At 40.4% G+C, this 72,089-nt stretch overlaps 1 pseudogene; it reads left to right on the top strand.

The window, feature by feature from the left end:
• Window positions 1-364: 364 nt before the first annotated feature.
• Window positions 365-460, top strand: LOC117283816 (annotated as a pseudogene).
• The last annotated feature ends 71,629 nt before the right edge of the window (window positions 461-72,089 follow it).

Here is a 72,089-nt window from a genome sequence, read left to right on the forward strand (position 1 = left end):
TTGCTGTGTGCTGGGACTATCACCACCCCTACACCCCTTCCATATCTTCCCCGGGGGCTCGATTGTGTATGAATATATCACAGTTTCTGCATTTCCAGATTTATAATGCTTGTCATCTTTCTTACAACCACAACTCTCACAGTTGAGTAGTAAATTTATTATTCATGAAGTGCATCAGTGACAATCGCTGGTTGTCTTACTTGAATTTCCATGTTTTTCTTCCACAATTAGATTAATTTTCAGATGGCCAGATTTTGCTGGCAAACTGTATGCTTTTAATTCATTAAGTTTATGTGTACATTTTAGGCATACAATATGATGACATTCATCATTGGGAATTTATACCTTTACATGATATATCTTGATCACTTCTTGGCCTTTTGGCTAAGATCAAGTATAGTACATGATGTATCTTGATTCTTATTTTTTCCCCATTCCTCTGCCCTCCCTTCAACCCATTCACCCTTCCCTATTTAGAAAGACTGTTTCTATTTTTTCCTTTTCTCATATTTATTCCTTTCCCTTCTTCCCTTTTCCATTTCCCTTCTTTCCATTTTCTTTTCCCCTTTGGACATTTTCTTCCTATTTCACATTATCTATTATACATTCTGATCTTTATTTACATTTTCAGTTTCTTATACCAGAGACACTATTACATGTGTGTCCTATTTATTTCATGTAAGAGTATGGCCTCAATGTACATCCATTTAGCTATGGATGTCTCTAGTTTCTCATTCTTTATGGCTGAGTAGTACTCCATTATGTATATGTACCTATATAAACCCTTCTTTACCAGTCTCCAGTTAATGGATGATTGGCTTTTTCCAAGTTTTAGCTATTATAAAGTGTGACGCTATAAACATGGGTGTATGTATATTGTTGTGGTATGATTCCTTTAATTTTGGGGGGAAGATACCCAGCAGGAATCAAATGGGACCTCTAATCCTAGTTTTTTTGCGGTATCTCTATATTGATTTCCACAGTGGTACACCAGTCTATACTCCCACCAACAGTGAAACAGGGTTCCTTTTTCCCCACAACCCTACCAGCATTTGTTACTGGTTGATTTCTTGAAAGCAGCCATTCTTCCTGGAGTGAGGTGGAATCCCAGCATTGTTTTCAACATACATCTGTCAAGTGACCAGTGATGTTGTACATCTTTTTCATGTTTACTATTTCTACCTCTTTGTCTGAGAAGTGTTTGTTCATTTCAGATGAACATTTTTTTTAATTGGGTCTTTAAATTTGAGAGGTTGATTTTTTAAAAGTTCTTTATATATTCTATATAGTAGACCTTTGTCTGATGAATAGCTGGTACATTTTTTAACCCCACATTGTGGCCTGTCTCTTCACTCTGTTGGTGGTTTATCTTGCTGTGCAGAAGCTTTTTAATAAGATGAGATACCATTTGTTGATTCTTTGTGCTAGTTCATGTGTGACTGAGGTTTTTTTCATGAAATCTTTTCCTACATCAATGTCTTCAGGAATTCTACCTAATCTCTCTTACAGCTGTTTAGTGTTTCTGTTTTAATATTTAGATCTTTGATCCATTTCAATCTTAGTTTAGTGCATGGTGAGAGATATAGGTCTAGTTCTAATCATTGTGAAGTCAAAACCCAATTTTTTCCAGTACCATTTATTAAAGAGGCTATCTTTCCTCAAGTGAGGCTATTTGGCTCCTTTGTCAAAGATGAGGTGGCTGAGTGTGTCTGAAGTTGTTTCTTCATCTTCTCATCTGTTCCACTGATCCTTGGGTCTATTTGCCAGTACCATGATGCTTTTATCACAGTGGCTTTGTAGTATAGTTTCAAGTTGGGCATTGTGCTAACCCCTACCTTGTCTTTGTTGCATAGAATTACTTTTGCTATTCTAGGTCTCTTGTTCCAAATGAAATTTTGGGTTATTTTCTCAAGCTCTCTGAAGTATGCTGCTGGAATTTCAATTGGGAACGCATAGCAGTTTTGGAAGTGTGGCCATTTTCACTATGTTGATTCTTTTACCCGGGAATGAGGGATGTCTTTTCATTTTCTGATATCCTTTTCCATCTCTTTTTTCAGTGTTGTATTTTTCAGAGTAGAGGTCTTTGATTTCTTTTGTTAGGTTGATTCCTAGGTATTTCATTTTGTGGGATGCTATGTGAAAGGAGTTGTTTCTCCAGTTCCTCAGTAAGTCTGTTGTTCATGTACAGTAAGACTATAATTTTTTGTGTTAACCTTGTATCCAGCTACTCCAATGAATTTGGTTATTAAGTCTAGAAGACTTCTGGTGGAGTTCTTGGGGTGTCCTATATAGAAGTATCATGTCATCTGCAAATAATGACAATTATCTATATAGAGTATCATGTTATCTGCAAATAATGACAATTGAACTTCTTTGTTTTCTATCTTTATTCCTTCTATTTTTTTCTCTTGTGTAGTTGCTGTTTCTAATGTTTCCAAAGCTATTTTGAAGAAGAGTGCTGGGACTGGACATCCTTGCCTTGTTCCTGATTTTAATGTGAAGGATTTCAGTTTTTGACCATTTAGTATGACATTAGCTGTTGTTTTTTCATGGATAGCTTTTATCAGGATGAGATAAAGACTGTCTATTTCAATTATCTGTAGGGTTTTTTCATGAATGTGTGTTGGATTTTGTCAAGTGATTTTTCTGCATCTATTGAGATGATCATATGGGTTTTGTCCTTGGCTATGTTAATATAGTGTGTTACATTTGATTTGCATATATCGAACCATCCCTGCATCACTGGGATAAATCCCAGTTGGTCAGGATGTATAATCTTGATGATCTTCTGCATTCTGTTTGCCAGTATCTTGTTGAGGATTTCTGCATCTATACTCATTAGGGAGATTGGCCTAAAGTTCTCTGTTTTGGTTGCATCTTTTTCTGCTTTTTGGATCAAGGTGATGCTTGTTTCCAGGAATGAATTTAGGAGTATTGCTTCCCTTTCAATTTAATTGAAGAGTTTAAAGAGTAGTGACAATAGTTCTTCTCTAAATGTCTTGTAGAATTTAGCAGTGAGGCCATCAGGACCCGGGCTTTTCTCTGTTGGGAAGTTTCTAATTATGTTTTCAATTTTGATGATTGATATCGAGTGGTTTAGAATATTTAGGTATTCTTCATTCAGCTTTGGTAATCCATATATATCTAGAAGTCTGTCCATTTCTTCTGTGTTTTCTAAGTTATTCACATATCGGCTTTCAAAGTAGGTATTGATGATCCTCTGGGTTTCTGCTGGGCCTTTGTAATTTCACCCTTTTCACTCCTAAATGCATGGATCTGGGCCTTTACTTTCCCTTTTCTGATAAGGTTTGATAAGGCTAAGGGTTTGCCAATTTTCTTTATTCTTTTGAAGAACCAACTTTCTGCTTCATTGATTTTTTTTTATTATTCTCTTAGTCTCCATTGCATTTTTTTCTGCTCTGATCTTTATAATTTCCTCCCTTGTATGAGCCTTTGCTTATCCTGTTCTTCTTTTCTAGAAGCTTGAGGTTTAGCATTAGGTTGTTTATTTGAGCTTGCTCTGTTTTCTAATATGAGTACTCACTGTTATGAATTTCCCTCATAAGACCACTTTCACTGTGTTCCATAAATTTAGATATGTTGTACTGGGATTGTCATTTAATTGTAGGAACTGTCTGATTTCTTCTTTAATGTCCTCTGTGACCCATAGGTTGTTCAGGAGTGTGTTGGTTAATTTACATGAGTTTATGAAATTCTTGTGGTTTCTTTTTTTATTGATCTCCAGTTTCATTGCACTATAGTCTTACAATATACATGGGATAACTTCATTTACTTTGCATTTTCTTAATCACGTTCTATGAGCAAGTATGTGATCTATTTTGGGGAATGACCCATGTGCAGCTGAAAAGAATGTGTATTCTGATTTTGTGGGGTGGAACACTCTGTAACATGTTAAATCCATTTTTTCAAGATTTTGGTTGAATTCTAGTATTTCATTGTTTATTTTTTGTCTGGTTTATCTATCTGTTTGTAATAGTTGGGTATTCAGGTCCCCCATTACTACTATGTTAGTACTTATTTGATTTTGCATGTCCATTAATATTTGTTTTGTATAGTTGGGTGCACTAGTATTCAGTGCATATATATTTAAAATCATCATCTCTTCCTCTTGGGTTGTTCCCTTTACAAGGATGTAGTGGCCTTCTTTATCTCTCCTAATTAGTGTTGGTTTGAGATTCATCTGATCTGCAAATAAGGTAGCTACTCCTGCTTTTTTTGGGTTTCTGTCACATGGAATATTGTTTTTCACCCTTTAACTTTCAGCCTACAAGTTTATTTTTGAATTACATACATTTCTTATATGCAGCATATTGTTGGATCTTGCTTCCTGACACATTCTACCAGTTCATTTCTTTTGATTGCTGAATTGAGACCATTAACATTGATGGTTATAACTGATATGTATTGACTTTTCCTTGTCATGACCTTTTCCTGTTGTTGGATTCTCCTCCTTTGTGTTTAATTTCTTATCTTGCCTAATGGATTCATTCTGCTGGCCTTTGAGGGATTGTGACCTTCATTGTCTTTTCCTAGGATATTGTTGAAAAGTTTTGGAGTGCTGGTTTGGTATTTATCAAGTTCCTAAGGAGTTCTTCATCATGAAAGTATCTTATTTCTCCACAATTTTGTTGTGTATCAGGAACTGAACTCAGAACCTTGTGCTTGTGAGGCAGGCAGCAGAACCACTGAGCTAAATACCTGGCCTGTTGCTCCATCAACTTTGAAATATGGTTTCACAGAGTATGTCAATCTGGGTCGGGAGTTGTTTTCTTTTAGGCCTTGAAATACTTCACCCTAGGCTCATTGCCTTGAGGGTTTGTGTTGAGAAGTCTGCTGTGATTCTGATGGGCTTTCCTTTATATGTGATTTGTTTCTATTCTCTAACTGCTTGTAGAATTTTGTTCTTATTTTGGGTTTCTGGAATCTTGACTATTATATGCATAAGTGTAGATTTATTTTTTTAAATCATGGCTCGTTGGAATCTTATATGCCTCACTTATCTGTATGTCAAGTTCTTTTCCCCTGCATGAGAATTTTTTCTGCCATTACTTCTATGAACAGTTTTTAAAAAAAATATCATTGCACTTTCTCCTGTTTCTTCATTGACTCCAATTAGTCTTATGCTATTATTCTTTGCATCATCTAGAGGCTGCTGGATTGATTTCTCATGGTCCCTTGCTATTTTTAAGAAATGTTTCTTTTCCTGGTCACTGATTATAATCCTGTCTTCTACACCTGATATTCTATCCTCACATTGGCTCATTCTACTGGATAAACTTTCAGTGGAGTTTTTTTTTTTTCCTCTCATTGAGTTTATTGGTACATTTTTAGGTATACAGTGCAGTTACATTCATCATTGGGATTTTAGACCTTTACATGACAGGTCTTGGTTCTCATTTTTTCCCCTTGTCCCTGCCCTCCCTTCACTCCCTCCTCTCCTCCATCTTTACAAACACTTCATTTCCATTTTTCATTTTCTCATATTTTTTTCTTTTCCCTTATTACCTTTCCCTACCCTTCCCACTTTCCCTACACCTTTAGCCCATTTATTTCTATTTCACATTGTCAATTATATCATTAGGATCTTATGTGCTATTATAGTTTTTCACACCAGATAAACTATTCAGTATTTACATGTGTGACTTATTTATTTCACTTAAGGGTATATACTCAATATGTATCCATTTTCCTACGAATGAATCTAATTTCTCATTCTTTATGGCTGAGTAGTACTTCATTTTATAGAAAAACCACATCTTCTTTATCAAGTCTCACTTTCAGTGGAGTTTTTAATCTACTGGGTATCTTTTTGCATCTGTTTTATGGATTCCCTTTGTTTCCTATGCTGGGATTTCATTGTGGTCCTCAGTTTCTCTATTTTTAAAACTCTGTGTCTGCTCTAGAGTTATTAATCATGTCTTTCACTATGGACACAGTCTCTGTTGTCATCTGAAAAATTATTTCTGACTTCATTTTTTTCCAGATCCTCTTTCATTGCCAGGGCAGGGAGTCTGGGTGGTTGAGTTTAAGATTGTTCTATCTTTTTTTCTTTTCTTTTTGGTACTGGGGACCGAACTTGGGTCCTTGTGCTTGTGAGGCCGGTGCTGGAACCACTGAGCTAAACCCCCAGCAAGATTGTTCTATCTTGTTGCCACTTGGGATTGTCTTTGGTGATCTGGAACTCTGGTTTTGAGAAAGTCAGATGTCTTTCTCATTTCAACCAATGCAGTCTGCTGTGCCTTTATTGAGGTGACTGTACTCCCAATGGGCTTCAATTCTCCACAAGCCTCAGAGAAGCCTTCTTTCTGCTGCTCACCACTGTGCCAATACCTTGGTTCAGAATGATGGCCTTCTGGATCCCCATACTGGCTGTTGTATGGTGGGCTTTTGGCTGAGGTCTATGCACAGCTGCTGATGTTATCTCGGTGGGCCTCCACTTGGGGCCTCTGTGCCTGCTCAGCTGTTTTCCAGAGTGGCCTTTGGCTGGGCCCTGAGTGCCCAAGTCACTGTTTTCTGGGCAGGGCCCTGGTAAACTATAAAAAACTGTAAAATTTTGTGCTGAAGGGTCCCCTGACCTACATCTGGATGGCTCCCAGGATATGTCTTGTTCTCCCTTCTTTACCACTTCATAGTTATAGAGCCACTGCCCATTATCTGCTGCTTATAGGAAAGTCTGGCATAAACCCCAGGTTTTTCTTTCTTGCGATAATTTTATTTTATTATTTATTTTGCAGTAATAGGGACTGACCTAAGGGTCTTTGCACTGAACTACACCCCAGCATCTTTAAAATTTTTTATTTTGAGACAGGGTCTCATTAAGTCACTAAGTTGCCCAGACAGGGCTAGAAATTGGGATCTTCTTGTTTCAGCCCCCCACCCCACCAAAGTACTGAGATTATGGTTATGCAACATCATGCTCAGCTAGTGATGATTTTATTTTTACTTGGTTTTAAAAATTATTCTTTTTGCTAGATTTTTTAAAAAAATCTGGGTTATGTCAAGATGACTGCTGAGCACATAAACTAAGTTTTCCCAAACTAAGTTTTAGTTTCTGTGGTGGTGAGAGGAGCCAGGAAGTGAGGATCTGAAGGCTGTTGCCCCAGTTGAAGAACATCCATTGTGACTTTCTCTGTAGCTCTGGGGCAGATGGAGGTAGAAGTTTGGCACAGTTCCAGTAGCCATCTGATCTGTTTACAGCAACCATGCATAGAGGACTCACAAAGTCTGTAACCTCTGACCAGTGTGACACTACTTCAGGACAATAGCTTCTGCTTCTTTCCACCTACCAGCCTTGCGCATGGCACACTTTTCAGCACTGATGCAGCAGCAGAGCACTCTGGGACCTGAGTGCCCACCCACTTAGCAGGCTGCTAAGCCCTAATATAAAAATAGCAGCTGGCTTCTCCATGTTGATGTTACTTTCTAGCTTTCTGTAATGTGCTTTTTCATTGTACAAAATCTCAGATCATTTTTCATTTTAAAAGATTTGTGTGGCTTGTATAGTTTTGAGTCCATCTTTGTTCAATTTGTTTGGTAGTCTTTGGAGACACCCATTGGCCTCACACCAGAGCTTTGTCCTCCTATCTGTGAGTCTTCCCTGTGGTCCGTGCTCCCTGACTCTCCTGAGATGCTCTCCAGAGCTCGTTGTAGTAGGCAGCTACAATGTTCAGTTTATTTCCAAAATGATATTCTTCAGCTTATAATCTTCCTTTACCTGAGCAGTCTTCCTTTCTATCTAAGTCAGTGACATTATCATCATGGGAGGTAATGAAATATATATCAAACTGGTTTTAATATAAAAGAGTAGAGCAAAAGGATTGATGAAAATGGTCCAGCATGAGGTCAAGTGAAGAGGATGTGTGCCTTGGGCAGTGTGTCCCAAAGGGTCCTGTGTTGGGAGCTTGGATGCAGTGTGGCGATGTTGAGGTGCTGGACTTAAAAGGTGGAGCCTATGAAGAGGTCCCCAGATTGCTCTTCTCTCTCCTTCACTGTCTTCTATGTGATCGCTCCCATGCACATATGTCCTGCCACCTGCCATGGGGCCTTTGCCAGGTCAGTGCCAGACTGTTTGGACTTCCAGCCTCTTGTTTGGACTTCTAGCCTCCAAGACTGCAGGCAGGTAAATACTTCTTTATAAGTATTCAGTCTCAGCTACTTAATTGCAGCTAAAAATGGACTCAAACAGAGGATGAAAAAGCACTAGTGCCTTGAAAACTTTTGTACATGCTTCCAGGACAAGGGAGTATCCTAAAATTGCTTTTGGTAATTGTTTTTTTTTTAAAAAATAAATTTCCAATATTCGTGGCACCTGAGATGGAGGAATCCCTGATGATTTATTCCCATTTTTGAAATGTTCTGGGTTGTGTAATTAATATTTAGCTCTTAATAAAACAGTAATCTTTAAGGGATCCTGCACATGTTGAGAAGGAATGATTGAGCAGGCATGTCACAGAGAACCAGAGTGTTATTCCCTCGTTTGGAAGGGCAAGAGGTGCTAATCAAACCTGTTTACATGAATATATTTACTTTATCCACCAATTTACTGAATGCCAATGGGAGCTTGGAAGAAAAAATCCATTCAAATGAATATCTGATGAAGGGCTCAGTGTGCCGGTTACAGGGAGGACTTTGGCCACACATTTCTGAAATTTCCTTGGAAATCCCAAAGATATTATTTAGCTTAGAAATACATTATTAATGTTCCAATTAATATACAATTCTCTGTTGTATTTTTGTGCCTTAAATGAGAACCAAGAAGTTTTACAGAATACAGTGTAAAAGACCCTGAAAAAACTTTCAAACACTTTTCACTGTATAAATATGAGTTTGTTTTATAATTTTTAATGCTCTACATCAATTTCTCTTGCTTGGCTTTGTTACCAAATGGAGATGCATGTCTTCCAAATTTCGGTGCATTTCCAAAGCAGACAAGTTCTATGACAAAGCTCTCCAATTTCTGCTGCAAACAATGACATTGCTCCAGGGTTGTCATAGTTAGGAGCTGGAGTTTGATGGGCCACTTTTGAAGATTGCTCACAATGATGTCAAATAAAAAATTATGCAAATCACGTACTGCTTAACATTAATCAGTGCAAAGTGAATAACTTCTTATATGTCACATGTGGTTAAGGGCATGTTTAGTGTATATGAAATACAGAACTGAGAATTTCATGGGAGGTAACAGGCTCCCATGATCAAGCTCCTCAGCCTTTATCCTTTTTTGTTAAATGACTATGAAATATGAGCAAAATCAGGGCTTCCTCTGAAACTCTTTGAGAAAACTGGAGATATGGAAAGACATCTGTTTTTAAATGAAGGCCTAGTGGTCCTTTACAAACAAATGCATAACAAGACACACACAAAAAAAAAACTACAAAATTTTGCTTTCTGCACTTTTCATTCATCTTTAATTTTTAAGGTTTCTTGCCTCTTATACCCGCCAACTGCATTTTCTTATCAAATTGCTATTGCCAGAAGTATTCTCTAGAATTAATCCTTGTGATAAGTGGCATATCTTAGCTCCAAAAATTGATGAATGCTGGGCAGAGCTGGTGTACCCTGGAATGGCAGGACCCTGTCTCTGTCCTTAACTACCCTTCTGCTAACCCTGCTACCCTCACAGAAACTTGTCCATGTGTGGGCCCGATTTCAGACATCAGCCCCTTTTGAAACTTCCTGCTTTTCCCAAGTGGAAGTGACTCACCAGCCTCTGAATTCCCTAATATCTTGTTTCTTCTTTTTTTCTGGCTATCTTGCTCTGTGTTTGTGGTGTGACTATCCTTACCCTTGTCCCATACAGTGGTACCTCGGTTCATGAATTCAGTTATCTCCACGATTCTGGTCACAAACCAAATTGGATGGGAAATGAATCAAATTTTCCCATAAGATCAACATGCACCCTCACCATTAAATGTGATTGCAACTCCGTTTGTGACCAGAATCATAGAAAGAGTCAATTTCATGAACTGAGGTACCATTGTACCTTTCACTGAATCACAAAATTTATCCTACTCATCTTAGCTCTTTAGATCATTCTATAGACAATGCTCATTAACATTTGTTAAATTGAGCCAAAAATATTACTTGATGTTCTGGTATGATCCTGACATTCTTTTTATTCTTTTGAAAGATTTGGAACTTAATGGCTTTTAGGCTTTGAGAACAAGGTGAACAGACCAAAAGAGAGCCTCCTGCTAGATGGGGTAAGGCCTGGGCAAGGAGGCCCTTGTGTGCGCAGCTTGATCAGCAAGTGAGAACTGACTGGCGCTCAGCAGGAAGCCAGGCTGGGAACAGCACAGGCTCCAGCAGAAAGTAGGTGTTCCTGGACATGGCCCTACTCAGGGCCAGGCTGAGTCATCCAGGCACTGTCTTCAGAATACAGGGCTTAGCCCTGTGCTTTATTCTCCACATATATTTTCATTTTACAGGTAGCTGTCAACTGATAGACAATGTATCAAGATTGTACAGTTAACTGGCATTACTCGGGCTTATTAACCAAGAATCCAGAATTCTTCCCACTACAAGTTAGCAGCACAAGCCTTTTGCAAAGGTAGAGCCAGTGCATTCTTGATTTTCCTCACAGCAGTATCTTTCTGAGTTACCAGGCAGTAAGATGGAGCCTAAGCCATAGCCATCCTGGTATCCCCAGTTCTCTGGCTTAGTTGGTCCACACATACACCTTCTGGGCTGGTGGCCACCTCTCATGCTGCACTATAGCTTCAAGTGTTTTTAATGATAATTTCAAGTAATTAGACTGTGAGGTGTTTGTTAGTAGGTGCCATGTCTTTACAACAGGTATTTCTATTTCTATGTCTCTTACATATTTAGTTTTTCAAGCTTTACATAGGATAAGATCTTTAAAAAAAGTCAAAGCAAAGAGAGACACCCCTCTTTCTACTTCTCTACTCAATACTATTTGCAAATCAGTGTGCCCTCTGCTGGGAGTAGATTATTTTTCCTTCTACAGAGTGTTTTTGGGTAAGATTTATTTTAAAGGGATACAAGAGTTTGACTGAGTTCTTTGAAAGCCAAATGGAGGTGTTTAATTTTAAGAAGTCAGATAGGTGTCTCCAGAGACTGGTCAGATGACTTCTAGGAAGAGAGTGCTGACTGAAGTATATTTTTGTGTCAAGCATGCTCTCCTTCCTTCACAGTTGTTGAATGAATAAGAGTTGCACTGTACTACCTGATAGCATAGTTCAGAATCCAACATGCTGCAAACATGCCATTGCTCAAGAGGTCTGTTCAGAGACAGGGCCTTGGAGTCACACCTGGAGCCTTCTTGTTGGCCTGACTGTGCCATGGGTGTTCTCAGCCTTCTTACATGGGGAGGTGAGCACTCAGTCCTGAGGGCAGAGCGTGAGTGAGACAGTCAGTGCTTGTTACAGTGGTGCTCAGTCCCAGACACCTGACCTCCCAGCAGCTGCGGCTCCCCATGCATATCTGTGTGTCTGCAAGTGTAGGCAGCTGTGGCTAGTGCCACCGAACATGCCTGGAACTGTTTTAGTCCTGGTTTGCTCTAGGGGTCTCTCGTGCTTTGGCACCCTCCAGCAAGGTGGCACTGCTGACTGTGTGACCTCCCCTTAGGCCATGGTGCCCTGGAAGGGGGGGATCAGGGGTCCTTTGTCCCTTTGCCCAGCATGGACCTCAAGGCCTGAGTTTGATGGCTGCTGCCTGGCTTTGGGACCTTTGAAGGCCCACTGTCACCTCGCCCGGCCAGGCTACTTCCTTTGGTGCTCTCCCTCACCCATGTGGCCAGCTGGACTCCTCCTCTGTCCTCCTCCTCCTCCTCCTCCTCAGCAGCAGCAGCAGCAACTTTGTTTTGCTTAGCACCTAATGCAGTACCTAGGCCAGTCTGTGTCCATGGCCAACAGCCGAGGAAATAGTCGCAGAGTGACTGCAAGACAGATAGATAAAGGACAGGTATGACAGTTCTGAATGAAGAGCTTGACCCTGCTCCCTAAATGAGGAACCAGGCTCCACTGCTAGTGAAGCTGGGAAAGACTCACTCTCCCTGTTCTCAGTTTCCTCATGAAAGATGGGAGTGACAGTGTTTCCTATGTCATCAGATTATAGTAGGTTTAAGTGAAGTAATGTATAGGGAGCATTTGGTACATAGTATTAAATATTGACTGTTACATTCACCATTAATAATCGAACACACAGCAATATTATCTTCATGATAAAAGTAATTTAAATTTTAAAATTAAATTAAGATTATATTGAACTCTAGTATATAGGATCACTGCAGGGATATAAGGTATGATTAACAGGAGCCTGGTACTTAAGTAAGTATGGAGTTTATACATCTAACTAAATACAGCCTTCTTCAAAAAGGCTGTTCAGAGCCTGTTTTTGCATTCAGCCAAAAGAAACCACTGTCCTCAAAAATATTGAGTAATTCCTGTTACTCAGTAGGGCTGCCTGTCCTACCTGTACTTGTTCTTTAAATATCATTGATGATGGGGCAACTGGGCCTTTGCACTTTTATGTATGAAGCCAGAGCTCCTTGGACTCGAGTGTGATAAAGAGGTAGAATCCAAGCTGTGTGGTCAAGTTGTTGAGATGTAAGTGTGATCATGACACACAGGACCTTGGCTTTTCTGTGAGCTTCGTCAGTGGCTCAGAGGGCAGCTTCACACAAGGAATGCTGGAAGTGCTTTGACTATGGCAAGAAAAATGGGAGGAAACCTCGGAACTACCTCTAGAGACAGACAATGCCCACTTGCCAGGTAAATCAGAGTATGCCGTGCATACATTTAAGCCAGTCAGCTTCACTCTTCATAGTTATAGTTTTTTGTTTGTTTGTTTGTTTTAGTATTGGGGGTTGAATCCAGGGCCTTCACACTAAGCTACATCCCTAACCCTTTTTAAATTTTTATTTTGAGACAGGGCCTTACTAAGTCTCTAAGTTGCCCAGGTTGGGCATGAACTCCTGTCTTAGATCTCAGTGTGCTGAAATTAGAGGTGTGTGCCATCACATCCGACTCAGAGTCACATCCCATGTGCAGTTTACAATGTGGGAATTTTCACAGACATAAGATGTGACTCCAGTGACATGCGTTAGGCCACTGATATCTACCATTTACACAATTGGTTTCTGTTTTCAGACATTCTAGTTTTCAACGCAGGGCCTCCTCACTTAGCTTTCACTATCAGGAAGGCTTAGCACCTTAAAACAATGTCAATTGTCAGTTTCAGAAGGAAAATAATATGCACAAACAGAAAATTGATGATTTTGTTAGGTGCAGATCTTTTTTCAATATACTAAGTGTCTAATAATATCAGTGACACTGGCTGGATAAATGGCTTAGTTGAAAGAAGTACCAATATTTGGTCAATGGTGATGGATATCGTGGCAATAACTGTATCTGAGTATTTATTATGCATTTAGATGGATAGACTGTGCACAGATCTTGTACATGTTAGGATTTTCTACAATGACTTATAAACTGTGATCTGCTTTTGCAGTCTTCACTCTTGCTTATTGTATCTAACAGTGGTTTCAACTCTGTCACTCTCAGCAAGGGCAAATTCTTATTTATATGACAAAGTCTTTGAGAAGACTCCTGTATCTAATATTGCATGTCACATCTGTCACTGCTTCTTTCCCTGTGGTCTTAGAATTTAAAATTTATACTCAGGAGATTTGATAAAAGGGACTTTTATTGTACCACACCCACATAACTGGGTTCCATAAGCCTGATTTCTCTAAAAGGGACACACAGGCCTTGGAGAACTTATTTCTTTGAGAGCATTATGTAAAACATGACAGGTATAAAAATGTTTTTAAAAATACCATGCTAGATGTGTGAGGGAGGAAAGGCAAAAGTAAAGAAATTTCTGGAATATTTTTTGGCTACTTTAATTGTTTTTTTAAATATATGGTGGTGTTGGGGACGAAACCCAGGGCCTTGTGCATGTTAGACAAGTGCTGTACCATGAGCTACATTTTCAGCCTTTTCTAAGAAATTTTCTTTTTAAAATTTGAGACAAGATTTTGCTAAATTGTCTCGGCTGGTTTGAACTCCCAGTTATCTTGGTTTAGCTTCCAGAATAGCTGGGATTATAGGCATGCACTACCATGCCCAGTTAAATATTTTTTATGTTGAAATGTTTACCTATAACTTTTGAGTTTATATCTGTTTCCCCTTCCGTTCTGGTGGCTCTTAGGTTGCAAGCCAGGGCATTTTGGCTTCCTAACACCTCACTCATCACTTGGTATGTGGACAGTCCTCAATACAGTACTGTGTTGGCTGACCAAAAACAGGTAGAAAAGAAATATACATAATCTTTAAATGAGGCCAACATAGGCTGAGCAATGCAAGATGCTTGAGCCTACACAGACATTCGATAGGATAGAGAATTCTATCAGAGCTCTGCCAGAATTTTATATTTTCTAGATTACATATGATAAGCAAATGCTGGTCTGAGATTAGCTGCTTTTGAAGCAAGAAAGCACATAAGAAACCATCTTTCCAGCTGGAGTGTGTGGGGGTGTGGGGGAGTTGGGGGCAGTGAGAGCTTGCTGAATTCTGGGCCAACTCGGAAGCCGCAGGGCATGGCCCATGACATCAGCCTCTATTGTGAGTCTGCAGCACTCGCGTCCTGCCTGCGGGACACACATGTGGCAGAGGCTGTGCCTGTGGCTCTGGGTGTCTGAGCTGCTGTGGCAAATCACCAAGCTCTCTCTGCCTAACAACTGCAGCAAAGGATACTTTTGTTTTCTTTTTCCGTTTGGCGCATGAGAAAGCCTTCTCCCCTTTCCTGCTTAAATATACACAAAGGGCTCAGTATACTTGGAGTGTTAATGCCAAGAAAAGGACTTGGAGAATTTTAAAGGAGTTTAATCTGACAATTGATTCTCTAGTTAATTCCTAAATGAATAACTGATTAGCTCCACATTTTCCAGGAAATCACAGCATTATGCATCATGACATAATTCAAGATTACGTATCGTTTCGTTTTATCTCAAAGAAGCACACACAAAAAAGCCAAACGTTTTCAGCTTGGCATTTATTCCTTCTCTAGCATGTCTGGACTAGCAATTTGACTCATTAATAGGTAGCAAAAGACATCATTGCAAAAGAGGGAACAGGGCTTTAATTTTTAAAGAATGTTAAAGTGGTTCGGATCACGAAGATTTCTGCCCACGAAACTTTTAGGAAATAGAAGTGGAGTCTCCCTAGGATGGCATCTTTATTTTTAAAGCAGGAAAAGAAATCTGTTTGTTTGAATTTTTTTTTCCTTTAAAATCCTAACAAGGATTCCAATTAACAGCCATTAAATTGTGGTTTTTATGATGTGGACACCCACCCACGAAGGACTAGCTGTACAGGGTGGCCTCATGACACTTGGAGAGCTGGGTTCCTTCCCAGGGCAAATGTCTAGTGTATATTCTTCTCTGGGTTGGCTAGCCCTTTTGAAATCAGAATTACAAATATTTCAAAGTGAGGCAAGGTCACTTGAAATGATCTTTCTCCACTCTCCGATGTTTCTGATAGAACCCTGGAGCACGGTGGGAGTCAGAGCTCTCAAGACTACGTGGGTGTCAAGGAGCACAGGCTTTTTACTTCGTCACAGAGGACCTTGCTTGTTCAGGGCCCACTCTCTTGAAACAGCATGGTGGTAAATTTAAATCTTGAAGGCCATGTGGCAACTCTCTGACTCCCAGGCCACACAACCCACCTCTGTGAATTCAAGGACTTCTTCCCTTCTCTGGGGGTTCTTTCTTTGTTTTATAGAACCCTGGGTTCTCAGCTTTTGTTTTCCCCTTACTAACCTCTGAGCTGACAATAACTATTGTAACAGGAAATAAAATAAACCAGCTTAGCTGCATCTCAATAGCGCTGGATGCATTTCAAGTGATTGGATGAAATCAGATATGTTAAAATGAGATCTGAACAGGGAAACACTGGGGCAGCTTGAAATGCTTCGGACACTAAAGCAGGAGCAACTGGCGAGTGACTGCCTGAAGAGCGTCTGGGGGCTACAGAGCTAGCATCTGCTCTGGTCTCTTCTTGCTCTGCCCAGTACGGGGACCTTGCTCCCTTCTTCTGCCTGGCGGGCAGTGGAGATCCCTGGGTTTGGTGACTGTGAATTAGGCTGATGTACATTACTCAGCAGAGTGGTAAGCGAGACTGTGTCACACCATCGAATAGTGGCCATAATACCACCGTCTGTCACAAAGCAGAGCTGTAACTGCTTTCTTCTATGAGGGCTATTGCAAACTTTTAAATTGTAAGAATTTACCAAGACATGGAAAAGTATACATAGTAAAAGTTTTATGAAAAATTTAAATGGCTAGAACTATGTACTATAAAAAATGTACTAATGCACAGAAATACTAGAAGGAAATATAAATAAATATTAATCGCCTCTGTTGGGTTTTAGATTGTCTTAAAAAGAATATAAATTTATTCTTAGTTTTTGGGGGCAATCGTTGAACATTGCTTTTTTAATAAGTGAAGAAACCCTCCCTGGAGCCTCAAGATAAAATGAAAAAGCAAAATGAATACTGTATATTTCACTTATTCAAGCTATTTTTTCAACACAATATTGCAAATGGAATGGTTGGATATATGTGATGAGATAAAAATGTGTAGGCAATTTTTAGTCCTAGGCTGTGCTATTAAAATATTGGGGAGATTTAGTTAGTAAAAATTAAAATGGAGAGCCAGTATAGGCGGAAGCTTCTTCCTCCAAAAAGGAGCAGGAAAGGAAGATGCCGATGGTCAAAGATGGTACAGAAGCTGGACACTGAGGCACTTGCCAGTAATCTCAGCATTCTGGGAGGCTGAGGCAAGGGGATCCCAAGTTTGAGCTCAGCCTGGGCAACTTAGTGAGACTCTCACTTAAAAAAAAAAAATAGAAAAATGGCTGGGATGTAGTTTAATCCCCTGTGGGGGGGCTGGGGGAAGAAAGAAAAATAGAAAAAGAATAAACGTTGTGGAGCCAGATCTGATCTTGATGGTGTTTGGGCTGGGACTCTTGTGGGCTGATGCTTGGCTGTCTACTGGCGGATTGTTCTTAACATTGTTCTTAAGAAGAAATGGGAGCCTCGTAGAAAGAGGCCAGGGAGGGCTGTGTGTACAGCTAAAGAAGGAATTTTATCTGAGTGCATGGTATACAACTTGAGAGTTATATGATCGAATGCAAATTTAATTGTTTTTTCATTCAATATGTTTTAGCCAGAGGACTTTTTATCGATAAATGTTACATTAATTTTCCATTGTTCTGGTTAGTTCTAAGATACTATGGGTCAAATTGAAGTGTCATTAATCCCATTGGAATAAGCACCCCCCCCAAGTCTCCTAAAGTCTTACCAGGAAGTGACGTCAGCTCTAAAGTTTTCTTCCAAGCATGTTTTCCTCGCCAGTGTTTCCATGCCTCACACGGTGTGAGCCCTTCTGGGAATGGCTGAGTCCAAGCGTCAACTACTGATGCATCACTCTCTGACACTCTATTAACCATCTGTTGACCTGCGTGAAAATCAGAGTCCAGGGGGGAGGGAGAGCACCGTCTGTCTCCTTAGGCCGGAACGCACACCCTGCATACAAGTCTGACGTATCAGACGGAGGTGCTGGGGCTCACATCTCCAGGATCCTGCATATTGTAAATATCTGATCCAAAACCAGTAGTTCATGTTCCACGGAAAATGTTGCTTTTTTATTTTCCTTTTCCCCAGACCACAGTTAGTTGCCCCACTCTGCTCTGCATCTGGGTGACATGGGAGATAATTGCAGGCCTCTTACAGCGTGATAAACTGTGCTTTCCCCAGCTCAGAGCCCTTTGAAGTTACAGACGGTTTCATGATAATTGATAATCTAATCTCAGCCCAGCCTGCATGTCCCCCCACCACCGACTTTTCTTCCGGGCTGCTCTGCAAGCAGGGGAATTATTACAGTATATGTATTGATTGCCTCCTGAAGAGGTCACTGTGTGGGACCTGCCCTGTTAGCACAAGTTTCCTGTGGAAGGTGAAATCTTGGCAAGCGTGGAATAACAACCAGTGGGCCTATAGAAGTGGGGTGGAAAGCTGGGAAGGCTGAGAGAAATGATTTTTCATTCTTACTACCTCAAGGCTATAATACATGGCAATTACCACTGCAGAGGCAATAACGAAGTTGTTAATTACAGGTTTATATCCTTGGAGCCAAAGTAGGAACGAAGGGACTAAAGGTTACAAAATGGTACTTAGAAAAAAGTTATAGATGATTTCTTTTTTTCCTTTTCAGTGGAATAACTTAATTAATGGTCAGGGTTGCCCTGATGACGAAAAGAATTCTCAAAGAGACATCTTATTAGAATAATTAAATTTGTCTAAACCCTCCAATTTGCTTTTTTTAACTGGCCATTCTGTTTTTATCTTCCTTAATCATCTCTTCAAATCTTTCAGATGTGGGACTGAGGAAACGTTAGGTATTGAATGTGACTTCCCCAGCATGGGCTACATAGTGTACGTTTATGGAGCCCACATGTCATGCTGTCAATTATTAACCTATTTTCCTTTAAGAACCAGGAGTCTCACTGGTGTCCCTGTGCTATGAGCATTCCTCCAGGCCTGAACCTTTCTGTTCTTGTCCCTAGAACTAGTCTACTCTTTGGAGAGCCAGCAGATGCCTTGATAACATTTTGCCTGGCTTCTGAAGCATTTCATTCCAGTCTACAAAAAGTTAAACCCCTCTGAAGCCATCCACATCTTCCATACTTAAATTCGACTCTAAGGCTTGTGATGAGAAATTGGATATTTCAGAATGGCCAGTAGGGCGAAGCTTAAAGATCTCCATCACAAAGAAGTTATCAGTGTGTTTCAGGGAATGAATATGCCAGTTACTTGAATTCGATCTTGCTATGTTGTGTAAATGCAGTGAAGGCTCACACTGTACTCCTTAAGTATGTGCAATTATTATATGCCAATTAAAAGGGAAACATTTCTGTTTTCATGTCAGCTGGAAGTTTGGTATCACCTGCACAGATGGGATGTCCTGGCTAGGTCCCTGTCAGCATCCTGAGGGGTAACCCTGTCTTTTTTGTCTTTGCCTGCCCAGTACCCAGTGCAGGGATTACATGCAACAGGTGGTCACTGAGTGCTCTGTAGCAAGATCAGCTTTCTGAGTGCTCTCTTAGGTGTGGGATGCCCAGAATCAAAGCAGAAAATATACTCTTCTTTTGTGGTAAGTTTCTGCTTATTTAACTAATTTATTCGTGATTGGGAGTGTTCCTAGCATATCAACTAGTTCTTGAGACCAACAGCTCTAGCAGGTACCTGTGGGAACATACTCTAGGCCACCCTGAGGAGAGGGTCAGTGGTTCTTTGATTTACAGGGGGACAAATGATGCTGCTGGGCTCCCGGGGGGTTTCCTACAGTGCCTTTGTTTCCCATAAGGAAGCAGAAGGACTGGGTGTTGAGACCTTCTCCCATCTCTCGGCCAACAGTGGGTCTCTGAGAGTGGAGGCGATAAAGGACGACCATGGGTTCTGTCCCTGGGGTCCATAGTTTGGCCCAGCAGGTGTAGGTACCATAGGACTGTGGGGAGTCTGGTGAGGTCAGGTGAACCATACCATTAAGACCTGAGAGCAGAGAGGGCACGTGGGGACGGTGGCTGTGGGGACAGTGGTGTGAGTGAACAAGGGCTCCCAGACTCTCTGGTAGCTGCTCTCCAGGCATTTCCTTATTTGGTCTTTGTCATAATCCCCAGGAAGGAGCCACCACGACTGCCTATGTCCTTGTGTCATCTTGTGTAACCTCATGCACACACTCAGACCTGATTGGTCTGCATCCTTCTGCTAACCCACACCTACAGAATGCTAAGGAGCTGCTTCTTCTCTTGCACGATCCTGTGCCCGGTGTGTTTCTGGCCCTTGGGAGTCCTCCTGTCTGGGGCTGTCTGAATGAACAGATGACTCTGTGGTGAGAGCTGGCTGTATGGCCTTTCTCTGACTCTGTGTGATAGAAGAGGAGGGTTGTGGGGACTCCTGTCTCACTGAGGGGTTAGGGAGGATGCCAAGAGCAGACTGTGGCTTCATGCTTCTACATAATGCACACAGCATGGGTAGTGAGTGAACTGGAGTGGCCTTAAAAAAAAAACACTTAATGCATAGGCAAGACAGGCCCAATGGAGATGTTAGTGCCATGGTTTGTATTTGAAATGTACCCCAAAGGTTGTGTGCTAAAGTTTTTGTCACCGGCCTACAGTGCTCTTAGGAGATAGGGCAGCCCTCAGGAGGTAGGGTCTACTTGGAAGCCGGTGGTCTTTGAGGGCTTTATTTTGTCCCCGTCCCCCTACTTAGCTTCATGGCCACCACAAGGACAACAGCTCTGCTTATTTCACTCCTGCCTGTGATAGTTAATTCTTTTGTCAATTTGAGTAAGAAATGCCCAACTGTTTGGATTAGCATGGTTCTGGGTGTGGCTGAAGGGATTTACTCAAGAAAGAAGCCCCATCCTGGGCATGAGTGGCACCAACCAATAGGCTTGCAAACTGAATGGAATTAAAAGGGGAACAAAGAAGAAATCTTGCTTTTTGTATCTTCGGAGGAGCTTCAGTCTTTGCCTTGGACATCCATCTTCAGCCTCCCATCACATACCCTCCAGCCTCCTGATACAGACCCGCACAGGGCACTACAGTGAGCTCCAGGCCTTCAACCTTTGGCTGGATCCTTTGGATCTCCAGGGCCCAGACAGCCCTTCTATACTCTTCCACTCTGTGGGTGGCCATTGTAATCCTATCTTATATAAATCTTATATATTTATAAATCTTTATATATTTGTATATCTTTTATTAAATCTATTTCTCTAGTGAGCACTGACTGATACAACCCTCTTCTGTCAGGGTGCTTCCACTCACTGTGGGCACAAAGCAACCAGCCAGCTGACCATGGACCAATACCTCTGAGACTATGAGCCAAAATAAACCTTTCCTCCTTGTAGCTGTTCTTCACATGTGTGTTGTCAGAGTAACAGCTAATTTGCTTAGTGAGCACAGGTGTTAGCCTTTCCCTGGACAGGCTCCCCACTTTCTCATGCGGAGGAATCCCGGGTTCCTGGGACATCTTTGCACAGTGCATACTTCTCCACCACCCATCATGTCCTCCACTGATCCTTCTGAGGCTTCAGGTCACTGTTGACCACCTCAGCTAGAGCTGGGCCTTTTTATTCCTTTACAAGCACATCATAGGCACTCCTGGCACAAAGACTTGACAATTCTGAGAAATATCTAGAAGAAAATAAGAGAAATTGATGATTTTGCTCACAAAACATTTTGTTCTCCCTTCTTTCAGGTACTTGTTTTATGCATAGTTGAGACACTACATTATTTTGTTGCATGTTTTCTGCTTCACATTATAACAAGTATTTTTAAAAAACTTGACTTAAATTACACTTACAATTCTACCATATGATGATCACTTTTCGGCCCTTTGGCTAAGATCAAGTGTAAAATTCTACCATGTGATGACTTTGCCTTTTTTGCTGAATGCTTAGGTAGGTGAGGTGCTCTCTGCTCCTGTTTTGTTTTTTTTTTTTGGCTAAGACCCATGGCAGAAGCACCCTGAAACCCTGGTTATAAAGAAGATGGTGCAGAGCAGTGGGAGGGCAGAGAGACAAAGCAGCCAGAAGAATCCTTTAAAGTCAACCTTCAAAATGGGGCACTCCTCAGCTCAACTCTGGGATGGAGAAGCCAGGAAATGAGAGGGAGCAGTGGGCTGGGTCTGGTCTGATCTCTCTGCAGGCCTGAGCAGAAGATGTCTCATGCCTCTGTATTGTCACTTACTGCTCACCTCCTTTGTGCCAGAAATTTTCTATTTTACATTTTAGAGGATAGATCCCTAACACCTGACTTTAGAGACTTGAGGATAAGATCATTCTGAGCTGGCATCTGCATGGCCACAACTGCTGCCTGAGGCTAGGCTGGTCCCCTGCACTTTGTTAACATGCTCTTCTCATGGGCTGTCAGCACTGTGGGGCGTCGCTGGCATCAAACGTTTTCACTGATTTTCTAGGGGAGAACTATTGTTTTAGTTTTAGATTTTTTTTGATGACATCATACTAAAGAATTGGGAGACTTAGTAGCTGTTATATTTTCTTGTAAAATCTCCTTATGTTCCTATTTACAAAGGAAATTTTATTTGTGTATACTATGGTATATACTAAGAACATCATTATGTTCTCAAAATGTTACCCAAATTTGCCTTTAAAATTTTGTGGTCTATTTTAATATAGGAAGTTGTTCGTTTCTCTCCTATAAAAACACACTTAGCTCTTCCCTGAGACATCCAGCAGGGCTACTCATGAGGCTTCCATGCTCTTTGGCAGGGCTAGATGTGGCTCCTCTGGACCCTGAACCCTGATGATCTGTGCCCCATGTCCAGAGGTGTAGCAGGCACAATTACAGAAACACACACTTCCTGTCACTACATGGGGAAGGATGAAGCCCCAGAGTTGGCAGGCTCAGCTCTGCTGCTCCCTGGGAACAGGGACTCCCTACTCGGGCTCTTCGCCTTCCTTTGGCTGCACTTAGAGGGAACATTAAATAACTTGTCTCTCCTGTGCCTTCATAGGTTTCTCTGCTGCTTTGGAGAAACTTGGGGCATCCAGGGGTCTTTTACATCTCCAGTGCCCAATGTCTTGTGTGGGATCCAAGCTGGCAGTTCTCAGGAAATACAGCACTCTTAAAAACTCTCATGCTTCATTTTATATTTCATTCCAGCTAACCCATGCATCAGAGGTCCATTGCAGTCCTCTTATGGATGATTATCTACTCATGGGTACGATAAGCACATTGGACTCTTGTGAGCTGACCAGACGAGGTGCATGGGCTGTATGGGGTCTCCCCTGGAGCTGGTGTCTGAGTGGTTCCATCCATGACGAAATCACTGTCCTCAGGCAGAATCACAGGAAGCTGATACAAACCTATCTTAACTTCATGTTTTACTTGTTGAAAATGAGAAAGAATTCACTTTTTATTCCTGCAGGCTTTCTGGGCTCCCTGTGTTCCTTCAGTTCAGCTAGTGAACAGTGCAGTTTTTCCCCTGAGCATACCCCTTCCTTGTGGTGGCTTCTTGAGTGCAAGCAGCACTAACGAGCTCCAGCAGCAGCAGCAGCAGCAGCAGCAGCAGCAGCAGCAGCAGCAGCAGCAGCAGCAGCAGCAGCAGCAGCAGCAGCAGCAGCAGCAGCAGCAGCAGCAGCAGGCTCTCTGCTCACCCCAGGTGGCTGCTGTCCCACCACCACTTCCGTAGAGGCTGTGGTCATCTCTAAACCAGGCTCCCCTAGCCTTTGGTCACAGTGGCATCTGCCAACAGTTTCCACTTGAGCCTGGTGTTTTGCTCTGGTAATTCTGCGTAACTAACTGCCCCCACATTTCCCCAGCTTTCACCATCACACTTTGATTTCTCACATGTGGGCCTGAGGGCTGCGAGGCAGCTCTGCTCCTGGTATCCTAGCCCATTTCTCATTCTGGGACCAGTGGAGCCCCAGGGACATTGGTGACTGCACACAAAAATACGGATAGCAGTCTGACCAGGCACCTGGATTCAAAGCCCATGATTCCCAATAACTGCTCTCAATATTTTGTACAGAGCTTATAACTGTTTTAGGCAGTAAGGTAGGCAGATATAAGCTATGCCACAATTTATAGAAGCTGTACATTATCTTTAAGTTCGGAAAATTCCTTAAACCCATTAATTCTGATACTTTTTCATTTGTTTTTCTTGTCATTTCTTCTAAGAAAAATTTATACAAGCCAGTAACTTGTGCTGAGTGTGGTGGTGCATGCCTGTAATCCTAGCACTTGGGAGGCTGAGGCAGGAGAATCACAGCCAGTTCAAGGCCATCTGGGCTACAAGGTGAGTTCAAGACCGGCCTGAACTACAGTGAGACCCTATCTTAAGAAATGAGCAAACAAACAAACAAACACGAAAAGCCCCAAAACTACAAACCAAATAACAACAATACAAACCAAACAAATAACTTGCAAGGCATGATTTGCTTGCAAAATTCTCTCCAGGGTTTATTCTTCAAAATTCTGTTTCCAGAGAAAGATACAACCAAAAAGGAGAACTACAGACCAATCTCCTTAATGAATATAGATGCAAAAATCCTTAATAAGATACTGGCAAACAGAATACAGAGGATTATTAAGAAGATCATCCACCATGACCAAGTCGGATTTATTCCAGAGATGCAAGGGTGGTTCAACATACGAAAGTCAGTGAATGTAATACATTATATTAACAAAGTCAACGACAAAAACCATATGATCCTTTCAATAGATGCAGAAAAAGCATTTGATAAAATTCAACACCCATTCATGATAAAAACCCTGCAAAAAATTGGAATAGATGGTCTATACCTCAATTTAATAAAGGCTATTTATGAAAAACCATCAGCCAACATCATATTGAATGGCCAAAAACTGAAAACCTTCATGTTAAAATCAGGAACAAGACAAGGATGCCCACTATCGCCACTTCTCTTCAATATAGTTCTGGAAACATTAGCCACAGCAATTAGACAAGAGAAAGAAATTAAAGCAATAAAGATAGGAAAGGAAGAAGTTAAACTATCATTATTTGCTGATGATATGATACTCTACATTGAAGATCCAAAAAACTCCACCAAAAAACTTCTAGACTTAATTGACAGATTCAGTAAAGTATCTGGATACAAGGTGAATACCCAAAAATCAATAGCCTTTCTATACACAAATAACAGACAGACAGAAAGAGAAATAAGGGAAAAAATTCCTTTTACAATAGCATCCAAAAAAATGAAGTATCTAGGAATCAATCTAACAAAAGAAACAAAAGATCTCTACACTGAAAACTACAGCACTCTGAAAAAAGAAATCGAAGAGGATATAAAAAAATGGAAAGATATCCCCTGCTCCTGGGTAGGAAGAATCAACATAGTGAAAATGGCCATACTACCGAAACTGCTATATACATTCAATGCAATGCCAATTGAAATTCCAACACTATATTTCACAGAACTAGAAAAAAGAATCCAAAAATTCATTTGGAACCACAAGAGACCTAGAATAGCAAAAGCCATTATAGGCAACAGTCACATGGCACCAGGTGTAACAATTCCCAATTTGAAACTATACTACAAAGCCACTGTGATAAAATCAGCATGGTACTGGCAAAGAAATAGGCCTGAGGATCAATGGAACAGACTGGAAGACACAAAAACAAATGCAGATGTACTCAGCTACCTCATCTTCGACAAAGGAGCTCACCATCCTCAGTGGAGGAAAGATAGCCTCTTTAATAAATGGTGTTGGAAAAACTGGATATCAACCTGTCACAGATTAAAATTAGACCCTTATCTTTCGCCATGCACTAAATTAAAATCCAAATGGATTAAAGATCTAAATATTAAAACAGAAACATTAAACTTGCTGGAAAGTAAGTTAGGCAGAACTCTGGAAGACATTGGTATAGGAAAAGACTTTATGAACAAATCCTCAGTAGCACGGGAACTAGCAGAAAGAATCAACAACTGGGATCTCATCTTACTAAAAAGCTTCTGTACTTCAAAAGAAACCATTAGCAGAACTAAGAGACAATCTACAATGTGGGAAAAAATTTTTACCAGCTGTACCTCAGACAAAGGACTATTATCAAGGATATATAAAGAACTCAAAACAATCAGTCCCCCCAAATATAAAGACCCGATCCAAAAATGGGCATCCGAAATGAACAGACATTTCTCATACAAAGAAGTGAAAGCAGCAAGAAAATATATGAAAAAATGTTCCACATCACTGGTCATTCGAGAGATGCAGATGAAAACAACACTGAGATTCCACCTCACCCCACAAAGAATGGCTGCTATCAAGAAATCACACAATAACAAATGTTGGCGGGGTTGTGGGGAGAAAGGAACCCTCCTCCATTGTTGGTGGGAGTGCAGACTAGTGCAACCACTATGGAAATCAATATGGAGATACCTCAAAGAGCTTGGACTGGAGGTTCCATTTGACCCAGCCATCCCTCTGTTGGGTATCTTTCCAAGAGAACTAAAAGAATCATATCACAGAGAAGTATGTGCACCCATGTTTATAGCGGCACAGTTTGTAATAGCTAAATCTTGGAAACAACCTATTTGCCCATCCGTTGGAAACTGGATAAAGAAGTTGTGGTTTTTCTATAAAATGGAATATTACTCAGCCATAAAGAGCGAGAGAATAGATTCATTCATAGGAAAATGGATACATATTGAAGATATACTCCTAAGTGAAATAAATAAGTCCCACATGTGTAAATACCAAATAGTTTCCCTGGTGTGAATATTCTGCAACAATGCATAAGATTCTAATAAGATTACTGACATTTAGAAATGGGAGGAAAGGAGCTAAAGGTGTAGGGAAGGTGTGATACGTAGGGGAAGAACAAAAAGGGAAAAGAAAAAAATGTGAGAGAATGAAAAGATGAAAATAAAGTGTTTGTAGATGGGGAGGGGAGGAGGGGGTGAAGGGAGGGCAGAGGTAAGGGGAAAAAATGAGAATCAAGACTTGCCATGTAAAGGTACATGATCCCAACAATGAATGTAACTGTACTGTATCCCTAAATGTACCAATAAACTCAAAAAAAAATTCTGTTTGACATTTTCCTAATAATTGTTCATATTTTTCTAATAATTGAGAGCATATGTGTTAATATTGAGTGCTCTGGTAGTATTCTGGCTTGCCCCACCCATAAAACACTGACTTTAGCTTTGTGTACTTTACAGCATTGAGGAGACTGGCTTGTGGTGCTGTTTTCAAAGAGCATTTAACACCAGGAAAGGTACTGGATGCCATGAAAATATTTCTACTCTCAAGGCTACTTTAAGACTGTTCTTTTTTTATTTTTATTTTTTTTCTCTTTTTTAAAAAAATTGAATTTATTGGTACATTCTAGGTAGACAGTACAGTTACATTCATTACTGAGATCTTGTACCTTTACATGTCAGGTCTTGGTTCTCATTTTTTCCCCTTTTCCCCCCCCTCCCTTCACCCTCCCCTCCCCTCCCCTCTTCAAACACTTTAATTTCATTTTTACATTTTCTCACATTTTTTTCCTTTCCCCTTATTCCCCCTTCCGTATCGCTCTCACTGTCCCTACACCTTTGGTCCTTTTCTTCCTATTTGCTAATTGTCCCATTAGAATCTTGACTACTATTTTAGTTTTTTACACCAGAGAAACTATTCTGTATTTGCATATGTGTGCCTTTTTTATTTCACTTAGAAGTATATCCTCAAAATATTTTTTAATTTTTTTTTGGTACTGGGGATTGAACTTGGGTCCTTGTGCTTGCAAGGCAGGCCACCGAAGACTGTTCTTCTTTTGATTAATATTAAACTATTCTTACATTATTGGGACAATGCCGGTTGTTCATGATGAATTATTCTTCTACCATTCTGCTAAATGTGCAAACGTTTTATTTGAGATTTTTCCAGTCTATTTTCAAAGTGAGAAGAACCTACAGCTTTCTTTTTTTCTTCTTTTATATGTGTGAGATTTCGATATGATGGTTATATTCATGGTAATTTCAGAAAATGAACTGAAAAACTTTCTCTCTGTATTCTGGGTCAGTCTAGTATGAAAATAACCTAATCTCTTATGAAAATTCATAAAATGTCAGAGCAAAGGAATCCTCCCTCTTTCCTTTTATTCTCCCTTCTCTCTTCCTTCTTTTAATAATTGTTATTACAGCTATGAATTTAACTTTTAGCCCAGCTTTGGCTTTTCTCTCCTAAATTTTGATATGTAATGTTCTTGGTTCTCTCAATAGTTACATACAGAAGAATATGTGAAATCTCTATGTATCTTATGCAGAATAGCCTTTGGAACATATGTAACCATATATAAACACTAATTATATATTAAACAATAAAGAATACATCAGTGATTTACAGAAAATCCTCATCACAGTCTTCCTGTGAGCACATCAACAAAATTTACATAAATACGCAGTCACCTCTCCCATAAATACAGACTCATTGGGTCAAAGAGAAATAGTGTGATTTTCCTTTTCTCTACTGCTGTACATTTTCCTTGTACATGTTTTTCCTTTCTGTTTTTTGCTCTCACTCTCTATCTTCAGTCTGCATTCCTCCTGCGTGAGTGGTTTCTTGGGGTCCTCTGGGTGCTGTTGAGAATGCTGTTGCGTTCTCTCCTACCGAGCAGCCCTGCCTTCCGTGGGCTTTGCATGCACTGAGTGAAGAGCAGTTTGAGACAGCAGTCTGGTGTGAGCATCTTTGTCGCAGGCAGCTCGTGGGAAGCATTACACCCATGTGTTCATTGCAGGGTCTTTGGACTTTTGCCCCAACTAGTGCGTCTTCCACCTTCCTAGGCCATGATGCCAATGGACCTGGAATCAGGCTCTCTGTGAGGGAGGAAAGAAGGGGCCCAGGCCTGCTTGTTTTCTTATTTTCTCTAGCCTAGAGATGGACTTGGGGTGGGCATGAAGGAAGCAGAGAGGCTACTGTTAGCTCTCCCAGCCCTGCATTGCTGTGCTCCAGGTGAGGAATACCTGCATGTGGTTGTGCTTTCTTTCCCCTACCTGGTCCAAGTGAAGGTTACCTGTGGCCTTGGGTATCAATGTGGCCTTTCAATCTTCCTAACTCGGATTTTGCTAATAGGAAGGTAGGCACCAATTGTGTCACACTGTTTAAAAGAAGAAAGCCCCCCCCCACCCCTTTTGGCAACGCATACCTTCCAACTCTGCTCATCCTATGAGGGCCATCTGCTGACCCCGGGAGATCTCAGGATTTTTAGACCCCACAGGAAGCTTTACGTTTGCTGTAGAATTTAGCTCCTTGTCTGGGGCTCTGTCTTTGGTCACTCCCAACTCTCCTTCGTCAGCTTGTGGCTGCCATAGAAGAGCTCCAGGAGGGGATGCTGGGCCCCCTGAACACAGACCACTGCTGCTCAGATGCCACTGTTGCTCATGTGGTGTGGTCTCCAAGGCCACAGAAGCATTTCAGCAGCCCAGAAGCCACAAGTGCAGATTTGGGGACCACATATGGAGATGATATAAAGGTCATGAGTGCCAGTGTGGGTCCTGCCTCCTGACTTTGGTGCAGTGCCCACCGTCCCCACAGACTTTGCCATCTCAGTCTGGTCTTTCTTGCATGATCAGCCCCAGGTGTTTCACAGGCCTCTTGCACCTGACTGTCACGGACACAGGCTCCACAGCCCATTGGCTGGGCTCCTGCTCTGCACCAACATGCCTTCTGCTGTGGCTTTCTCAAAGGAAGGGTTACTTTTCCTGTGCCTTGGTGTCATGCAACGGGAATTGATTCAGTACTTCTTTGCTCCATTCCCAGTCCCTTACTTTCTCATCCTCAAGGAAAAGCCTCCTCTTGTTTGTTTTTGTTTTTTTTTTTTAGATCATCCCATTACACTGCATTTCTCTGTCCCTACTTCTAGTAGGTGTGCTTGCCCCCATCCTCTTTCCCAGTGCCCAGGTCACAGCTCTGCTGCCTCCACTCCTGTCTGTCTTCTCTGTGCCCAATAACAGTTCTTTAGGATATTTTTCCCAGCAGCCAGCTCAGAGGAATCTCCTTGTGACACTATGTATTCTCACGTTTGTAGATGGTGGCTGCCTACAGTCACAGCCGAGTGTCTATGGCAATTACTATTTTGAAGCATTTCTCTACACTGTCCCATGTGATTCCTGAAGGAGGAAGCCTATTTCCATTCAAGACTCATGGGTGGATAGAAAGGAACTTCCCAAGGCCTGGGGCTTGGCTGCAGCCCAGGGTTCCTTCCCTGACAATTTCAAGGAAACATCTTGCAATCTTAGAATGTTTCCTCAAAGAAAAATGTCACACTGGATCCAAAAATCAGTCAAGAAAATGAAAGCAAAGATTACTTCAGTAGAGTCAGAGGCTGATATGATTTGTATCTAGATGTCCCACCAAATCCTCATGTACTTACAGGTGGGGCATTTGGGAGGTGGCTAGACAAGGGTATGTGATATTAAATTAGTCCACTGATTGGAATTAGCAAAATCCTGAGTGTTGTTGAATGGATTTACTGAAAACAGAACCCCCATCATCCCTCTGGATGTGTAAGGCGCCACCCAAAAGGTTTGTAGCCTGGATGGGATAAAAGGGAAAGGTAGGCTTGCTGCTGCTGCCTTCTGCCTGCTTTGTCATGGACAGTTTCTCCTCTCTGATGTCCCACTGCCTTGGAGCCAGCCAACTGTAAACTGAAACTTCTACATCTGTGAGCTGAAATAAACATTTCTTGCTTTATTTGTGGGCATCTGGTATTTTGTCCCAGCAATGAGAAAGTATGCAGTGTGCAAAGGTGGTGACCTTGTGGTACAGATCTGTGGCTTCTGTGGAAACAGTATGGATCCCCCTGAAAAATGATTCAGGCAATCTGGGGATGAGCACCTACACAGGAAACAGCTGGCATCTCTTGGCTGGACCCATGTTTTCTGGGTGTAGGCATTCACAACAGAATGTCTGAGAAGCCTCCAGATATCCTGAGTACCCATTTTGAGAAAGGTTTGCAGGAGAAATTCCCAGGCTCTGGGGTAAGTTGTTCAAAATTAGATTTCTAGAATGTATTTCAGTTAGCTGTATAAATCTCATAATTTCCCAGGAACCAAATTTGGTGGCATTTTTCCCTATTAAAAGTTTTGATCTGAAGTTAAATGTGTCTGAGTATTTCTCAGAGAAATGTGTCTGGTATTGCTTTCTCTTAATTGATAGCATTTCTCTGTCCTTTCAGGCTCCTGGGACTTGAGATAAATTCTTCTACATGCTATTCAGGGGACTACTATGTTGGGGATGGCACAGGGTGAAGGGCCCCATGTTCTTCCAGAAGACTTTGTATCTGCAACATTCCTCGGCTTTATGGAATGAGGACTCGAGTGACCTTGAGCAGACAGGTGAGGGTGTGAGCCTCTCCTTAGCCCTCTGCATACATGGCATTAATGCCACGCTTTTGCCCTGCCACCTTCACCAGACTGGGTGTTTGTTCTTGTCACCTTTCTGTTCTACATTTAGTGTCTGTGGGGTGGACTTTGCAAATGTGCTTGCATGGAAGAGACACAGACATGAATGAGGGAAGGTGTTACGTGAAGCAGCATTACCCTGTGAGGATCTTAGCCTGCAAGTATTGGTTCAGCAAGTCAACCCAAGAACCTGCTGTGTGGGCACAGGTTGTCACTCACCCCCGCAAATCCTATTCTGGAGGTAGGGTAGACCTTGGTCAAGGATGTATGTGCTTGGGCACCACCCAAGGGCTGCCCCTGCATGCTGCTGCTGCCTGCTGCTCCCGTCTAGCACATCTGGGTGCATTGCATGCACCTGAATGCAGATGTGCTGATCTCAAATGTGCTCTCTCCTCATCATTACACTGTCCCTGGGGACATGCCAACCCCATGCCGTTGCAGGCCCAAGACAAGTGTGCCCAGTTGCCCAGGACGGGTTCCTTGTGCTTCTGGGTTTACTCTCAGAAACACATTTGTTGCACTTTGATGGCTTTGGGAAAGTACCACTAATGTTGTGTCCTGGGGTCCGTGGAGTAGTGTGACCTACTCAAGCATTCATTCTGGCTCTGGAAAAGAATAAAACATAATATAGAAGTTAATCATATACAGTATGAACTAGAAAGACTTTAGCGCTCACTCTCTCCTGCAGTGTTTCTCTTTGTTTTCTCACATCCCCCTATGCTTACTGTGGCTGTATCGATAGTCTTTTAATATTTCAAAGCACCTTTTTTGAAGGCACATTAGGAAGTGGTAGGAAACCGAGGACAGGGCTTGCTGGGTCGGCCTCTTTGCTCCCTGGTAGTCCTTTTGTCTGGGATATCGCAGTTCATATGGTCTGTGTAATCACCCATTGTCCTGTGACCCAGCCAGAAGGCAGGACAGAAGGAGGGGGAGGCCAGCAGGAACTCTCTCTCCTTGCCTTTGAAGATTAATTTAACTTCTCTCTTTCTCTCTTTGTGTGCGTGTGTGTGTGTGTGTGTGTGTGTGTGTGTGTGTGTGTGTGTAGTGGGGGAGACTGACAGTACTCACATTTCTCCCAGCGATGTCAACAGGCCTTTCCAGGGGCTGCTTGGTCTCTGCTCCAACCTGGAGCTGGAACTGTGCTGGCTCCTATAGATCCCTCTACATGTCGGGGAAGTCTTTGTTCAAGGATACTGTCCTTGAATATCTATTGGGCCAGGGCCCCTGACATATTGTTCTCAGGTGACTTTGTTACCCATTAGTACTATGAACCTCAAGTGGCAGCTTGTCTTTGAGGGAATTGTTCTGTTAGCCCTTTCTCTGAAATGCTGCTTTAGCCCCAGAGCAAGAGGAAGCCAGCTGGGTGAGCAGATGTGTGGCTCCCTAGAGCAGAACCTGGCTTTGTGGGTGGGAAGGACTTCCACCCACAGCTGGGGCTCCAAGAACAGTCCCAACAAGGGGTAGACCCTGGTCCAGGATGTATGTGTTTGGACACCTGCCCCTGGGTGCTGCTGCCTGCTGCTCCCATCCAGCACATCTGAGTGCTTTGCAGGCACCTGAATGCAGATGTGCTGATGTCAAATGTGCTCTCTCCTCATCATTACCCTGAAAAGAGGAGAGGATGAGGGGTAATTCTATGTGTTGCTCAGTTTTTTGTCACTAGTACCAAATGTCACATTGTACAGATTTTGGCTCACAGCTTGGAGGCGTCAGTTCACAGTCAGCTGGCCCGATTGCTTTGGGTCTGTGGTGGCAGCTCATGGTGGGAATACATGACAGAGAAGCTGCTCACCAGGAATCAAAAGAGAGAAGGCCCCCTCCTAGGATGCACCGCTCCCAGAACACACTCCTGCTAGGGCATCACAGCCATCCTAGAACACATGTCTTCTAGGACACACTTCAGAGACCAGAAAGCCACTTCTCCCTAGGCTCTACCTCCAAAGGCTTCACCATGTCCCCATGGAAATGTCCTGCGGACCATGCCTTGAGCACATGGGTCTTTGTGGGACAGTGCATCCAAACTACAGCATTAGAGTTGCTCTCTTCCGAATGTCCACTGGAGATGGACATGCTGATCTTTCTGATCCTTCAGTCAGATGGTAGGAAAGAGACTGTCTGTCTAATAATAAATGAGAGGATCCTACCCAGCAAGAATTCCTTCCCCTTTTGAAAGGACCTGCTAACAATCTCACACAGGGCTCCAGTGGACTCTCAGGGACATGCTGGTTTGTTAACCTGCCAGCAACCACCTTAGGAGTCTGTCCTAGACCCCCTGAAACTCATTGTTTCTCTTTCCCAAGGCATCTGTGGTTCTCAGGGTGTCCCTCTTCCAGATGCTCTTCAAACATAGCTCTCTAGCCTGCTGAGGTAAATATATAGAACATCCAGCAGATGGCACACAGTAGGCACTTAGCAAATGTTTGACAAATAGAGAAGACCTGAGTAGAAAGCAGATTTAGGACACCTTTTCAAGCACGTGCCTTCTTTATTGGAAACAAATGATCCTGCATGGCATGTTTTAATTTCCAAAGTTAACAAAGGTCTAGATCCCAATGGTCACTGCTGAAATCCCTGCGCGGAAGCCCCAGGGGCACCAATGGTTTCACAAAAGGTCATCTGCCTCTTCATGTGGTTGCATAGTCTCAGCAGTGTAATTGTTTTGCCGATTAAAACTCACTCACCTATATTGACAGTTAAAAAGATTTCTGTCTCATATTATGAGACAGAGGTTGTCAATAAAATTAGATTTTTGTTAAGCAACAGAACTGAACCAACTTGCCCACAGCTGGGTTCTACTCACTCATCAGCAAGGCAGTCTTCCCACAGGGTGAATGTGGCACAGTCTTGGCTTCCGTGTTGGGTCATGGCACCATGGGTGTCGGGGGTCTTCCATCAGCCTTAACCAGGCAGGAAATTTTAGGTGTTGAGGTTAGATGTTGTAGGTAGTGACAACAATTCAGGAAACACCATTTTAGGAGTTGAGGAGGACTGACGCATAGAACAGATTTTAAAAAGATAAAACAGGTAACAGTTTGCAAGTGTGCATTTGAGAAGGATTTGATGACTCACATCCGCATTTGACTTCTCAGATCTAACTCTGTTTTCTCTGTCTAGCTTCTTTGCCTTATAGAGTAGTTACTTACAGTAGTGACTTATCCAACACTGGGCTCCCCTAGGCTGTGACCACTTGACGTGCCTGATCACTTAACACCAGTGTTGCATTATCTGAAAAATGAAACCTTTACAGATAACATTTTGTCAATATCAGGTTATGCTTCTCATATCATCCACTATTCTGGATAAAACATGATTAGTTCTGAAGCTGTCCATGAAAATGCCAATTTTTATTATTGCTACTTGCCAATCATTTGAGGCAAAACAATGTAAGAGAAAACAGAAGCTATTAGAAAAATGTAGCACATTCTGAGTGGTTCAGAGAGATGCTCTCTGTCTGCTAAATAGGCATTTTCTGAGTTTTTCCTAAAGAACACAGCTAGGAACTTAATTTTCAAAGATCACACCTGAGTCAGAGGGACAGCAGGTAACTTTGTGTTTACTTTATTAAGCCAAACAATTACCTAATTTCTCCACCTAAATTGGCCACAAGACTGAGGTTTATCATGAGTGTTTGTGTGTGGGTACCTTTGCCAATTGGATGTTTACAAAGGCTACCCCCAGCAGAGAGAGGTCATCAGAGGTAATACATTAAGTTTGAGCAAATAGCTCTGAGTTATTTCAAAATCCAGCACATCGACCAGAGAATCAATTCTGACGCTTGAATTTCTAGCCATTAAAATTAGTTGGCAAATATTTGTTGAGATATTTTGAACTTCAACAAGTAATTGGCCTTGATAGCAACATCCTCCCCACTTCTCAAATGAATTTGAGTGTTAGCAGTGGCTTTTGACTATTTTGCTGAGGCTGATGGACACTGCTGAGGGTACAGGTGAGGAAAGACTTGCACATACCTCTAGGATACAGTCAACTTTTCAAATGGGGGAGTTGCTGGCAGGAAAGTGACCTTTCCACAAGCAATGAGATGCCCAGTGCTTGCCCTTTTGAAACACAAACACAAATCTTGCCTCCAGTGTGGACCCCAGCCAGTAAGAGAGAGCTTTTATTCCTGTTCACCATGCTGGAGAGCAGCAGGTAGGACAGCTCAACTTCCCAGCTGTTGCAGGCTGAGGACTGAGCGGCCACATCTGGGCTGGCATCTTCGAGGAGGTGCTAATCTGTGGCTGAGGTATGCTAAGCCTCTTTGCTTTTCTTGGCTGCCTCTGGAGCTCAGAGGTGACTTCATATCAACAGGGGACAAGGAGGAACAATTGCAGACAGTGATACCAGGATGCATGTGGGCAAAAATAAAAGGCAGAACAAAAGCTCATTCCTTGATCAATCTGGCAGAAGATGTGCTTTGCTGCTTGAAAGGTGCCGGGCCGTCTCTGGAGCACAATGCCGGCAGGCACCTCAGATGGGATGGGAGTGCCCACCAGTGATGCTGAGTTCAGAGGGGAGCCAGGGAGCTGGCGCCACGGCAAGATATCTCTCAGATTCTGACTGTGCTGCTTGGCCATGAAGTTTCATTCTTTTCTGCTGCATGTGTCTTCATTAAATAAGACTTCAGGTAGAAGAAGGGAGATAGTAGCTTGTCTTTACAATGTACAGCCACTGGGTTTCAGCAATCAGTGGTGAGCTTGGCTGTTGCAGAAGAAGCAAGCTGCTGACAGACAGGACTCTGGTCATTGCACTGTGAGCCACAGGAGAGGAGGCAATGGGCCAGCAGAGGTTACAGATCAGCATGGGAATGGACTGTCCCAGAAGTCAGAGGAGGTTCTGATTGTGAGATGGAAGGAGACACTAGAAACTCCATAAAGTGCAAAGACACAAGTGATGAGGCCTTTTGAGAGGCCCTGGGCCGGGTGCTGGAGTTCACCAGGGCCTTTGAGAGTGACAGGTAGCATCCCACCAAATGCTTATGAGACCTGCTGGTGGTTTCTGTGAGCTGAGCACTTGAAGGGTCTTCACCAAAAACCTTATCACAGAAGCTGTTGGAATCCCCTCACCTCCTTTTTTCTGTTGCCTCTGTTAACCATAACTACCTAGTCTTTAATTTTTATTTTTGTATTTTTAGAAAATAATATTGAACATAAAATCTACCCTATTAACAAATGTCTACGTGTATAGTGCATGTTCTTAGCTATAAGCACTTGGTTATACAGTAAATCTCTAAACTGTTTTCATCTTACATGACTGCAATTCTTATAAGCAGTAAACACTACCTCACTCACCCCAGTCCTTGACAACCACAATTCTGTTTTCTGTCTCAATGAATTGGCCCGTTCTGAGTACTTTGTTCAAGTGAAATCAGACAGTATATGTCCCTCTGCAATTGCCTTATTTCACGTAGCATAATGTCCTCGACACTCACTCATGTGGCAAATGGTGGGATTCTCTTCTTTGTAATAATTCTCCATTGTAAGTGTACATCACACCTTGTCTCTCTCTCAGTGGACATTTAGTGGCTTCCACCTCTTGACTCATGTGAATAATGTTGCCATGAGCATGTGCGCAAGTATCTTTTTGAGATCCTGTTTGGAACCATTTTGAATAAATACCCAGAAGTAGGATTGCTAGATAACATGAGGATTCTATTTGTCAGTTTTTGAGGACTCTCCATGCTGAGTCTTAATGTTATGAGTCAAAAGTAAAAAGCTACTAGAAAACTGGAGAAAAACCTTGATATTGGGTTTTGACAGTGATTACTTGAATTTGACCATGAGAGCACAGGCAACAAAGCAAAAATAGAAAAGTGGATTATAGTGAACTAAAAAAATTTCTGCACAGCAAAGGAAACAATAAGGAGAGTTAAATGGAAATTTATGGAATAGGAGAAAATATGTGAGAACCGTATATGACGAGGGGTTAATATTCCAAATTATAAGGCACTCCTACAACTCAATAACAAAAAACAACAACAAAGCCCCACTAATAATTTGATTAAAAAGTTTTCAAAGGTCTTCAGAATAGACATTTCTCATCATAAGATATACAAATGGCCAACAAACATATGAAAACATGGTCAACATCTCTAATCATCAAGACATGTATATCAAAATCATAGCTTTTCAAGAAGAAGCAAAAAGAGGAGGAAGGGAGATAGACAGAGAAGGCCTATCCTTCTGAGGGTTCCCAAGATGAATCCTTAGCATTTCAATGCCTTATAGCACATCAGCACCCTACGGAAATGTCATGTCAGCCTCAAAGGCAGGCCATACGTAAGTTAAACCCTAAGTAAGACGGAGAAGTGGGTAAAATAATTTACATAACATCTCATGGTGCCTAATAAAAGTTTTTATAAGATACTTTGTAACTCTCTTGTACTCATTCTTTGAAATTTGTTTTACCCTTCACACTTAACGCATCTCCGTGTGGACCAGTTACTTTTCAGTAGCATCAGGGATAGTTAGTTCCGGAGGTGGAATTTCTAGAAATCCATTTTCTCTCTGTGATTATCCTTTTATTTTTATATTGTGAAAGAAACCCTCCTGCTTCTTCCTTTCCTTCTTCCTTTCCCTTCTACCTTCCATTCTTCCTTTCTTCTTCTGTTCTCTCTTTCCTTCTCTCTCTTCTTCCTTCTCTTCCTTCTTTTCCTCCATTCTGCCTCCTAAAAACATTTACTAAGAATTTGCAAGATGCCTGTGACAAGACTGATGCTGAGATAAAGAACAAAACCAGTGGGATCTTTCTTGCTGGCCTCTTTGTTCATCTTGTGAGATACAAAAACCACAAGAGATTCCGCCATAGAAGATGCTAATTGTTCCAAGAGAGGAAAATTACAGTGGATCTTTCCACATAGGAGACGAAGATGGTGTGCATGCTGCCTTCCCCACTGTGGCACTGAAGAGGAGTAGCACTTGGCCAGCAGCCCCAGAGGGAGGTGGCTGGTGCACATGGTGCTTCTCAGAGATGATTCTGTTACCTAAGCCATCACCCGGTACTGGAAAAGCAAAGGGAAGCCATTTAGGAATAGTTTGCTCAAGATGGATGCAAAGCAATATCAACAACATATAAAACAATTCTAGCTCTTCTAGGATTCACATTCAGCTTTTCTACCTTTTTTTTTTTGGTACGAGGGATTGAACTTGGGTCCTTGCGCTTGCAAGGCAGGCCACCGAACTGCTGAGCTAAATCCCTGGCCCCTATAGAGAGACTTTTTTTTTGGTACCAGGGATGGAATTCAGGCCATTGCGCTTGTGAGGCAGGTGCCAGAACCACTGAGCTAAATCCCTGGCCCTTTCCTACCATTTTACATTTTTTTCCTGCCATTTTTTAATTGATTAGTCCAATAGTTTAATTTCATTTATAAAAAAATTAAAAATATTATAGACTCAAGCTGGACATGGTGGTACACACCTGTAATTTCAGTACTCTGGGAGGCTGAGGCAGGATGATCACAGCCTGGGCACTTAGTGACTTAGTAAGACCTTGTCTCAAAATATAAAGAAACGGGGATATAGATCAGTGTGGTGCCCTGGAGTCAATGCCTCATATCTGAAAAAAAAAAAAATTTTCAAATGCTGCCATGGATGCAAAGGAAAAAGGAAGAAATTCTACATTGCTGGTGGGAAGGTAAATTAATACAGTCATTGTGGAAATCAGTATAGCAACTGCTCAAAAAACTGAAATACCACGTGACCCAGCTGTAACACCCTTTGCATATATCTCCATGAATTAAAGTCAGCCCACTATAGGGATACTTGCATACTCTTCGTAACTGTAGCATAGTTTAAAATAATCAAAATATGGAACCAGCCCAAGTATATACTGACAGATGAATTGATAAAAAGATGTGGTATACATACACAATGGAGTATTATTCATCCACAAAGAAGTACAAAATCATACCACTTGCAGGAAAATGGATGCACTAGAGATCATTGAGTTAAATAAAACAAGCCAGACATAGAAAGATAAGCATAACACATTTTGTCTCATATATGGAATCTAGCTATCTGGCCAAGCCCTCATCGACACGGCTGTCTTATCCAATCCCTTGGTTCTGGTGCACCTAATTGGGTCTCTAGTGGGTTGTGGCCTTTTCACCTGTGAAGTCATCGGCATTCTAGGGGGTCTGAGCTGGGATGCTTGAGTTCATTTTTTATCCAATATTTTTGTTAAGATGAAAATGCAGATTGCTCCATAAACTCTTCTCAGGATTAGCAAGCAGTGGGACTACGAGGTCCCATTCCAAGCAAGAAGAAAGCAAGATAGAAACCATCAAATAATCCTATAAAGTACATAACACCAAGGCAACACTTCTAAAGATAAGAAAGCTGACCAAGGGCCACATGCATCTACCTATCATTGATTGGGTTCCAGGGAAAGGGTTCTAACAAGGTTCACATAGATGCTGAAATGAAGTGAAAGGCCATCTACTTTTGTTCATCTTTAAAGCTCTCTGTTTCAAGTAGGGTGAGCAGGATAAAATATGGGGATGCAGCAAGGTTCTGTAAGTCAAAGGATGGAGACTATTCACATAAAGTACAGATGTATAGTGAATGTGCAGCCTGGGTTTTCCCGACTTCCACTTGTGCTACTTTGGGGGCCACGTTTCCTCCTAGAAGACTGGTAATGATAATGACCCTTATTGCATACCATGACTATAAGGGGAATAATGGAGTTAGTACAGGAGGAGTGATTATAGTCTGGCCTAATGCTTAGTCAATAAGCTTAATAGACATAAACTATTAGCATTAACTATATGTTGATTTTTATCATTACATATTAGTAGGGATTTTACTACAAAAAAACTAAAGAAAAATTTAGGATTTATTGCCTTTGTAGTATCAAATTTAGGATTATAAATTCAGAGATTAAAGGTGAGCTAAGAAGAAAATAAGTAAAGCTTTCCATGTGTTTTAAGTAACACAAATTGCTAAATATGTTTTAAAAAAGGAGTTGCAAAATTAAATGAATTAATATGTAGGAGGATTGTTGGAAGAGGGCAGAATAGGAAGAAACAGAAGACTATCCCTATACCAGACAACAATTCTTTACCCAGAATGTGTCTGATGCTACTGTTTTAGAACTCTGGAATCTATTGAAGGCTTGCATCTTCCAGAGAAAGGATGGTAAATTGAAGATAATTTTGGGTCTTAGCACAAAAGCAGTTGCTGACCTTTCCACCCCAGCCCTGTGGCAGGCGGCCATGCACATACAGCCTGTAGGAGTCAGGGTGGAAAGAAAGGACCTGTACTCCAAATATTGGAGGTACTGTTTGGATTGCTGATAACTGCTTTTGATCACAGAGGTGCAAGGGCGATTGTTTCTGCAACCTTGTACCACTGTGGCAAGCCCCTCACCCCCACTAAAGTTACCTCCAGGAGGCTGAAGGGTATAGAACATTTCCTCCTTCACCTTTTCTCCTTTGTCTCTTTCGGGAGTTAGATATTAAGGATCAACACATTTACAAACAGCTGCAAGTGCTTTCCCATTGCTAGGAGAAAATGCCTGCAATTTAAAGGAGAGGTTTGATTTGGCTTGTGGTTTCAGAGGTTTCAGTTCATGGTGAATTGACTCTGAGGCATAAATGTCATGGCAGAAAAGTGTAGCAGAGCAAAACTGCTTAGTTCATGGCAGCCAGGAAGCTAAACAAGAGAACAACACATGAAAGCAACGGATAAGGGACCAGATATAGGCCTCAAGATCATGCCTCCATGATCCACTCAGCATGGCCAGAAGGGTGCTTTATTAATCTCCCATGCTGCTGCCAAGCCAATCAAATTGACGACTAAGCTTAACTATCATGCACCTCAAGCTGAGTCTCTGCATGAAGAAGTCTAAAACAGTAAAAATACCTCCAGACAGAAAATAGAAACAATAACAAAAACAGAAAATCTCAGTGAAAGCATAAAATGGGATGTCGAGAATTATCACATCATAGATTCAAATGTCCATTTTTCAAGAAAAATTTACAAAGCACATAAAGAAGTAGAACAGTATGATCCACTGAGAGAAAACCAAAGGTGAACCAACAGAAACTATTCAACAGAAGGAATAGATAGTGAATCTACTAGACAGAGACTTTATTTTTATTTATTTTGGCACTGGGGATCGAACTTGGAACCTCTCGCTTGCAAGGCAGGTGCCGGTAGACAAAGACTTTAACACCATTGTCTTAGACATGCTCAAAGAACTAAAAGAAGATGTAGGTTAAAATAAAGAAAATGTTGTACGAATAAAATGAAATATCAATGGAAATAGGATAACATAAAGAGTAAATTCTTGGCTTGAAAAGCATAAAAATCATAACGAAAAATTCATCAGGAGGATTAAAAAGCAGATTTGAATAGGAGGAACAACGAATTAACAAACTTGAAGAAAGAATAAATGAAATTGTTGAGTCTGAGGCAAAGAAAGTAAAAAGATGAAAAAAAGTAAATAGAGCCTGTAGGACTTGTGGGGCACTGTTAAATGAACCAACATATGTGTTGTGGGAGTAGACAGGGAAGAGAGAATTTGTATGTTATTGATAAGCTACTGTAAATTCAAACTAGTGTAATTTTAGATCTTAATATGTAGTAACCATTGTAACCCCAGAGCAAACAGTTATAGAATACACAAAAAGAAGAGAGAAGTGGATTAAAATGTTTTGCTCTAAAAAATCAGTAAAATACAAAAGAAGATAGTAATTCCAGAAATAAGAAATAGTGATCAGACATAATGAAAATAGCAATAAACTGCTGTTTTGTCTGGTGGAGAGATTGACCTCTGTTGTTTCCTACTCTGCCCTCTTCTAAGAATCCTCCTATATTCATTTTCTCTCTTCAAATTCTTGCTTCTTGAATTTTTCTAGGATTTAAATATGAATTTCATGCAAAAATTCAAAAAATTGCAAACTTCAGCATAGATAGGTTTAGTCTCAATAGGTTTTTCTTTCTGTTTTTTTGAGACAGGGACTCTCATTCTGTCATTGAGGCTAGCCCAAGGCTAGCTAGCCCAGGCTGCCCTCAAACTGGTGGTGATCCTTTTGCCTCAGCCTTTTGAGTGCTGGGATTGCAGGTGTGCACCATCATGCCCAGATGAATAGGTTTAAAAGGATAGATATATATCATACAAATATATGATTTCATATAAATATATATGATTTCTGATCACAACATGATGAAGGTAGAAAACAGTAACAGAAGAGAAAGTTGGAAGATTCACAAACTCATGGAAATTAAATAATACCTTCTTTAAAAAATATTTTTATTTTATGAAAAAATAAGAAAAAATGTTATAATCAAATGGTAAGAGATTAATAATAGTCATCACACTGTGAATCCTTATCTTCAAAGTAGTTATTCAGAGTACAAGACATAAACCAAAAAGATTCTTATGAAAAAATAATCATAAAAAACTAATCTTTCTTTTCAACATACTAAGATAAACTATCTTTCCACCAGACATACCAATTTATTGCTATTTTCATTATGTCTGATAGCTATTTTTATTCCTTATTTCCTGAATTACTATCTTCTTTTCTATTTTACTGATTTTTTAGAGCAAAATATTTTAATTCACTTCTCACTTCTTTTTTGTATATTCTATGACTTTATGCTCTGTGGTTATCATGGGTAGTATAAATGAAATCAGTTAATATACATATTGAAATATTTTTAAAGCAATGGAATTTGTAATTTGGGGAAGTATTTGAACTTTGCCCATTTCTTATTTATCTCTCTCCCCTATTTTTTCTTTATTTGTGCTCCTTGTATAAGAAACCATGCAAAATTTGAGCTTGTGTTTCTGACTTATTTCACTTAACATTATCTTTTCAAGGTGCATCCATTTACCTACAGATGCCTCAAGTTTACCTTTCTTTATGGCAGCATAATACTCCATTGTATATAAATATCATATTTCTCTTTATCCATTCATCTGTTGATGGACATATATGTTATGTCTGAGATCTATTATAAATCATGCTGCTATAAACATGAGTATACTCTCTGTAATATGATGATTTTAACTTTTTTTTGGAAGATACCTAGAAGGCGGATAGCTTTGTCAAGTAGAATTTCTTGTTTTAGTTTTTGGAGGAATCTCCACACTGAGTTCCAGAGTGGTTGTATTGGCTTACATTCCTACCAACAATTTAGTAGAGTTCCATTCCCCCCACATCCTTAACAGAATTTGTTATTATTAAATTTTTTGGATGACAGTCACTCTTTCTGGGGTAAAATGGCATTTTAGTGTAGTTTTAATTTGAATTTCTCTGATGGCCAGTCATGGTGAGCATTTTCCCATGTATTAATTAGCCATTTGAACTTCTGAGAAGTATCTATTTATTTTGATTGCCCTTATTAAAATTGTGTCTTTTATTTTTGGAGAGTCTTAATTTTTTTGAGTTTTTCATATATTCTAGGTGTTACTCCCCTGTCTGAGGACTAGCTGCAATTTTTTTCCCCTTTCTGTGGGTTGTATTTCTTCACTCTATTGGTTGTTTCCTTTGGAGTGTAGAAGAATTTTAATTTGATATGATTTTATTTGTTGATCCTCAATATTATTTCTTTTTTTCATTAAATTTATTAGTACTTTTTAGGAATACAGTACAGTTACATTCATCATTGGGATCTTGGATCATTGCATGGTGGATCTTAGTTCTTATTTTTTCCCCATACTCCTGCCCTCCCTTCACACCCTCCACCCTTCCTTATTTAAAAAGAGTTTATTTCCATTTTTTCCTTTTCTCATATTATCTCTTTTCACTTTTTTCCTTTCCCTTAGCCTTCCCACTTCCCCAAGTCCTTTCAATATTATTATTTTTTTTACTGGCGTTCTTTTCAGAAAGTTGTTGCTTACTCCATTGTCTTCAAGAGTTGTACCAGTTTTACTTTTCAGTATATTGTTTCTGTTTTACCATTTAAACCTTTGATTCATTTTTATTTTAGTTTAGTATATAGTGAGATATATGGGCCTAGATTCAATATTCTGTGTGTGGATAGCTAATTTTCCCAGAATCATTTATTAAGGAGGTTATCTTTCCTATAGTGTATATTTTTTGACCCTTTGTCAAAGATCAAGTTTTGTTTGTTTCTAGTCTGTACCATTGATCCACATGCCTGTTTTTGTGCTAGTACGATGCTGTTTTAATCACTGCAGCTTTATAATATAACTTGAAATCTGAGATTATGATATCACCTGCTTTGTTTTTGTTATTCAGGATTGCTTTTGCTATGTTGGGTCTCATCTGATTCCACAATTAAGACTGTTTTCTCTATCTTCGTGAGAAATTATATTGTATTTCGAATAGGATTACATTAAATCTATATATCAGTTTTGGAAGTGTAACCATTTTGATTATGCTGATTTTTCCTATTCAGGAACAGAGGATATTTTTTACTTTTTCTGATGGCCACCTCAATATTCTTTTTTGGTCTGATGTAATTTTCATTTTAGAGGTCTTTCACTTCCTTAGTTAGGTTAATACCTAAATGATTATTTTTTTCAATGCTATTATGAATGCTATTATTTCCCTAATTTCTTTCTCAGTGAATTCATCAGTGTATATGAATACTATGAATTTTTGTGTGTTTATTTTGTGTCCTGCTACACTGATGAATTTGATCATCAATTCTGGGAATCTTTTGGTGGATCTTTTTTGATCTTGTAAGTAAAGGATCATGTCATCTGCAAATAAGGTTATCTTGACTTTTTTTATATACACATCCCTTTTATCTCTTTTTCATGATCAATTGCTCTGGCTAATGTGCTGAGGACTGTTTTGGACAGGAATAATGATAATTTTTTATCTTTATTAAATTTATTGGTACATATTAGATATACAACAGTTACATTCATCACTGGGATCTTGTACCTTTACATGACTTATCATGTGCTTATTTTTCCCCATTTCCTATGTCTCCCTTTAGCCCCTCCACCCTTCCCTGTTTACAAAGATGTTTTTTGCATATTTTTCCTTTTCACAAATTTTTTCTTTTCCCTTTTTTACCTTTCCCCTACCTCTCCACTTCCTTTACTCTTTTAGACTTTTCTTCCTATTACACAATATCAATTATACATTTTAATCCTTATTTACACTTTTACTTTTTCACGCCAGAGAAATAATGGTAATTGACATCCTTGTCCATTTTTGAATCAGGTCTTTATATTTGGGGGGCCTGATTTTTTGAGTTCTTTGTATATTCTAGATAGTAGACCTTTGTCTGAGGAACAGCTGGTAAAATTTTTTTTCCCACATTGTAGGTTGTCTCTTAGCTCTGTTGGTGATTTCTCTTGCAGTGCAGAAGCTTTTTAAAAATTTGAGATCTGAATTGTTGATTCTTGTGCTAGTTCTCATGCTACTGAGGATTTGTTTATAAAGTCATTTCCTAATGTCTTCAAGAGTTCTACCTAGCTTATCTTCCAACAAGTTTAGTGTTTCTGTTTTAATATTTAGATCTTTGATCCACTTGGACTTTAGTTTAGTGCATGGTGAAAGATAGGGGTCTAGTTTTTATCTTTGGCAAGTTGAAATCCAGTTTTTCCAACATCATTTATTAAAGAGACTATGTTTCCTCCAGTAAGGCTATTTGGCTCCTTTGTCAAAGATGAGGTGGCTGAGTATGTCAGGAGATGTTTCTCCATCTTCTAATCTATTCCCCTTATCCTTGGGTCTGTTCCTTTGTCAGTACCGTGCTGTTTTTGACACAGTGGCTTTGTAGTATAGTTTCAAGTTGGGGATAGTGATACTCACTGCCATGCCTCTGTTGCCTAGAATGGTTTTTGCTATTCTAGGTCTCTTCTGGTTCTAAATGAATTTTTGGACTGTTTTCTCTAGTTCTTTGAAATATACTGTTTGGATTTCAATTGTGATTACATTGAATCTGCATAGCAGTTTTGGTAGTATGGCCATTTTCACTATATTGGTTCTTTCTACCCAGGAACAAGGGCTGTCTTTCCATTTCCTTATATCCTCTTCAATGTCTTTTTTCAGAGTGTTGTAGTTCTCAGTGTAGAGGTCTTTTACTTCTCTGGATAGAATGATTCCTAGATATTTCATTTTTTTGGATGTTACTGTGAAAAGAACGGTTTCCCTAATTTCTCTCTCAGTGATTCTGTTATTTGTGTAAAAGGAGGCTTTTGATTTTTTGAGTGTTTACCTTGTGTCTAGCTACTTTACTGAATCTGTCAATTAAGTCTAGAAGTCTTTTGATGGAGTTTTTTGGGTCTTCTATGTATAGGTGCATATTGTCAGGAAATGACAGTTTTACTTCTTCCTTTTCTATCTTTATTGGTTTTATTTCTTTCTCTTGTCTAATTGCTGTGGCTAATGTTTCCAAAACTGTATTGAACAGGAGTGGTGATAGTGGACATCCTTATCTTATTCCTGATTTTAGTGTGAAACTTTTCATTTTTTGACCATTTAGTATGATGTCGGCTCTTGATTTTTCATAGATAGACATTATGAAGTTGAGATAAAGACAATCTATTCCCACTTTCTGTAGGTTTTTAAAAAAATAATGAATGAATATTGAATTTTGTTGAATGCTTTTTCTGCATCTATAGAGATGATTATATGGTTTTTGTCCTTGACTCTGTTGATATAGTGTGTTACATTTATTGACTTAAATATGTTGAACTATCTTTGCATCCCTGGAATAAATCTGACTTGGTCAGGGTGCATGATCTTCTTGATGACTCTCTGTATTTTGTTTGCCAGTATCTTATGGAGGATTTTTGCATCTATGTTCATTAGGGTGATTGTCCTGTAGTTTTCTTTTTTGGTTGGGTCTTTCCCTGGTTTCGGAATAAAAGTAACACTTGTTTGCAGGAATTAACTTGGAAGTATTGTTTCCCTTTCAATTTCTTTGAAAAGTTTAAAGAGTAGTGGCACTGGTTCTTCTCTAAATATTTAGTAAAATTCAGCAGTGAAGCCACCATGACCTGGACTTTTCTTTGTTGGTAAATTTTTAATTGCATTTTCAATTTTGCTGATTTTAATTAGGGTGTTTAGAATTTTTTTATCTTCTTCGTTCAACTTTGGTAATTCATATGTATCTAGAAATCTGTCCATTTCTTCTGTGTTTTCCATTTTATTAGAGTACACATTCTCACAGGTAGGTATTTATGATCCTCTGGATTTCTCCTGGATCTGTTGTGACTTCACATTTTTCTTTCCCAATTGCATGGATTTCAAACTTTTCTTTCCTTTTTCTGATAAGGTTGGCTAAGGGTTTATTGATTTTATTTATTCTTTCAAAAAACCAACTCTTCATTTTGTTGATTTTTTTGTATCATTCTCTTAGTCTCCACTGCACTGATTTCTGCTCTGATCTTTATAATTTTCTCCCATGTATGAGCTTTGGCGTTGTCTTGCTCTTTTTTTTTTTTTACAAGCCTAAGATTCAGCATTAGGTTGTTTATTTGAGCTCACTCTGTTTTCCTAGTGTGGACATTCACTGCTATAAATTTCCCTCTTAGAGTTGCTTTCATTGTGTCCCATAGATTCCTGTATGTTGTATTGGCATTATCACTTGTTTGTAAAAACTGTCTAATTTCTTCTTTAATTTCCTCTGTGACCCATTGGTTGTTCAGGAGAGTGTTATTCAATTTCCATGTAGTTGTGAAGTTCTTACAGTTTCTTTTGCTATTGATCTCCAGTTTAATTGTACTATGGTCTGATAATATACATGGGATAACTTTAACTTCTTTGCATTTACTTAAACATGCTCTATGAGCTAATATGTGCTCTGTTTTGGAGAATGAGCTATGTGCAGCTGAAAATAGTATATATTCTGATTTTGTGAGGTGGAAAACTCTATAGACATCTGTTAAGTCCATTTGTTCAAACGCTTGGTTCAGTTCTAGTAAGTCATTGTTAATATTTTGTCTAGATGACCTGTCTGTGATAGTGGGGTATTTAGGTCCACTACTACAATTGTATTAGTGTTTATTTGGTTTTTCATTTCCCTTAATATTTGTTTTGTATAGTTGTGGGCATTAGTATTTGGTGCATATATATTTATGATTGTCTCCTCTCCCTCTTGGATTGTTCCATTTACAAGGATGTATAGACCTTCTTTGTTTCTTAATTTGTTTTGGTTTGAAATTTACTTTGTCTGCAAATAAGACAGCTACCCCTGCTTTTTTCAGGATTCCTAGCACACTGTTTTCCATCCTTTTACTTTCAGTCCATGAGTTTCTTTTTGAACTAGGTACATTTCTTATATACAGCATATTGTTGGATTTTGCTTCTTATTCCATTCTGCCAGTCTATTTCTTTTGATTGGTGAATTGAGGCCATTAACATTGATGGTTATAACTGATATGTACTGACTCATCATTGTCCGGTTGTTGGCTCTTTTTAATTTTTTTCCCTCTCTCCCTTTAATTTCTTGCCTTGCCTTCTGGATTTGCTCTGTTGGGCTTCATGGAGTGTGACCTTCATTGTCTTTGTCATGGGAGTATCTTATTTCCCCATCATTTTGAAAGACAACACATGATATGTCAGTCCAGGTTGGAGGTTGTTTTCTTTTAGGGCTGGAAATACCTCACTGCAGACTCTCCTTAATTTGAGCGCTTGTGTTCAAAAGCGCTGTGATTCTGATGGGCTTCCCTTCATATGTGATTTGTTTTTTTTCTCTAATTGTTTGTATTTTGCTCTTCTGTTGGGTTTCTGGGATCTTGATTATTATATGTCTATGTGTAGATTTTTTTTGGTCATGACTAGTTGGAGTCCTATATGCCTCACTTATCTTTAAGAGCTTGAAATACTTTATTTACATATTCTCCTTGCCTTTCTGGTTTGTATTGAGAAAGTGTTGCAACAATTGTGATAGGTTTTCCTTATAGGTGAGTCATTCTTTCATCTAGCAGCCTTTGAGATTCTGAACTTGTGTTGTTGTATTTCTAGTGTTTTATTTTTAAAATTATTGTTAATAGTTTTGGGTACTGTGGGTCAAACTTGGGACTTTGCTCTCTAGTATTTTAATAATTATGTGGTGTGAAGTTTTTTGTTGCTGTTGTTGTTTTTTGAACATGGCTCTTTGACTTTCTATATGCTTCACTTATCTGTGAATTAAATTCTATTTCCATGTCTGGAAAGTTTTCTGCTATTATTTATGTAAAGAAATTTTTTTTATTCACTTTGTGCTGTCTTCTGATTTTTTGCTAATTCTAATTACTTTTATATTAGATCTCTTTATTCCTGTAAAAAAATATATATATATTTGTTGTTGTTGTTGTTTTGTTTTTGTTTTTTGTACTGGGGATCGAACTCTGGTGCACTTGCAAGGCAGGTGCCAGAACTACTGAGCTAAATCCCTGGCCCTTCAATCTCTTTAATTCATCTAGAAGCTGTTGGATCCCTTCTTCACATTCCCTTGTTGTTTTTAAGGTGTATATCTGTCAGAAATTAGTTTTTGATTATAGCCCTGTCCTCTGTGACGGACACTCTGTTTTCACACTGGTCACACTGGTTGCTTCTGCTACCCATACTTTTTTTTGGTACCAGGGATTGAACTGAGGACCTTGTACTTGCAAGGCAGGCAGTGGAACCACTGACCTATATCTTTGGCCCCTACTACCAATACTTGTGATCTCCTGGATATCTGTTTGGCACTTTCTTACGGACTCTTATTCTTTTCTATGAATGAAAGTCATGTTTTGCATTGCTTTCTTGCTGTAGCTCCACTAGCTGTTTATTAGTGTTTTTTCTTGGCTCACTGACCATTTGTTTCATTGTGGTCATTGTGTGATTAGTTATATCTTCTTTAAATTTGCCAAGTACCTTATAGAACTGTTTTACCTCCATTGGTAACCTTTCAGACCTATCTGCTGTATAGCTTAAGATTTTTCTCCCTTATTGCCCCTGTATCAATTTTGGGAGTTTTGGGAGGCGTCTAGTTACCTTGACTTTTCATGTTTCTGTTTTGTTTGTTTGTGCTTGGGTTTTCAGATTCTTTGGCCAGTGCTCTGTTCCTCAAGAGGGAGATACAATATTGCTTGTAACCTACCAGACAATCCAGGTAATAAGATAGAGAGAAAATCTACTTTGAACTCCTTTTGTCATTGTAGAGGCCAAAGGTAACTTGTATTAATCTTATGATACCTCAACAAATTTAGTATTAGAATATTTGTACACATTTTATTTTCCTGAAATGTGTATACATTTTTGCAGTCCCCCCCATCTATATATATATATCAACCTAAAAAAGGAAATTCTGACATTGCTGCAACAGGGATGAACTTTTAGGAAATTATGCTGATGAAATAATATAGTCACAAAAAGAAAAATGCTGTATCATCCCACTTATATGAGCTACTTACAGTAGTTAGATCCATAGAGACTGAAAGTAGCATTGTGCTTGATAGGGAATTCAGAATAGGGGTGGGAAGAGGAGGAGTTTCAGTTTTGGAAGCAAAAGAAAATTATGAGATGAATGGTGGTGATGATTTTAGAGTATGGATATATTTTAAAACACTGATGCTTATAATGTAAACTTTATGTTATGCATAGTGTATCACAATTAAAAATAATGTTAAAATATTATGTTACTTATGGGAACCAGTCTTGGAATGAAATTATAGAGAGAGGATAAAAGGAAGTCAACACCCAAAGTTAAGGGAGGAAAGGTTTATTTCAGTTTACAATTTGTAGAGGTTTTAGCCTGTAGTTGGCTGGCTCTGAGGCAGGGAGGCTTGGCAGAGGGGCATCACAGATGAGAAACAATCAATTGCAGGGTAGGCAGAAGGTGGCAAGCAGCAAGCAGCCAGAAGCCAGCAGCAGTGGAGATGGTGGTGGCAGTGGCAAGCCTCTGTTTTCCTTTTATCCCACCTAGGCTATAAACCTTTCGGGTGGTGCCACCCAAACTCAGGTGGGCCTTCCTTCTCATTATCCAGTGCCATAACTATGCTAAACCAATTAGCAGCTAATTTAGTTATCATACCTTTAATATATATTCACATACCCTTAATCCCACTGTCACACACCCTAGATCCAGCCACTTCCAAAAAGCCCCACCTATAATTGCATGGTAGACAAAGATATATTAGACAAATTTGAGCAAAAAGAAGACACTGGATACAATATTGGAATCAGAAAAGTAGACTGGAAGGCAGAAGTTATTAATTGGAAGAATAATTTAACTTTTAAGAGGCAAATAGCCGGTAGCATATTTGGAGCATTAAACAAGTTTTTGTCAATTATAAACAAGTTCAAAATATTTGGAATGAAAGCAAGGAGAAACACAAAAACTAGCCAGATAGAAAATAGTAGTAAGTTTACCAGATCTCTTGGGATTGTGTTGATTAAGCACATTAAAAAAACAAAACAAAAACAAAAACCTAGATGTGCCCATTACTCTTAATTGTCAACTTGACCAGATACAGAGATTCCTGGAAAGATGGTGGGATCATGGGAGTGGTGTATTTGTCACTGGATTGATGTACTGATGAACATGATGGTTGGAGGTGGGTAACCAGCACATGCCTTTGGAGGGTATATCTCTCCTTAGCTCTCTTCCCCTGTGCTCTGCTTCCCAGCTAACATAAAGTAAGCAGTTTTGCTCTGCCATGCACTTCTACTTGGGGCCAGCTGACCAAACCATATGAAACTGTGAGTCAAACTAAACCTCTCCTCCTTTAAGTTTCAGGCATTAGGTATGTCCCAGCAACAGTAAAGCTGGTCAATAAAATAGGGGATCATGATAACAAATTTAATAAGAGTTACTATGTGTAATAATAATAACGCTAGTACTACTAATAAATATATAAGTGTATATATTTGTAGAGTGCAGAAAACTTGAAATTTTAATGCATGCAATACTTATAAATTTCAATCATACACAAGGAACAAAGCAAACTCTAAAATATTCCCTCTGGCCTCCTGGAATCCCAGCATTCTGAGGAAAGAGAATGGCAAGTTTGAGATCATCTTGGGTAATTTAGCAATTTAGTGAGACCCCATTTAAAAAAGAATTACAAAAGAACTGGTGATGTAATTCAGTGTGAAAGCCCTGAGTTCAATCCCTAGCATGGAATGAAATCCTCCACAAACAAAAACAAGAACAAGAAGAAAAGCAACAAAACACCCCAAAGGACAAAACCAAAATGACATACAAAAACTGAAAAACTACAAAGCTAAAAACAGAAAAAAACCCCCCATAATTTTATGGATCATATTGTCAAACTACAATGGTATAAAACTACTTTAGTATTACAAAATATTCATGTAATTAAAAAAAATCTCAATTTTATCTTATTTTGGAAAAAGCAAACTAAATCTCATTTAGAAACAATTTAGAGTTCAGGAAAGTATGAAAATAAAGTGATCATTCAAATAAAAAACAGAAAGAAAATCCTAACAAAATTAGAAAAAAGACAAAAATAAGGAACTAAGGTTAACAGAAATTTATACCTCAGGCCACTAGAAAATGCAAATTAAAACAACACTGAGGTTTCATCTTACCCCAGAAAGAATGGCCATCATCAAGAAATCAAATAATAACAAATGCTGGTGAGGCTGTGGGGAAAAAGGAACCCTTCTATGTTGTTGGTGGAAATGTAAACTAGTACAACCACTGTGGAAAGTGGTGTGGAGATTCCTAAAAAAACTATAAATTCCATTTGACTCAGCTATTCCCCTTCTAAGAATCTTCCTGAAATTGTTAAAGACATGTTCCAATGATACATGCATACCCATTTTTTTCAGCTTTATTTGAGTTTATTGGTACATTTTAGGGATACCGTACAGTTACATTCATTGTTGGGATCTTGTACCTCTACAGCGTACTCATGTTTACAGCAGCACATTCATTATAGCCAGATCTTGGCACAAGCCAAATCTTAGAAGTGTATCCATCAACAGATGAATGGATAAAGAAGATGTACTATTTACACACAATGCCATAAAGAAAGATAAACAGCCATATGTAGGAAAACTGATGAACCTTGAGACTATAATATTAAATGAAATAAATCAGACATATAAACAAACATCGCATGGTTTCTTTCATATGAGAAACTCAAAGTATAAATAAAGAACAAAATAAAAGACAATAGGAAATAGGGAAATAGATCTTTCTTTCTTTCTTTTTTTTTTTTTTTTTGGTACCAGGGATTGAAGTCTGGTCCTTGCACTTGCAAGGCAGGCCACCGAACCACTGAGCTAAATCCCTGGCCCCTGATCTTCCTTAAATGAGAAGGGGATCATGAGATGTGGTGGGGAAAGGATTGAATGAAATAAGATGTGTTACATACATGTTCTAATCCATGTAAGGAATGTAAACACTGTATATTATAATCATGTACTAATAGAAAGTGAAAAATATAACCAACAAAAATACACAATAAATAAACCTAGGATATGGTTCGTCATGTTTAGAAACTAAAGAGCAAGTTAAAAGATAGATGATAGGATAAAAGGATGTAGATATTTTGAGAAAAGGAAGGAAACCAAGAGATGAAGAGAGGGGAGAGAGGAGAGGGAAAGGGGTTAAAAAAAAAGAATCAAGATATGTTATGTACATGTACCAACTCCCCATGAGGAAAGTAATCATTATGTAATAAATATATACTAATAAGTGAAAACTAAAAAAAAAGAAAAACCTCTTGCAACTTTCATCAGGAAAAAGGAAAATATACAAAATCTGCAATAAGAAATCACAGATGCAGACTAAAGAAGGGAAGGAGGAGGGGGAGGGGACAAGAAAGAAGGGAATGGAATTAATGTGAGAAAAAGAAAAAATGGAAAATAAAGTCTTTGGAGAAAGCAAGGGGTGAAGGGGTTGAAGGGAGGGCAGGGGAATGGGGAAAAAATAAGAACCAAGGTGGGTTATGTAAAGTGCAAAATTCCAACGATAAATGTCATTATACTGTGTACCTTAAGTATACCAATAAAATTAATTTTAAAAATGCTATGTACAGAACTCTTCAAATACTAAATGTTCATTAACTTTTTTTTTCTCATTGAGTTTATTGGTACATTTTAGGTATACAGTCCAATTATATTCATCATTGGGATCTTGTACCTTTACATGACAGGTCTTGGTTCTCATTTTTTTCTCCATACACCTGTCTTTCCTTCACCCCCTCCTCCCTTCCCTATTTACAAACACTTTATTTCCATTTTTTCATTTTCTCATATTTTTTCCTTTTCCCTTATTTCCTTTCCCCCACCCTTCCCACTTCCCCTACACCTTTAGCCCTTTTCTTCCTATTTCACATTGCCAATTATATCATTAGGATCTTATTTATAGTCATAATTTTTCACACCAGAGAAACTATTCAGTATTATTGTAAAATAGAACAAAATGTATTACTTTTACTCTTGGAAAGGAAACAAAAAATTAAACTGATCAAAGAAGTCAGTAGTATAACACATTAGGCTAGACACATAGCAAAGGTGAGTAATGCTACTTTGGGAAGAAATTTAAATTCACAAATCTGTAAAACCAGATCAGCCCCTACACCTCTCCTCAGCTTCCTCTTACACCCATAGCTGGGAAGCTGCCTATCTCTTTGCAAACATGACCTCTGCTAAGGCTCACTGCACTGAGGTGGACATACCTCATCTGGGCATACTTTGTTTGGACCCAGGCATTTCTGACTGCGGAGCTGTTGGCCACTGCTTTGTGCACTGAATTGTTACCTGTTTCAAACAAGTCTTTTTCCAGGAAGTAACACAAGCTATCTTAGAGCATAGGCACCTTCTTGGTACAGCCTCAAAAACTAAGTTCTGAAAACAAAAACCTGAAAAATGTCATATCTCTTTAATACCTGGCTTAAAAAAAAAGCAACCCGGTCCTCATACCTGCTTTTGCTTTGGGGGGTCTCAGAAATTCACTGCTCCCCAAGAGAAAGTACTAGTGGAAAAGGCAAGTCATGCGAAAGAATCTAGGTGGAGACCTCCCCTGGCCTGATAGCCTTTGAAGGGATTTCAGGACCACTGGCCATTGCCAGGCCATCTCTGAGAACAACTGATATAAAATCATGGGACGAATGCCTGCCAGTATCTCTTATTACTGACTTGGATGCCATAACTTTTGTGTCGTATGTTTATCTCTCAGATCAAGGCTGTTCTGAAGTAGATGTTCTCTAACAATTACTGAGAATCTGACACAAGAGATGCTCAGTTAGTGCTATTGAATTAAAAGATACTATATTTTGTTCCTTTGCTACTGAGTATTGCTACTAGAAATAAATGTGAAATTTTGTAAGTACTGTCTCTATCAGGATGAGAATATTTGGTTATGATTTAATATTCATATAGTATAGTTCCAGATTTGAAACATGCCATTGTTGCACTCTCATTCATAAGTGAAACTGACTTTCTTTTTTCTTTGTATGATATTTTTCAGGCATTTCTTCTTGCTACTTTTAAAAATAGTTTTGCAAAATACAATTTTTAAAAAATGAAAATATTTATCTCAACAGGTAACAGTTTATTACTGTTATTGTCAAATGAACAAACAATGTTTAAACTCGCATTTTGATTTTAGTATCTTAAATATTAAACATCATAAAGAAATTCTTTTTGGTGTCCTTGATATTTCTTTTTCTTTTGATCTGTTCTGCTACACTGTGTCTTTTGATTGGAGAATTGAGACTATTCACAGTGAATTATTACTGAAAGATCTTGTTTTATTCCTATCATTGCATTATTTTCCTTTTCCTGTTTTTTTCATTTTTCCTTTCTGCTTACCTGCTCACTCTACCAGGTGTACTCTTTCTGTTTGACTTATTGGCATTGTTTACTTCATTGTCTCATTCTAGGATTTCCCTGAGAATGTTTTGCAGTGCTGCTTTGGTGGTCATGAACTTCTTGAGATCCTCTTTGTGGTGGAAATACTGTATTTCTCCATTAGGTTTGAGGGAAAGTTGTGCAAAATGTGTAAATATGGGTTGGAAGTCGCTATCCTGTAAGGCTTGAAATACTTCACTCTATTCTCTCCTAACCTTTAAAGCGTGTGTTGTGAGAAGTCTGTTGTAATTCAAACGAGTTTGCCTTTATAAATGATTTTTTGCTTTTATCTAATAGCTTTTAAAACTTTGTTCCTGTGTTGGACTTTGAATATTTTGACTGTAATGTGGCACAGCATAGTCTTTTGATTGTGTCTGTTTGGGGTTCTATATACCGCACTTATGTGTATATTTATTTCTTCCTCTGTATTTGGGATGCTTTCTCTTATTTCTGCAAATAGGTTTCTTTTGGTACCAGAGATTGAACTTGGGATTTTTTGCTTGCAAGACAGACAGCAAAACCAATGAGCTAAATCCCCAGCCCTCTGCAAATAGATTTTTTGTGCTGTCTTCTGAGTCTTCACTTATTCCAGTTAATCTTAGATTAGTCTTCTTTGTGTAGTGAAGTAGGTTTTGGATCAATTTTTTATGTTCTCTTTTTGTTTTTAAGGTGCCTTTGAGTAGTTGGTCTTTAAAAGCGTCATTGTCTTCTACTTCTGATATTCTGTCCTCATATCGGTCACTTCTGCTGCCCATACTTTCAATATAATTTCTAATTTCCTTTGTTTCTGATTGAAACCTTTTCATGAACTCTCATTCTTTGCTACATTGGTCATTTGTGGTTTATATTTTTTGTTTAGCTCAGCTAGCTTTTTTTTTAATGTCATAAAAGCTTCTTGGTAATTTTGTATACTACTTCTATTATTGTCCTGTTATGTCTTCCGTGATACCAGTGATCACCTCTTTGGTATGCTTTTTGACCTCCTCTGCTATTGTTTCAAATAATTCAGCTGTGTGGCTTTTGCTCAATTCCACCTGGATAGGTTTTGGGATGTTGGGAGTTTGGGGAGGTATTTTGTTGCCTTGTCTTCTCATATTGCTGTTGTTTTGTTTATTTACTTTTTTGTTTTTAGCTGGTGTGTGGGTGCTTAAAGTTGAAAGACTATTGGTAATATGGAAATTTCCTTAGTCCATGTTTCAGTAATGCCCTTTTTGTCTGGCTGACTACAATCCTTTGTTTCTGCCTCAAGAGATCTGACTATCTCTGTTAATTTGGGAGGAGAGGATGCAGTTCAGTTAGTCCAATACTTGGTTCTCTGGGAGTGGACCACAGCATTGTCAATGCCACAAAGGTAATGTGGGTGTTGGTATACGGAGAAAACCCATTAATAGCAACAATTATGGGACCCTGGCATTATCAAGCCAATGAGCTACAGTAGTATCATCCAAGACAAATTGGATACTGGCATGCCATAAGAACCAATGATGTACCAACCTTAACAATAGAAAAGAAATCTACAATTATAGTATAAATACTAAGACAATTGACATACAGGTAATACATACTAAATGTGATAGCTACATCTCTACTAATGAGAAAAAAATTCAACAGTAATTATATAGAGTTAATTTATAATCTAAAAATTGATAAAGCTTAATGACTATATACTATTAAAGATGTAAAGTGTTGAGAATGGAAGAATGCAAGTAGAAAAATTTGTAAAGTTAAACTATAGGAGGTAATAAAGAAGAGAGAGGAGTTAGACAAAGGATCTTATTAAGGCGTAGAAAGATATGCATAGAATTAGTTAAAGATAACAGAAAAAAGAGAAATAGAAGATAAAAGAAAAAGGGAGAAAAAGGATAATATGAGGAGTTTAAATAAAAAAGGGAAAATATTAAAAGGAAAGAAAGGGAAATAAAAGGAAAGAAAAAAACATAAAAATTTTAAAAGCCTATGAAAAAAGGATAAAGGAAAATTCCCCAAACCACAATAAACCTGTGTAAAAAAAGAGGAAGAAAAAAAAAAAGGTGAACCCTTCTTCAAAATTTTCTGTTTTTGAATGAGTGGTTTCCTTCTGGGATCCACACTTCTGGAGTTCAGCAAGTCTTGGTTTTCTCCACCTACTCCTAAGGCCTGTGGTTTTTTGAGCTGCTCACCATTCCAGAGTCTTCTCTGTTTACTCAGGATGTGTCAGAGTCCAAGCTGAGACCTGTTGTAGTGCACACGTGTAGATAAGGAAAGTGGTCAGACCCTAGATCCATTCTGGATGCAGGCAGTAGAGCAAGGACTCAGAACTCAAGACTGAGACTTTCAACCCAGGACAATTCAAGATAGGCCTGGTCTCTGGCTGCAGGGGAGCAGGACCTGTGTCCTTCCTTGACTGAACTCAAACCACTCAGTGGGGTTTTCAGATTTTTTCCAGTCTACTTCTTGTCCACTGCTCTCTGCAAGGCTGCCTCTCACCCAGTCACTATGGAAGGGTAACATTGGGAACCCTGAAGTGAAGCCATCCTGCAGCTGTTCTGAGTTCCCCATTCAAATGCTCAACCCTTTCCCTGGATGGTGTCCAATCCTGCACTCTCTCTGGGGTTGGGGGGGGGTTGTGTGCTGAGATCCCTCCCCAGCCGCTGCCTGTGTCAAAGTAAAACCCCACGCTATCCCTGCAGATCACAACAATCGAGTCTACTGTTGTTTCTCCTCTGAAGCCCCCAGTGCTAACCTTTCTTCAGTTGAATCAGGACAGGGAGAAAGTCCAGGCTATTTGTTTCCTTCTCTGCCTTGTGGTCCATGTCTTCAACTTTTCTGTAGCTTATAATTTTTAAATTCCTTCTGGATTCTTAGGAATCTACTTTTGTTTTGCTTCCCCAAGTTGCTATTTTCCAGTATCTGGATTCCAAATTTTGGAGAGGCAGAATTACTTTACCATTTTGAAACCCTTCTCAGTACTTTTATAAGTGTATAAAAGCATCTGGCCAGTTTGAGCTCTGTTATATTAAATTGTCTGTGAGTCTATCCAATATGGCATGTCAAAGGAAGACATGAGATACAACTACTGTAAATAAGACAAAACTATTATTTTTCTCCCTAAAAGTGAAGAAGAAACAAGTGGAGATTGACTTAAAGAATAATAAAACATGATTCAGTGGTTAAGAGTCAAGTATTAATGTCCTAACAACTTTCTTACCCAACCCTAGTACCCTGTGTGAAACCTGTGTGTGTGTGTGTGTGTGTGTGTGTGTGTGTGTGTTTTAGAATACCCACACTGGATAAGGGGGCATGGTGGATTTATATGAACTTCTATGACATAATTTACTATATTTAAAATTTAACATAAACATTTAAACATAAAAATACTGTATTTATAAATGGGATTAATTAATGCTGGACAAATACGGATTCATCCCAAGTTAATTCATAGGGTTAACACATTTCCAATAAAAATCACAATAGAAAAAAAATTTTTTTGTACTTGGTAAACTGTGTGTTATAGATGAACACATCACAAAACCACATGGAAGATGTTTTGGTAAGTTTTCTTGTTGCTGGGACAAAACTCCTGACGCCTAAACATTAAAGGAAGAGAGGATTTTTGGCTTCCATTTTGGGGATTTAAGTCCATGTTCAGCCGGCTCCAAAGCAGAAACATCATGGTGGAAAGGCTTGCTGGAGCAAAGCTGTTTCGTTCATGGCTGTCGGGAAGCAGAGCACAAGGGAAGAGCGCTAGGGAGAGGTACATCCTCCAAAGCCATGCCCCAGGGACTCTCCTACCAGCGCATTCAGTTGTGAACCTCGGTGGATTAACCCTCCAGTAAGTACAGTGCCCCCACGATCCACTCACCTCTCCAGGAGTCTCCTCATCCAGTCAAGCTGACAGTGAAGGCCGACTTGGCACAGATGATTAGGATAGCAGTACTCATAGCAGTGCAAGATGAGAACTGGCTTATATACTCCATGGTACAGGACTGAGTAAATAAGTTATAAGTTATGATGGAACCCTTTGAAATAATTGGGGGAGAAAATGGGAAATAGTTGCAATATATTATTGATAATCTTCAAAGGATGAAAGCAGGTTACAAAATAGCGTGCATGGGAAAATATTATTTTTGTGGTAAAAAGATCTATATGTATATGGGAATGGCAGGTAGTCTATGAATAAAATGTAAACAATTATTTTCAGGGGGTTGAATTCCGTCTTTGTATTTTTCTTTGTTTCCTGTATTTTCCACAGCTGTGAGTTTTGTCAAAGGGAAGTGCCTATTAAAAATTGAAGAGATACTACATTTTCTCACGGCTGTCATTTTTCTAGTACTATTCTGTGCTTCAGAAATGCTTCACAATTAATTATATTGATTTGCCTCTCTGAGTCAGTGGTATTGCTAAATCCACCTTTCAGAGGAGGAAATTGAGGCCCAGTGGAGAGGGAGTTAGGACCACTAATCTTCAAACAGCCTCTAGAGTTCCTCAGGGTCAGCGGATGTTCAACATCTCTTTCTGTTACACTCTCTGCTGTACACACACACTGACATGCACACTATATGCATACATACACAGTGCACACATTGATATGCATACACTGTGTACATGCGCATGATATGCTACTCACAATACTCACACATGTGAATACACACATGTATTCAATTTGCACTATACATGTACACATGGCACACATACAAGCACAGCATACAGACATGCACACACATACAAGATCTGCATACACACAACAGTCACATTTGTGCAACATGCATATACATGCAACACATATAAAAGGCTAGTATACAAAGTATAGCAATCACGTGTACTTTACAAATCACACCAAAACACATTCATAAATTGCACATGTATAGATACACTCATATACTACACACTCTTACATTAAAACCCATAGTCACATATACTCTATACACACATACACACTCTACAATATGGCACATACTCTCTCGCAATTGCACATACTCTTTATACATCACAAACACACACACATGCACCCACCAAAGATGCTCTTGGCATCTTTGCTGGAAACCAACACAGTGGAATTTCCATCCCTGGGCAGGGTGATCAAGAGGGAGCTGTTCTTCCCCACAACTGACACTAGTCTGCCATACCCACCCTGCACTTGGCAGCCTTCTGAGGACACTCATGGAAGAGGACAGATCTGATTCTCAAGCCCTTTCTGCTCCACCTGTCCTGGGCCCTGGGCCCTGCTCTGCTCCAACATTTCCACATGTGCACCTTCTACATATTTTCTCAGTGGTCATGTACCAGCTTCACACCTGTTCACAGTGTCTCATGACCCCTAGAGATACAGTTAGATGTTTCCTGAGATGCAGTGCCCATCATGGGACTAATAGTGTGCAAAATACTTGTGGAATGAATGAATGAATGCGTGAATGCAAGGCTCAAACCCCAAATGCATACTGCAAACATTCAGCTTTCCTCTGAGTGTGTGATATTATCAACTGAGATGAGAAAGCTCTCTACCACCATGAGCATTTGCAAACATGCCTGGTGGTCAGAGCACAGTGCAGCACATCCCTGACTGCCAGCACGGGGAGATTTTAGGAGACTCCCACATGTGAGATGTTTTTAACTCAGCGTAGAGCAATTAACAGCAGGAATGTTTACAGCAATTTTACTTCTGTCTCCCGAGGACTACCTACTACAACCCTATCATCCCAGATATTGGTTGCCCTTGGCCTTGGGATAGAACTGGTTCCTTTGACTATAGACCACCCAGGATTTTTGTTCTGCCTGCATATGCTCAGAGATGCTTGGCCAAAGAAGGTTGGCATATAGAGGTGTCCCAGTTTTGCCCCATCTCGGCTTCTCCAGCCTTTCTTCAGGCAAGTAGCCCAGTGTCATGGATGACTGCCACTTTAAAAATAGGGCTATAACTGCAGTCTAGAGAATCATATTTGATAATTGCCCATATTCTTTCAGAGAAAAGAGCCCCAGGAGCCCTGAGAGATGAGATGGGAGAATGGCAGCGAGTCCAGCAGCACCATCCTTCCTGCCTTTGCCTGAGCTGAGGTGAGTGGCTACCCATCCAGCCCAGCAGATGTGCACAGAACCCTGCTGAAGTGACGATGACATCAACCATGTCTGCTTTGTGTTCTTGCAAATCGAGAGTGCCAGGCCACCTTACCAGTGGCTGCGCCAGCCTTGTCCTTCAGCTCCCACCGTGCTTCTTATATTTATTTCAAGCAGTGGCCTGACGTGTTCATCGTGCCCTGAAGACACGTGATCATCAGGGTTACAGACTAGTAAGTGGAACCCAGGAGAGGAAAGCCACATGCCCATGTGGGACAGGAACTGACACTCACATGTAGTACATACACACTCAAGGTAGACAAGATGTTCTCATAGGCCTGAACTTGCACAGATGGGTATGAACTCACACTCAGAAACAAACACAAACTGACAGGTGCAAGTTTTTACAGGTAAATGTGAACATACGCAGATGAATGCATATTCACAGAGGTGAACTCACACAGGTAAACATGAAGATGCATTCATTGAACACACATAGTTAAATTTGAATGAACACTTACAGACAAATGCACCAATATGAACTCACAAACACACTCAGAGAGGTGTGTGCTCACACTGCTGGATGAACAAACATTCACAGGTAATTGTGAATTCACACAGATAAATGTGAACTCACTCACATATATAAATATAGATGCACAGTGATAAATACTTATGCACATTTATAGATGCAAACTCTCACAAGTGTGAACACATACTCATTGACCAGAACACACACTCAAAATGAATTCTTACAGACAGATGTGGACTCACATTGGACATATAGACATGAACACATACTCACCAGTGAACCCATGGTCACAGATATTTGTGAATTTGTACTCTGACGGAAGCGACCATGCATGGTTATATGCATACCCAGGTAAATGAGAATGCACAAGCAGACACAAACTCACACTCAGAGATAGATATGAACTGACGTGAACACACACTCAGACATGAACTCACTCACAGGTAGATGTGAACTCACACTCACATTGAAACATGAATGCACATACACAAATGCAAATGTGCTCATTGTTTTTTAAAATTTACTCAGAAGACTTTGCACGATTACATTTCTATTTAATTATTTTTTTATTTTTTTGATGGTTTGATTTTAGTACTTTTAGTTAATACTTCAGCTACTAAAAAGATCTGGGAAAGTAACATATTCAGCAAGGCTTTCTCAATATCTTCCAGTTGTAGCTGATTCTACCCAAGACTTTCTGGGTTGGAGACAGGAACATGAACAGGAGGGAGTATCTGCCACTTGATGAGGAGACTGATCTTAATGTGGTCAAACAACGGTACCCACCACACTGCTGCCAGGCCAGTTCCCATGACCAGGGGCACTGGGCAGGTCAGGTGAGTCAGAGCCTGGGCCCAGTGGACCTGTGGGAGGCTGGCTTCAGGAGAGTGGTGGCCACAGTGTGCTGCATTTCTAGAGGGACAGAATGGTGGATGCTGCCAGGTGGAGGGGCTGAGGAGGGGTGTGTCTGGGCACAGGGTATGGGAGCAACTAGAGTGTGGTCGCTGCCTTAGGAGATGTGAGGAGGGGCTCCCCATCTTCAGCTACTCCTGTGGGATGTGTGCCTACCCTAGGCCTTGCACTGTGCCCTACACCTCCCTGCCAAACCCAGGCCAACTGAGTGGCTGACAACCTGACGTGGCCACACCATTTCCGGAGCTCTGAAGGTCTAAGTCAGAATTTAGTCTGTCAGAATAAGGAGTTGCTTATTTTGATGGAAAAATGATAAGTTAGATTTGAAGTCAGACATTTCAAATTTTCAACGTAAATAAACTCACTTATAAAATGAGGTGTTCTTCTCATGAAAATATGAATGAGAATATTATGTAGAATCTGGTCACATTACGTATTGTTATGGCTTGTATGTAGATGGCCCCCCAAAGTCTCATGTGGTTGTAGGTGGGGTTTTTTGGAGGTGGCTGGATCTAGGGTATATGATGCTGGAATTAAAGCGGTAATGCTAGGATTAAGGTGACCCAGACTGGGTGAGTGGCACTGCCCAAAGTGTAGGTAGCCTGGATGAAATATAAAGGCAGGCTTGGCTGCACCTGCTTCTTTGCTACTTTGCTGCCTTCTGCCTGCCAAAAATGGTTGCTCCTTTGCAATATCCCATCACCATGCCACTTTGCCTTGGAGCCAGCCAACTATGGACTGAAACGTCTACAAATTATGAGCCGAAATAAACTTTTCCTCCTTTAACTTTGGGTGTCAAATGCTTTGTCTCAGCAGCGAGAAAAGTAACTAAAACATATACCATCCTTTAGAAGATAGTAGTCAAAATTCAAATGCAGTTGACTCTCTGTTTTTACATAGTTTGCATGCCAGAAGTGGTTTCATTTTTATTTGTTTATTATTTTGAGGTAAGGATAGAACTCAGGGTTTTAGCACTTACTGAGATAAATCCCCAACACTTTCAAAACTTAAAATTTTGAATCAGAGTCTAATTAAGATGCTAAGTTGTTGCCCAGACTAGGCTTGAACTTGTGACTCTCCTGCCTCAGTCTCCCAGAGGGCTAGGATGGCAAGCATGCACTGTCGTTGTCTGGTTTTCGTTTTTGTAATAGATGAAAAAAATCAAAAGAATAATGGTGTTTCTTGACATGTAAAAATTATGTGAAGTTCAAATTTTAGCATTCATGAGTAAAGTTTTATTGTACACAGAAAAACTCATTCACATACATACCTTCTATGGTTACATTTTGGTACAATTATTTGTGGGTCCAACCAAGAGGTCTCCCTCACAATGCCAAAACTGTTTCTATTTTGGCCATTTTCAGAGAAAGTTTGTTGGTCCTTGCTGGAGATGAATACATAGTTTCTGTTCTCAAAAGCTCTGCTACAACAATTCCAACTATTAATGGCATGTGAGACCATGAGTGGGTGTTTATGAACCAACCCTCATTGCGTTGGGCTGTTTATCTATGAGTGTGTCCATGATAGACTAAAATGACGGATTTTGCTCTGCAACTTTTCTAGATAGGCCATAGGCTGTGAACCACTGACCCTAGATACCACGTATGGCAAAAACATTTTAATTGCACACTGGAATATTTTCTGTGTAGTTGAAAACTTCCTTGGGACAGAACTTTGATATATGTTTTGAATCTGTTTTTACATGTCTACAAGTACATATCTTGCAAAATCCTTGTGAATACATGATGTTTTTAACTTCCCTGTGTAATTTTTAATTAGGTAACAGTATTTTCTTCCTCTTCACATGAGTGTAAATGTGTAAATATGGCTAGATATGAAATTAGCCCTGAGTGCTACATCTCAGACTCATGCAGTGGATTCATGTGGGTTTGGCATGTTGCTTCTTATATTTTGCACATAATAAACACATAATGCTAACAGAAGCCATGTTGTATGTATTGTAGATGCAATGCCTAACCCTTACATTCTTTGCAGACATTCTTATTTTATAGCTGAAGAAACTGAGGAACCCAGAACGTGATATCCAAGTTTCTGAGCCAGGACTTCTGGCATTGAGGTGATCTTACATTTTTAAAATAGACTTTTAAAGCAAATATGAAACATCTGGAGGGGAATGTGGTCCTTTTGATGGATAGAAAACTCCGGGAAGACACTGACAGCTATCATTGTGGCTTCTGATACTATCCTGATGCTGTCCAATTCTGAGCACATGCTGACCAACAAGACACAATCATTGTCAAGCACAAAGCTCCTGGAAATGCCTGGCTGACTGACAGCTGTGTTGAAGACAGAAAGCCACGTGGCACACCCAGTTCTGGCATTGCCACTGTGATTCTTGGGAGCCTTGTTTTCAAAGTTTACAGACAGTGGAAATAAAGCACCAGGTCTCCAAGAGCAAGACCAGACCTCCATGGCCCATCCCTGAAAGGTGCAGACCTTCCATCTGTGGTGCCTTCTTGATTTGGTTCAGGTCTAAAATGTTCTCTAAAGTCTCACATGTTCAGAGGTGGGGCTTTGGGAAGGTGATTAGACATGAGTGTTCTAAGTTAATTTCACAGCATTATTGGGAAGTGATGGCAGCTGGATGTATAGTCTAGCTGAAGGGACTGGATCACGGAGCATGACCTTGGGGACCATGCCTGGTTCCCCACCTCTCATGTCTTGTCTGCCTCCTGGGTGCTAAGATGTGAGCAGCTATGCTCCACCATGCCCTTCTGCCATGATGTTCTCTCTCACTTCAGGTCCACAGCAGTGGAACCAGCCAGCAATGGACTGAAACCTCTGAAACCCCGAGCCAAAATTCCTCCATTAAATTGTTTCTCTCAAGGATTTGGTCACAGCAATGAAAACTGACTAACACATGCTCAGCATGGAACCCCAGATGTGTAAGTATCAGGGTGGAAAATTTTTCTTTTAAAAGTAAAATTAAAAAATTTTACTTATATTTTGAGCAGTATAGTTAATGAAAGGCCAGTAGTTAAAGCATATCCATCCACTAAACATTTTGGGTGGATTTGAACCAAACAGTAAGGTGCTGATGCTGGAATAAAGCTGGGAACAGAAGTGGGAATTGGAAGGTCCTGAGGATTTCTGCTTTTTATTTCTCTTGTAATACCATGGATTGAACCCAGGGCTTTTGCATTGAGCTACATCCCCAGCCTTTGAAAAAGAATTTACTTTTTTGAGACAGGGTCTTCCTAAGCTGCTAAATTGCCCAGGTTAGGCTTGAACTTGTGATCTTCCTGTCTCAGCTTCCCAGAGTGCTGCTAGTATAGGTGGTGTACCACCACGCTTCATGAGGACCTCTGCTTTCTTCATTCTTGTCTGAAAGTCTTTGATAACAAACATAACATTTTTATTATCAGAACAAAATGTGATTTATATTTGGAAGTAGAAAGATCCTACTTAGAGAAGAGTGAGCTATTCCCTGGGGGTGTGGGCCTGCTGCCCCTCCTGGGTGTCCTGAGGGCCTTTCCTGGCCAAGCTGTGGCTCAGCTCACACTCCATCTGTGATCCAACCCTTCAGAGTTACTGACCTGCCCTGGCACACAGCCCACCTTACCTGTATGGGGCTCTGCTCTGGCCACCCTTAATCATGACTCTGTTTTTTGTCAGACCCCTAGGTGGACACTTCTTCCAGTTGCTGCCCTGGGCTGGCACACCTCACTTCCACCCCCAGCCCACCAGCACATTGGATTGTGTTTGGCTTCAGATTTGGAACTGCCTGTCTACTTTTAGCTGTATGGGTGAAGCTCTGCACATGTTCTTCATCTTTTTTCTTTTTTTATATCAGGGATCAAGCTTGGGACCTTGCTCTTGTGAGGCAGGCAATGGAACCACTGAGCTAAATCCCCAGCTCCTCTTCATCTTTTAAAAATAATCTCGATGCTTCTGATTATACAAGCAGCATACTGATAGTTTATGAAGTGTGTGCATATGAGGAAGTGAAGAAAGTAACAATCATCAGATAAGACTTGATGTCATGGTGACCCATCACACTGACCCATGAGATACGAAATCCTTCCTGAGCTGTGTCCAGGCCACACAAGCCACCTTGCAGAAGATGACGTCAGTGAGGCTCCACAAAGGTGACAAGGTGCCTCCCCACGATAGTGCAGAGGCCACAGTGTCTGGGGGGTGGGCAGGATACCTTCTACTATCTGTATGCTGCCTGCAATGTGTGCACTGTTTCTGACCCTGTGAGGTGCCTGGCTTCTCTGTCTCCAGCCTCAGGGCTCCCTTGGCATTGGTGAACACAAACCATTTGCCAAGGGACCTCAGGAGGTTGGCTCTTTGCACAGGTTGTTGGTTAACTTTTGGCTTTTGCTGAAAGGTGAAGCACTATCTTAGTCAACTTGGGGTGCCATAGCAAAAAGACTATGAATGGGGCATCTTGCAGAAAACAGACATGTAGCTCTGATAGTTCTGGAGGCTGGAAGTCCAAGGTCATGGACAAGTCACGCAGCAGCAGTGTCTGGCAAAGGTGGTTTCATGGCTCAGGCACGGTGCCTTCTCTCTCATCCTCACTTGGTGGAAGGGCAGGAGCTGTCTGGGGCCTCTGTGGGTTGACTTGCAAGTGGGTGCTGGGGAGCTGGGGAGGAACCAGCCCTGCTCTGTCAAGCATCCCCTTTTCCTGTCCTCACTGAGACCTCTAAGTTCTTAGTGACATTTCCCAATGGACCACATTTTAAAGACTCCCCCTGCTAAGACTCAAGAGGAAAAAGAATTTCTTGTATGGACAAGGAATGAATGGCATGTGCTGCATTTACCTGATCCAGAAAGTAAACCTGATTGGCTACGGTTCTGCCTCATGGCTCAGAGGGCCGAGATGTGCTATGTGCCCACACGGGTCCTGCTGGGGGTAGAAGTTTGGAGCGTCACCTCTTTGGGTTTCTTCTGTGGTAGCAGCTCTGTTATTATGCAGTCCCCACAGCATTTCATTTTCATTCTTTGTAAAACTGTGATTAACTAGGTGTTTACTGGGTTAAATGGAAACCTGGACCTTTGCAATCTGCTGAGGGGTCAAGTGTCAGCACTCACACTCATATATACTCAGGCAACACTATGCTCTTACAACTCACACCCACAGACACATGTGCATGACACTCCTATACATGCACATGTGCAACACACCACTCACAACACACTTCATACATTCACACTCATGCACATGTACACACGCATGCACAATGGTCACATATACAACACAATCCCCCTCACAGGATGCACATACATATCATACACACATGCATGCACAACACACATACGCACATACCTCACTCACAGGTGCACACACCACGTGCCCCCACACGTGAAACAGCATAAATTCACCTTTCTGTGTACACAATCATACACACATGCTACATACGTGGACATGGCACACATTCAAATACACACATGAAATAGGAACACAGCAACGACGTAACTGAGAGCAAAGTTGGTGGATCAGACTTTCACTTAGGCATGATTTCTGAAGGAGTGGAGGGAGACACCAGGGGCTGAGCCAGAGGGGGCCAGCATTGAGGGCAGGAAGGCAGGAGGTAACTCCAGCTCACCACACTGTTTCCCCAGCTGTTCACTCATATGGTTTATCTGGCCCCTGTTGTATAGTACAGTGCCAACACTGCCCTTATTGCTCCTAAGCTGGCCCATACCTGGCCCTCTTGTCTGTATCCACATCCTTGATGCCAGGAACACAGCAAGTCCTTATCACATGGTTGAATAACCACCATCTTGGGCCAGTCTTTCAGCAAAGTGAACTGAAGTTAAGCATAGAAAATCTGGGATGCAGTAGCTTCTCAGTGAACTTGAACTGAGTTTGTTGTTATTGTTCATGGATGTGTTGGGTTAGGCTGTGAAGAAGGGTTCAAATGATACCTACTAACATGAAAGCTCTGTACTTCCGATCTTGAGGGATCCAGCTGAATGCAGCACCTGGCCCATAAAAGGCGGGCTCCATGAGTGGCTGCGGAATGAGTGGAGGGCATGGGTACTGCTGTCTTCTTATCAGCGGGGACCTGGAGAGGTGCTGTGTTAATGACCCCTATTGGATCTCTATTCTTCCCCAGAGAACAGCCTGAAAGCCTCAAAGGTACAAGACCAGTGAGGAGCGAGGACCATCAAGTGCTGTGTGGCCAACTCAGACTGTCCTGAAGCCAGGACTTGCCTTTCAGGCACAGCACCTCTGGGGGAATGAACTGGCTTTCAGGAATCCATGCAGGGCAACAAGGTGGGTGTTTATAGGCAGTTCCAGTGTGAGTCTGTTGCTTCTCCTTGGCAGACACAAAACATCACACCACCAGTGGCCCGTGTTGCATAATCATTTTATTTGGGTGCTTCCCAGGCTTGGTAAAAAAAACCTGACCCTTGGTGCCCAAGCAGCATCTCACCTATGTGGCAACTATGTCCCCAGACCCTAACACCTGCCACCCAGCTACACCACGAAGAGGATTTGCTGAGCACCCTGAAGCTTGGCCCTGTTCTACAAAAATGGGGGAGCTGCTTTTGCAAAGCTATGAGTGAAAAGACATATTTAAAATTCACTGTGCCCTCAGACTTAAGCCACTAGTTTTTATAAATGGTAATGGGGGAGGGAGGTGGAGCTACCACTTTTCTTTTCTTCTTTTGCTTGTTGAAAAATAATTTTTCTTCTTGGCTTGCAAACAAGAATTGTACAACATCAATCCTTTCCATTGCTTGCTTCAGAAGAAAAGAATTAGCCAAAGCAGGTACCTAGTTATGAACAGATTACACACAAAAGGAATGAACAAAGCACCAAGATAAAAAGCCCTTCATGTCATTGAGACGCTTCAAGTTAGCCTCTGGGACAAGTGCCTCTTAGGTCATTTCAGATTGGGGCCCTTTCTTGGGACCCTCGGTGGATTAGGACGTAACACAACACCCGTTGTCCTGGCCATTGTAACGGCACTCGTGTTAACGCGGGTTCATTGAGACTTGGGCTCTTTTCCATTTGAAAACATTGTGCAGAGAATAATTTGTGTTGCTGTAGCTTTTTAATGTGCAAACTGGATAAACGTTGCAGGTGGTTGCTTTGCTCTCTCAGATAATGGGGGGGATTTGTGAATGAAGAGGGAAAAGTGAGCAGAAAAGAAAAGAAGATCTCCTAGAAGTCTTAAAGTTCAGCAGGTATAACAGTCAATGCACATTTCTTGAAATGTTAAATATGGAATTAGTCTGAGCTCCTGTGATTCCACTCCTAGTACATGTCAAGAGAAAAGAAAATACAAGTTCACACAGAAGCTTATGTATGAGTGTTCCTGCTTGGTTATCCATCACAGTCCAAAAGGGGAGACAAAGCTGATGAACAAGAAAACAAAATGCAGTGTGTCCACACAGTGGAGCATTGATGTGTGCTGCCACATGAAGGAGCTGTGTGTGTGTGAGTGCATGCACGTGTGCTCATGACACTGGTCATTGAAACTGGAGAGCGCTGAGCTACAACTCTAGTTCCTTTTAAAATTTTTATTTTAAGACAGGATCTTGTTAAGTTGCCCGGGCCGACCTTGAACTTCCCATCCTTCTGCCTTAGCCTCCTGGGTAGCTGGGACTACAAGTGTGTGCACATTTAATATGAGGAACTATAAGCACATATAGTGCTTGATGCCATTTACATGAAAGGTCCAGGTGCATAGAGGCTGAGTGTAGCTCAGCAGTTTCCCAGGGAGGTGGATGTTTGCTAATGGGTTCAGGTTGCTTTTTTGGGAGATCCAAACTTTCTAAACTTGGGATGTGGTGATGATTGCTTTTATGGCTTATGTCTAGATGTCCCCTCAAAGCCTTGTGTTGTCATAGGGGGGCCTTTTCAGAGGTGGCTGCATCTAGAGTGTATGGTACTGGGGTCAAGGGTGTGTGATTACTAAATCAGTCCACTGATTGGTTTGGCATAGTACTGGCTAGGATTAAGGGTGTGAGGGCTGCACCCATTCTAGGGAGGGTTGCTTGCATAAAATATAAGGGACCAGAGAAGCTAATGTGCCCTCACCTATCTGTTGGCTGTGGACTGTTTCTCTTCTACGCTCCCCTCTCAGCTTGTCTCAGCTTGCCTTGGAGACAGCCAATTATGGACTGAAACCTCTACAAACCATGAGCCAAGTAAACTTTTCCCCTTTAATTTGGGTATCAGATATTTCATCTTAGCAATGAAAAAAGTAACTAAGAAAATTGCATAGCTCAGAGAAGCTCTGAGAAGATACTAAAATTATTAAATGGTGCACATGAACCTAAACACATGATTTATAAATTCAACAAAGCTATAAGAGACCAGAAAAGATTCTACACAAGGAAGGCATCCTTCTTTGATTAAAAAAAACAATAAACTCCACCTCCCTTGCTGATTTCTGACCAGAAAGGCATAGGCTTGGGGAGGTTTCCCATATCTATAGGGCAGACACCAGTGTGGCTGTGCAGGAAGACCAGGCCCACTTTCAGGCCTTTAGGGAGGGTCCTTCCCCACAGTGAGGACAGCCCCATGCTTTGTTGACAATGAGAGGGGTACTGTGTCCTCCACATGTGACACTTTCCACTAACAAAGGGCTCCCAACCTTTCCGATATACTTATCTGTGAAGTAGGGAGAGATCCCAGCATCCCCAGGCTGGCCCCAGCCCCTTGTTTTCTTGGTTGGTCACATGTGGCACTGACACAGATGACAGGATGATGTTGTAATTTAACTAACAAGACACAGAACCAGATTTGGAGCTTTTGTGCATGAGACAAAGAAGCTGCATTTTTTTTTTCTTTTTTGAAGAGTGAAGTCAGACTAGATTTGGTTAAGGTCACAAGGGGCCTCATCTCCTGACTCCTGGGGAAGTGCTGGAAACACTTTTGGGGAGAAACTCTGGGGCTCCCAAAGAGGCCCTCAGGTTCCCT

Source organism: Fukomys damarensis, unplaced genomic scaffold, assembly GCF_012274545.1.
Source record: "Fukomys damarensis isolate Sample0158 unplaced genomic scaffold, DMR_v1.0_HiC HiC_scaffold_30, whole genome shotgun sequence".
Classification (NCBI taxonomy): Eukaryota; Metazoa; Chordata; class Mammalia; order Rodentia; family Bathyergidae; genus Fukomys; species Fukomys damarensis.